General features: G+C 34.6%; 7 protein-coding genes and 1 non-coding gene across 8 annotated transcripts; 4 read left to right on the top strand and 4 right to left on the bottom strand.

Moving 5' to 3' along the window:
* Nucleotides 1–309: 309 nt before the first annotated feature.
* Nucleotides 310–6928, bottom strand: LOC132166300 (Nucleotide-sugar transporter family protein). The gene is made up of 7 exons (XM_059577097.2): nucleotides 6685–6928; nucleotides 5693–5741; nucleotides 5336–5562; nucleotides 2789–2987; nucleotides 2551–2694; nucleotides 1357–1431; nucleotides 310–798 (listed from the first exon to the last, which is right to left on the bottom strand). The coding sequence occupies exons 1-7, from the start codon at nucleotides 6813–6815 to the stop codon at nucleotides 637–639; spliced, it is 987 nt and encodes a 328-aa protein (XP_059433080.2). The 5' UTR covers nucleotides 6816–6928; the 3' UTR covers nucleotides 310–636.
* A 4049-nt stretch (nucleotides 6929–10977) lies between these two features.
* LOC132165682 (asparagine synthetase [glutamine-hydrolyzing] 2) lies at nucleotides 10978–18092 on the top strand. The gene is made up of 14 exons (XM_059576343.2): nucleotides 10978–11190; nucleotides 11964–12102; nucleotides 12287–12382; nucleotides 12473–12614; nucleotides 13588–13683; nucleotides 14343–14437; nucleotides 14774–14935; nucleotides 15320–15400; nucleotides 15496–15717; nucleotides 15844–15978; nucleotides 16534–16614; nucleotides 16919–17005; nucleotides 17191–17298; nucleotides 17604–18092. The coding sequence occupies exons 1-14, from the start codon at nucleotides 11111–11113 to the stop codon at nucleotides 17832–17834; spliced, it is 1755 nt and encodes a 584-aa protein (XP_059432326.2). The 5' UTR covers nucleotides 10978–11110; the 3' UTR covers nucleotides 17835–18092.
* A 346-nt stretch (nucleotides 18093–18438) lies between these two features.
* Nucleotides 18439–19438, bottom strand: LOC132166690 (putative F-box protein At1g67623). Its single transcript, XM_059577555.2, has one exon. It carries the CDS (start codon nucleotides 19199–19201, stop codon nucleotides 18440–18442), a length of 762 nt encoding a protein of 253 aa, XP_059433538.2. The 5' UTR covers nucleotides 19202–19438; the 3' UTR covers nucleotide 18439.
* A 1190-nt stretch (nucleotides 19439–20628) lies between these two features.
* On the top strand, nucleotides 20629–22312 carry LOC132169188 (uncharacterized; the record flags this gene model as incomplete). Its single annotated transcript, XM_088511595.1, has 2 exons — nucleotides 20629–20954; nucleotides 21682–22312. Coding segments are annotated over 2 exons (957 nt in total), but the record flags the coding sequence as incomplete, so codon positions are not given.
* A 1061-nt stretch (nucleotides 22313–23373) lies between these two features.
* Nucleotides 23374–27072, bottom strand: LOC132165605 (TLD-domain containing nucleolar protein). Its single transcript, XM_059576238.2, has 8 exons — nucleotides 26743–27072; nucleotides 25361–25884; nucleotides 25176–25248; nucleotides 24734–24814; nucleotides 24583–24646; nucleotides 23980–24067; nucleotides 23797–23881; nucleotides 23374–23682 (listed from the first exon to the last, which is right to left on the bottom strand). The coding sequence occupies exons 1-8, from the start codon at nucleotides 26854–26856 to the stop codon at nucleotides 23599–23601; spliced, it is 1113 nt and encodes a 370-aa protein (XP_059432221.2). The 5' UTR covers nucleotides 26857–27072; the 3' UTR covers nucleotides 23374–23598.
* A 123-nt stretch (nucleotides 27073–27195) lies between these two features.
* TRNAR-ACG (transfer RNA arginine (anticodon ACG)) lies at nucleotides 27196–27268 on the top strand. The gene has a single exon. It is a non-coding gene; the product is annotated as a tRNA-Arg (tRNA).
* Nucleotides 27269–28757: 1489 nt separating this feature from the next.
* On the bottom strand, nucleotides 28758–34890 carry LOC132165794 (eukaryotic translation initiation factor 3 subunit B). The gene is made up of 11 exons (XM_088511723.1): nucleotides 34676–34890; nucleotides 33941–34178; nucleotides 32853–32999; nucleotides 31920–32048; nucleotides 31523–31651; nucleotides 31357–31440; nucleotides 31148–31272; nucleotides 30831–31023; nucleotides 30190–30722; nucleotides 29933–30041; nucleotides 28758–29547 (listed from the first exon to the last, which is right to left on the bottom strand). Exons 1-11 carry the CDS (start codon nucleotides 34795–34797, stop codon nucleotides 29212–29214), a joined length of 2145 nt encoding a protein of 714 aa, XP_088367849.1. The 5' UTR covers nucleotides 34798–34890; the 3' UTR covers nucleotides 28758–29211.
* A 13083-nt stretch (nucleotides 34891–47973) lies between these two features.
* LOC132165740 (annexin D2-like) lies at nucleotides 47974–50829 on the top strand. The gene is made up of 5 exons (XM_088511663.1): nucleotides 47974–48144; nucleotides 48802–48947; nucleotides 49076–49294; nucleotides 49911–50123; nucleotides 50318–50829. Exons 1-5 carry the CDS (start codon nucleotides 48069–48071, stop codon nucleotides 50612–50614), a joined length of 951 nt encoding a protein of 316 aa, XP_088367789.1. The 5' UTR covers nucleotides 47974–48068; the 3' UTR covers nucleotides 50615–50829.
* The last annotated feature ends 10119 nt before the right edge of the window (nucleotides 50830–60948 follow it).

Below are 60948 nucleotides of genomic sequence, written 5' to 3'. Positions count from 1 at the left end.
TGGTTTACTTATAGCCATTAATTGTGGATGTAATATATATATATATATATATTTGAGTTTTGAATAGCTAAAGGAGCCACTACAGCTGGAGATGCTAAGAGATTACATGTAGCAAAATTAAAGTTGAGCCCCACATACAAAAATCCTAGTTCTGCCCCTGCATATGACCACATTTTGTCTATTTTTTAGACAAAATATACATAAAATGAGTTATTTGAAAATCAGGCTATAGTCATGCAGCTAATTACAAAAATTAGAAACAGAAGCTGCAATTTGTAATCGGGTGAAAACTCATGGACTAATTTTGAATTTCCCCAAAAATTATAACTATGATCATACTCTCAAGTTTTGCATAAACTTACTAACCTTGTAAGCCCATATGTCGATTGTTCTTATTACAGAATGCAATGAAATTCAACTTCAACTGACAAGATTGTGCACTGCTCAAAGAAATAACGACACCCCATTCAAATGCTTATGAATTTGATAAAAGCAGCAGATGATTGGTGGGTACAAGTACACTTCTAAAAGATTCCTGCAACTCTTTCATTTACAATTTGCAATGCTTTGAACCAAATGAAAAATGTTCTCACTTGGGAGGGGGCTGATCTAACAACTTCCCTTAATGGTGACAGTCTACGATTGCTTCTTTTTAACTTGGTACGGGTATTTCTGGTGAATTGAAATGCTACAAACCACGAGTGGAAGAGCCACAAGACAATACAATGAAGGCGGTTTCCCTTCGAAAATGAACTGTAGCAAAGCCGTGACAAGAAGTGCAGAAACAATGACAAACCCCTGCAATCATGTTAGAAATAGCTTATACAATCAGCACCTTCATAATGGTAGTAGTTTTCTAGATAAATAAATTTTTAAAAAAGAATGTAGCAATAGTTTAAGAAACGGAAGGATTGATCCTCCCCCGTTATTCTTCCAAACATGTCTGCCAATTAGATATATCTGTTTGCCAACTATAGTCACCACCATTTATCAATTCTTACAGGAATCATCCAGTCGAAGTCTCAAAAGAATTATCCAAAAGTAGAATTTCCTAGTCCCATATTAGCATGAAGCCACAGGACAAAAGCTCAGTTTTTGCCACTGATACAGCAGAGCAGATCCAAGGTACCTTGGCTTTTCTATTCTTACAGTATGAATCATGTGGATTCAAGATGGCATGTATAAGTAATGAGATTAATTATTTTTCCTTTTTCTTTCTCTTTTCAATTAACCAGTCAATTTGTGACATAGACTTATAGAAACCTAATGGAAGGCATGAGGAAATCAAATCACCACACTTCTTATCATTGCTGGTTGCATGCTTAAATTACTCTACTGTTATGGAGTCAAACTTGCCTTTCTAACACCACCAGCACGGCTTGTAACTAGGCCAACAAGAATTCCTCCAAGCGCATTTAATATAACTGGGACCTGAAATGAAACAAAATTTTCATATTGGTTTGAAGTTGAGCCACATCAATAGTATATTAAGTGCAGTATCACGAGGACAATCATCACATATTTTTCCAGATTTAGTTTACATCAGCATCTATAATGCTTTGAGGACTTTGTATCTCTTTAGGTCTTTGTAAGGGCAGGTGAGAGGGTTCCTTTTCTTTTGGGCCTCTTTCTCTTTTTATTTCTTTTTCTCTTAATATTTTGTGGAACCACCGATGGGGTGGGGGGGAAGGGGGTTATAACAACAATAGATCTCCAAATCCCACACTATTTTCTGGTTGACTGTCACGCTGAACACTATCATCAATTCCAAAAGAATTTTCAAACTCCCAACCTCTTTGGCCTTCGCCTCATGGTGCCCACACCACATCATTGTATAACCAGGTCATTGGTGCCTCTTTCATTAATGAACTTTAAATATAAAACACCTTGAAAATTATGTTTCTTGATAAACTTTTTGGAAATTTCTAACTACCTTGCTGCAGAAAAAAATGTTCATAGATTGCAAGCAATCATGCATAGTAGTGCAGTATTCCCACAATTAATATATAAACAGATCAATTGACATTTTTGAGGTTCTACAATATAAACAAAATCCATAAGTTGAAGTAAGGGAGGAAGCAACTCCAAGGTGTATATGTAGCCCAAAAACTAGAAGCATAAATATTTTAATTATCCAAAAAAAAAACAAACTAGAAAACTATGTTCAACCTGTACTCAGCTAGTCAAAAAGCACAGTGAAGCCTACCTAGAAAATGAATAAAAGGAAAAAAGAGGTATATACCAACTACTACAGACTACTACAAAGGTGAACTGTTGATGGATATACGCAGACTGAGAGAGGACAACAATTGAAAAGCATGTCGATCTAAATTTTTCTGCTTCAAACTGATAGCTATAAGCAAGATGGGAAACAGTTTACGATCATTGATGTGAACTGTAAATTCTTCTCTTTTTGGTCCTACAAACTATCAGATGGTTGTGGTAGTTCTCCACCTGAGTAAGTGCTCTTCAACAGACAATCGATAGAAAGACAAGCATAAATATAGATTCAATTGGCATTGCTTGCTAATAGAGCAATAAGATCATTACCAAAGTTAGAGGAGTCCAACCATAAAAGAATCCATGTTGTCTGATAGCTTCTCCATCTGGAGACTTAGAGGTAACGAGCAGCAAGCACATGCTTCCAACAAAAGACATTTCTAAAGTCATCAAGTATGATGAGTGTTTCTTTACCTATAACAAAAGGAAAATGTAATGGACAGGGAAGAATTGACAACACAATAGAATCACAGACTCTAATTACAGAAAAAATAAATGTTTTACTAACCTGAGAAGCCCATTGACATAAGGCAGAAGCCAGTCCTGAGAGTACAGAAGCAACCAAAATAGGAATAATTCCATAAAATAATTTTTGATCAGCATTACCACTACTAGATCCTTTGCTAGAGCCTTCACCAATGCTTAGAAGGACAGCTGCAACAATCAACAAAAATAGGGCTCCAATTTGTTGAATTGATTGCTTGTGCCTACACATTGTGTTCCCAAAAATCAGGCTTGAAGTTATTATCAGATACCACACAACCACTAGACTGCTGCATAACTAGAATATCTATAGAAACAGATGTATTATCATGGCATTTCTGGGCAAAGTTGCATAACATGTTTTTTCAGGCTTGAAGTTATTATCAGATACCACACAACCACTAGACTGCTGCATAACTAGAATATCTATAGAAACAGATGTATTATCATGGCATTTCTGGTCAAAGTTGCATAACATGTTTTTTGTCCCTTTTGCAATAGGATTAAAAATAATTTTTAAGTTAATTGTTTCACAAAATAACTGATGTTCTCATTAACCAAGATCAACATAATTACAAAATGTAAGTGCCTCTAGAAGATAATTTTCCATCTGTAAGAATTGTGGGAAAAAAGAAAATATACCATAGAACTCCAAATATGGACATTCTGTTCAAAGAATGAGCAATCCATTAACAATGGACAATGACAATACTGAATATTCATATCTCCCCTATATGTTGCTAATGAAAGGCAAAGTTGTCAAAGGAAGGTCAAACAAGTACTTAAAGTCTTAAACGACAGAACTATCCTAAAAGCCACAATAAAACACACATTCTACAGGATACTCGTAAGAGAATGAAATGGTAGCTGAAGAAGTCTTACAGCATCAACAAATGCGACAATAGGCTACCAGTGGACATCATTTGCATCACTAATAAATAGATTATTCCACACCTTTCTTTGAACCTCATATCATGTCATTAAATGGTAAAGTGGGCACTGGGCAATTAACTACTGATCAAGTCATTTGCAAGTCTCAAAACAATCTTTCACTTAATATCCCACAAATTAAATTTTCAAATCCCAGTGACAGTGGCGAAACGTATAGAAAAAATATAAAGAGATTTCTTGTGGGGAGGAGTAGGTGATGAATTCAAATTCCACTTGGTAAATTGGTCCAAGATTTGCATGCCAAAGGAGGTGGGGGGATTGGGGGTAAGGAATTTGATTCAGTTCAATTGAGCTTTGCTAGGTCAATGGCTGTGGAGATTTGCCAATGAGAGAGATGCGTGCTGGAGGAAATTAGCGGAGATTAAATTGAGACGATGAGGGGTGGTTGGTGCTCCAAGGATGTAGGAGGACCTTATGGGGTGGGAATGTGGAAATGTATTCGAAGGGGTTGGATACTTTTAAGTAGTATGTGCGGTTTGAGGTAGGAAATGGGTCTCGAGTATTGTTTTGGCAGGATGTGTGGTGTGGGGAGTTACCTTTGAAGACTCTGTTTCCCGCTTTGTTCAATATTTTGCACGTGCAGAGGAGGCATGGGTGGAGGAGAATATGGAGACTGTAAATGGAGCTATTCATTGGAATGTAATGTTTATTCGCCCTGTTCACGACTGGGAGCTGGGCGAGGTTTCGATATTTTTTGAATTGTTATATTCCCAATAGGTAAAGCATGGTGGGGTGGATAAAATTTGCTGGATTCCCTCGAAGAGAGAATTTTGAGGTGAAGTCATTTTATAAGGTGAAGATTAATTCAAAACCGGTGGATGACCCTTGCAAGATTATTTGGAAGAGTAAAGCTCCTCCGAGAGTGGCTTTTTTCGTATGGACGGCAGTGTTAGGGAAAATATTAACGCTGGACAATTTACGTAAGAAAAACATTATTGTTACGAAATGGTGTTGTATGTGCAAGAAGAGTGATGAATCTATTGATCATTTATTATTGCATTGTGAAGTTGCTTTCGAGGTATGAAACATGGTTTTTCAGATGTTTGGTGTTATGTGGGTGATGCCGGCTAGGACGAAGGATTGCTAGGGAAGTTGGAGAGGGCAAAGGGGTAAGTGTTCAATTTTGTAAATATGGAGAATGGCTCCTTTGTGTGTAATGTGGTGCTTATGGAGAGAAAGGAACGCATAGAGCTTTGAGGACAGTGAAATTGGACTTATAGAGTTGAAGAAAAGGGTGCTCCAAACACTTTTCTCGTGGAGTGTATTGTGGCATGCTTCGCAAGGGTCAATGCTTGCAGATTTTCTTGATTTCTATGCGTCATTTCCAGTTTAAGGCTTGTATTTGTGGGCCCTTTAGTATACTCCCCCTGTGTACATGGGTTGCGCCCCTTACGCTTTTTATGCATTGATATTACTTATCAAAAAAAAAAAAATCTCACAAATTAAATGCAGCATAGCAAGAAAGCATCAGCCAAATGAACCTAAACATTGTCTTAGTCTTGAGCTTCTGTTAATAATAGTCAATAAAAGGTTTTGTTGACATGGGGACAACTGAGAGAGATACCATACCTACCAAAACAACAGCAAGAAGAATTGAAAGAGATGCCATTCTGGGACATACCTCAAGATCAAGTATGTAAAAAAGGCAGTGAAAAGTATTTTTGTTTGGTTTAGAATCGAGAATGTGAGTGAATCAAGATTCTTGTAAGAAATCTGCAGTAGAATATTTTGCAGTGAATAAATAACTGCAGGAAGTCCTGATGCAGTCAATGCACCAACCAAAGTCCAGTCCTTGTATACTTTCTTTAAGCTGCCATCTTTTGCCATGAGATTTAGGGCACATACAACCTGAGAAATATATGAATAGTACATGTCTCTTTATCCGGAAATAATATAGCAACAACAACAACAATAACAATAATTTAAAGGGAATCAGGACAGATATGAAGAAGAAAATCATATCTAGTACAAGGATTACCTTTACTATCTCGCACATCAATACAAATGAAGTCACAATAACTTCTCGTCTGCAGAAAAAACCCATAATGAGAAAATGAAACTTGCACTTCATATGTGCATGCACCAACAACCACTTCTTTATGATTTAAGGAAATAAAATTGGGCAAAAATGATTTAATTTCTTAAAAGCAATAAGCCTAGCCACCAATACAGGGAGGAGAGTAATTATATAGTACATGTTTCCATGAATGTAATAGGTAGTTCTTCACAAGTGATAATAAAAAAAAAAAAAATACTAACTTAATGATATACTACTATGAACTTCGATGCTTTCAACATTCAGAAATTGAGTACAAAAAAGTTAACGTTTGTGAATGATTTTAAAAAAAGTGATTTTCTTGACCAGCAGCAAGAAAACTACAAGAGTAAATTATCTGACAATGCAAACGTCAAAGAAACAAATTAGACTATGTTAATTGTTCCCATGGGTAGAACGTGAGGTCATACATTCGATCCCATACAAGTACCTGAGTTAATAAAAGCAAACAAAACCAAAAACAAAAAACAAATGTTTAGAAAATGAGCACAAATAGCTGATACCGTGTAGCAAAAAACACAAGGGCTCAAACATGTATACAGTATACTGAATAGCAACTCTAGGGTCCTTAATCCTTGTTACATAGCAAGAGTTTGTTTGGTATCTATAAAGCCTACCATTTAACAAAAGCAGCTTCAAAATCCAAATCCAAATCGTGAAGATAGCTCCAATATGGCAACAAAATCACCATTTCCTAAACCCTAAAACCAAGTAATGTACTATATTTCTCAATCCAATCCCAAATTTCAAAAAATCTACGCCTACTGCTGCCTACAATTCAAATAGCACCAACAAAAAGCCACAGTAAAGAATCAAAAAGAAAAAAAAAAAATTAACAAATTTCTAAAACGTTATTCTCTAAATGGAATCATATTGATCAGCATGTTGATTGGTTGAAGAATAAGCGGATGTACCTGGTGAAGCGCTTGGAGATCAAAGGCTGAGCTCCATATTGCAGGGTGAGCAGGACCGAGTAGAGCCACACCCACGCGTCCGGCTTCTCCGAGCTCCGTGTGGATTTTTGTGGTTTGGTCGCCACCGCCATTATTGGCGACACCGAAAGATTGTTCAAGGTTTATTGTCTTTTGCTTTTAGCTCGCGGAAGAAAGGTAAGGAATATGCGAAAAGAAGATGGGACAACGGTATTTCTTTCCATGCTTATGAAAGCACAATTTTGTTCATTTTTTTCTTCTTTATAGACCTACTTTTGCACGCGCGGATTTAAATGATCTAATTTTCGCAGCTCTGTTAAATAAATTGAAGTTTTTTTATTTTTTAATCGAAACTCTTTTTTCTTTTTCTTTTCTTTTTTTTTTTTTTCAAAAATAAAATAAATGTTTTTTTTTTTTCTAGAGACGAAAAAATAACGAAATACGATACTTTTAATATTTATTCAGAACTTTTATGGTATATATCTATAATAAAAATATGAAGCCACGTTTACTTAGGTGCTACACATTTAATATTTATTCAAAAAATACATTTAAGTATGGTATATATTTATAATAAATGGATACATATTATGTTTTATAACGTGATCTTTCTTAAAAAAATAAATAAATAAATAAAATTTCGTAAATGAGCTAATCTTAAAATAAATTGCTCGTTTATGGAAATGCTCAATGCAAAGTATAGGAAATGGATGGAAATGACTACTTTTTTAATCATCTAACCCACAATCTTACAAGCCAACAAAATACATTTTTTTTTAAAAAAGGAAAAATATATTAAATGCCCCCAAAGTTTCACCACTTTTTTTACTTTTGCTTCTAATGTTTAAAAATTGGCAATACATCATCAATAAATATATATAGATATATATAAAAAAACGATTACGGGTGGTTACGCCAAATGGAAGTCTCTCGGCCACCCCATTTGGCCCATTGGGGTGGCCAAACTACCCATTCTGGCTATATTGGGGTGCGTCGGCCACCACCTTGGTCAAATGGCAGTGGTTAGGCCATCCCAAAGGGTTTGGGGTGATTTCGGTCAGCCCCATTTGGCCTCTTGGGGCTCATGGGCCATCTTTTGTGAGAGAAGACAAAAATTATTAACAAAGTGGTTACAATGAAATTTGAGAAACTTAGTTGGGGTATACTCGAGGCTTGTTTGGTTTGCAGAATATATCTTTTATTAAGAAATAGAATAGTTATTACTGAAAATATAAAATAATGTAATTGAATAGTTATTCATATTATTTAATTTTGGAATTGAATCAAAATTACTAAAAACCTTACACATTTTTTTTTTTCCAATTCATATTAACAAATAAAAAAACCTAAAAAATAGTGAGTGGCCTTGACCACCCCTAGAGCAAATCGGGGGTGGCCATAGCCACCCAGAGATGCTGCAAGGGTGGTCGCACCACCCCCAGATGCCTTAGGGGTGGTCCCGTGAGGTGTACGAGGGTGGTGTGACCACCCCCCCCCCCCCTCTTCTATGGGGTGGTTCGGCCACCCACTTAATTTCCATATTTTACTTTTTTATTTTTTAAAAACAATATGAGTGTTTGTGAAAAATGTATTTCATTCCTTAAAGAATAGCTATTCCTTTCATTTGTTAAAGGAATAGCTACTCCTGTAGGTAAGCGATTAGTTATTCTCACATAAATTATTATTCATAGAAATAGATCTTTACTAAACAAAAAGAATTACTATTCAATAAAAATAGAAATTTCATTACATAGGTCTATTCCGCAAACCAAACAAACCCTTATTTCTATTTTTTATACGAATTTTTCTACATTCATCACAGGTAACTTTTAAAACCACTAAATTTATTTTTCAAAAAAAAAAAAAAAAAAACCACTAAATTTAAAAAAGATACATACAAAGATGATTGAAAGATAGTTAGGATTCGAGAAACCCTAAGCCTTGTGAAACCCTAAGCCCCCCTCCAGAGCGCCGCTGCCTTAGGGGAGGAGGGATGCCCGTTGCCTGCATCCCTCCTCCCTTCCTTGCTTCCCGATTTGTGTTTTATGTTTGTTTTTGTCTTTGGTGTTTTCTGTTCTGTTGTGCTTGTGTTATCTCTCGGTAGGTACTGCTTTTTGGGGTTTTCACTCAAACTCTCCCCTTCCCTGTTTGTTTGTGTGTGCCACCGATATTTTCCGCGCTCGTTTCGCTGCTCACCGCTCGCTGTCGGGTCTTTTCACGCGCCCCTCCCGCGCCAAGCTTTTTGTGCCACATTCTGCGGCAGTTTCCGGCTAGCTCGCGATCGGCCTCCTCCGGTTGCCATGACCCACTTTGAGTGTTTTTCGCATTTATTTTCCTGTTTTGTTGTTTTTTTTATTTTGTATTTCCTTTAAGTTCTCCTGTATTTGGTTTTATTTGCTGTAATTTCTTTTCCTTCATTAGTTTTATTGTTCCCTTTATTTCCCTGTATGGTTTCATTTATGCTTGTAATAAGGCTTTTTCCTCCTGCTTTGTTGCGCTCGGTTGTTGCCCGATATTACTGGTCCAAACCTTTGGGTTGTGGATGTGAAATTTATCCTGGCTTTCAAGTCGAGGAGGATGAGTATCGGCTTGTGGGTTTTGCTCTCAAGGCCGAGAAATAAGTATCGGCTTGGGGGTTTTGATCTCAAGGCCGAGGAATAAGCACTACCTATGCATTAGATGATGTTTGTTTGATGCAGATCTGAGTTTTCAACCTGATATTTAGTCATAGGTTAGCAGATGCTGTGTTTTGGTTGATTTGGTCTGTTGTTGATGACTGTATCTTTAGCTTCGGTTATGATTTACTTCAGAGTTTTTTGCTCTGTTTGTAAGAGCTTTAGGCTTGTAACTTTTATCAATAAATGAGTATGATATCTTAAAAAAAAAAAGAAGATAGGTAGAAGGATGATCTATAGCATTTCTCTAATAAATACCACCATTAATGCAATAGTGGTTTTAAAAGGTACCTACGACTTATAGCCTATAGGTTTTAAAAGCGACTTATAGCCTATAGGTGAGAAAACATGGGTGTCAAAAGAAAACTGAGAATAATTCTGGCGAAATAAATGAGGGCTCTAAAAAGGTGCCAACGATCATTAAAACTTCAAGCACGCGCTTAGGATTAGGATGGACCCATAAATATAATGCCCAAAGTAAGAAAATCTGTGGGAGATTCTTCAGAGGGATACCGAGAGATAGAATCTTGAGTGGGCTGTGTCATTTTTTTTTTTTTTTTAAATAAAAATGTTAACAAATAATTTAAACACATAATACTCTTAAAAATATAAAAATAATTTTTTACTTTTATTTAAATAAAAAACAAAAAAGCACACCCAAAATACATAAACAAATAAAAATATTTATGAATAGTAAGTCTCACATTTATTTTTTATTAATTGAGACCTAACTTTATAAAAAATTATAAATAACTCCAAGTAAATGTGATACAATAGGTTTCAATCATTTTGGTGAAATACAAAATGATGTCATAGTTACCATAATGTAAATAATGTTAATTGAGATGAAGATTATCTACAATTTTTATGATATCTTACCATGTATGGTTTTTAAATTTAAATTATTTAATTTTCAAATAATAATCAAGATAATAATAAAAAAAAATTATACATAATGAAATAGTCTAAAAATAGCCATCTTCTTCTCAAGTTAGCTTTACTTGGCAGTATTTAAGGGTAGCTTAATTGGCTGAAGAACATGCTTCGTGAAGTGGAATTAGGATTTTCTTCTGTTCTGAATAATATCAGTTAGTTATATTATAAATATATTTTTGTCCTATCAAAAAGTGAAAATCCAATATAATTAATTGGATACTCTCCACCTCAGGTTCATTTGAACCGGATAAGATCCTGTTCTCATAAAGTGGAGCTTACTAGATCCAATTATTCTTCCCCGTTTCCCACACGAGTAGTATTAGGTACTATTTTTTTATCTTCTTAAAATCTTCTTAAAACTGAGGTGACTTTCAAAATCATCATTGGATCAAAATTCAAGTATGATTCATCTAAAATTTAATGGTGATTTTAAAAGCTACATCAGCTTTAAGAGGATAAAAAGATGGTACCTAATATTACTCTTCTCACATTTCAGGAGGACAAGTCCCAAAAAAAAAAAAAAAAAAAAAATACTAGGATTCGAATCCTAGATTCCGGACCAGAAGAACCGGGCCCGAAACCCTAGGAGTTTATTAAAGATTTGGAATCTTTTGAAAATTGGTCAGAATCAATCAACGGCCGTGATCGACAGGACTAAATACAAAAAAAAAATCCCACCTGCTTCCCTAGCAGCCTCCATTGTCATTTGCTTACCCTTTCTTCTCTCTGGCGTGCTCAGACTCAGTCAGAGACAGAGAGCGAGCAAGCGAGAGAGAGAGCATTCTCCGCCGCCAGCCATGTGTGGAATACTGGCGGTCTTTGGTTGCACTGACAACTCTCAGGCCAAACGCTCCCGTATCATTGAATTGTCTAGGAGGTCATTTCTCTTTTTTGTTTTTGTGCAAATTTTCTTAATTTGTTTTGGATGTGGATGATTTTGGTCGAACTCAAAATGTGCACGATTTAGATGTTTTATTTCCTATGATTCACATTGTTTGGGTTGTAATTAGTTTCGTTGGTTGAGAGTGAGGTTGAATGAATCGAAGCAAACCTGTTGTCCGTGCTATTTCTATCGTTTCAAGGCTATATATGCAATACCCACCATTTCTATCACTGCATGTGATTTGTAGCAATTGATTTTGCTCCTTCTAATGCCAAGTCATTTTTTTTCAAGTGGGTTTTTTGTGCTTAAAGAATTCGTTGACAGTTTGGATAAAACAAAAGGGGATATGTTCATGACGTTGGTTCCATAGTAAGTTCATTGGGGCTTTTTTTTTTTTTTTTTTTTTTTTTCTTTTTTGTTTTAATTCATAAGTTCATTGAGCTTGTGGTAGAATGATGTTACTTTAGTGATGCAAGGATGCTAATTAATTATCCCAAAAAGAAAAAGGAAGTTTTGGATGCTGATTTGTTTTTTCTAATGCCTTCTAAATTTTGCTTCGAAAGCACACCGAGTGAACAGTTCGTTTTACAATTATGGCATAACTTTGAAGTTTGCCTTAACCCAAAATGCAAAATTTCTTTAATTGTGATAATTATTTGTATTTTTTTGATGTGGGATGCAAAGCAATTTTTTTTTTCTTTTTTTCTTTTTTTCATTTTGTTTATGGGAAAGAATGAAATGCCTAATAGAGTGATTTGAAAGTGTAGGTTGCGCCATAGAGGTCCTGATTGGAGTGGCCTGCATTGTCATGAGGATTGCTATCTTGCTCATCAACGATTAGCTATTGTGGACCCTGCTTCTGGAGATCAGCCACTTTACAATGAAGACAAGACGGTTATTGTCACGGTATATCTTCTTTAAGCGTAATGCTCTATAGATTGCAAGTACTATTGGTTTTAACCTAAATGGGATAGAATCATAACTCTGTGATGTAGTTCTACACTTTGATTAGTGTTTCTTAAAGAATTGGTGGAAACCTTTTCTTAATATTGCAAAACCTCATTTCAGAGTTTTGGTGCTTTGTTCTTAGGTTAATGGTGAGATATATAACCACAAACAACTAAGAGAAAAGCTGAAGTCCCATCAGTTCCGAACTGAAAGTGACTGCGAAGTGATTGCTCATCTTGTAAGTAATTGAGAGACTATGGAGATCTTGTGTCCACAGTTCTTGCCTATCTTGAAAGCAATTGAGAACTTAGCCACTTATCTTTTGCAGTATGAAGAGTATGGTGAAGATTTTGTGGACATGTTGGATGGCATGTTCTCCTTTGTCCTTCTCGACACCCGGGATAAAAGTTTTATTGCGGCTCGTGATGCTATTGGTATTACCCCACTTTACGTTGGCTGGGGTCTCGATGGTACGTAATTTCATCCTTGCATAAAGAATGCTCTTTTCTCCTAGGATCTGGGTTGACTCATTGTTAATTGTTGTACCTGTCATTTCTCATATATCAAGGTCCTTTTCTACACATTTCTTTTATTACTTTTAATATTATTTCTATGTGAATTGTTCTTACATGCAAATGAATGAGAAAAACCATTTGATGAGTAGCATTCTAGTGTGTTGTACATGAATCATATCTTTGTGTATAGACCTGGTAGGTGAATGTCCCAAGCATTATATGATTTTGCTTGGCTCCCAATCTTAAAGAACTTTTTTTATTGCTATTTTTTTTTTTTTTTTTTTAAAGTTAGGGTCATGTTTATTGTTGATACTCTAATACTTGCACATTATAAGAAACATTATGGTGTTATACATGGTTTGCGTGCTTATGCTCATATCTTATCTTTTAGTCTATGTTGATCTTATAAGACCTCTAGTATGCATACATCTCTTTAATATGTTTATTTCCATTTCATTTTGTATGCCTTTATGATTTACTTGTTTGAGTGAAGCCTTATTGATTTTATAATGTACTCCGTTGTTAATCTCAACAATTTTCTTCCACTACTTTGACATTCTTTCCTGTTCTTGATTAACTATATTTTGTTTATTTGTTTATATGTTTTAAGTGTAAATTGCAGTAAAGTGGTTAGTCACAATCTTTGTTGATTTTGATCATTGCTAATTCGTGGGTTATGTTGACATGTATGATGTGCTTTATTATGAAAAAAATCTACAATGCTCATATACTTAGGAAGCTGTTATTTCCTTCACTTAAGCAAGATCTTACATTAGCTATAATTTAATTCAACCCAATTTTGGCTCTCAACTCATATGCAAACTTTTATTTAGTACTTTATCTAGAGCTATTTCATTTTGTATTTTGTTTTTCTAAATCTTAGTAAGGAGTGTATACTTGAATTAGTGTATTGCTTGTTTCATTACAGGATCGGTATGGTTTGCCTCAGAAATGAAGGCTTTGAGTGATGATTGTGAAAGATTCACGTCTTTTCTTCCTGGGCATATATATTCTAGCAAACAGGGTATGCATCTATGAAGTTAGTGAATAACATTTTTTTTTTAAATGTTATTTTTATTTATTTTTTATTTTTTTAAGAAATATTAAGTGAAGTATTGGCTATACATTCTCAAATTGATGGACCAGTCTTTGTTCTGGGTTGGCTCGAAATTCTTAAATCTGTTTTGGATTTCTGAAGACAAAATATCTTCAGCTCCAAATTTTTATGTTGATAATGATCATTGTTGACATCTTTTATGGAATGTTTGCAAAGATTACTCTGAAAAATTCATATTTATACTGTTAATTGTAAAATGTGTTTATTCTGTTAATGGTTTTTGTATGAATTTATGATACTTTTTATTCCATAAAAATGTCTGTTCTACCTTGATAGGTAGTGAAATGAAGGAACAAGTAAATGATATGCTTTTCTTTTACATGGGGAACTCAAGACATTCTTCAAAAATTGTCAAAGCTTTTAAAGGATTTGTGGTTACGCTTTGAAATTCTATGATACCATATGCTTTTTGATTTTGGCTGTAAAAATTCAAAAAATTACTTCTAATTTTTATTATTATTTTTTATATTTGTGTGAAAAAGATAAATCTAAACTTTTTATGCATTACTCAAGTTTTTTAGATGTGGTATGAGCTGCTTATAGTATAATCTGTGACATGTTTGCAGGAGGGTTTAGAAGATGGTACAACCCACCGTGGTATTCAGAGAAGATACCCTCAACTCCATATGATCCCATGCTCTTACGTGAGGCCTTTGAGAAGGTATGCCCTGGACTTGTGCTTGTTTAAACTTTATTTCTTTTATTTTTGTTTTTAACTTGTTATTGGCAATTAGTTTATCCCTTTCTTGTATTTGTGGTTGTTAGACGTGCATTGCAGAGATTATGATACTGATGTAGAAGTCTTTCCTTTTGATTGACTAAACATTTCTCTTATACTTCGCCTCTTATGAGGATAATTCGTGTGTTGGGTTGGATTCTTTTGGTTGTTACTGATTTTCTATTTTAGCCAACATCCGTGCACCTTTATTGTCATACCACATGATTACTTAGTGTTTCTAACTTCATTCTTTTGTTTTTGGGTCTCAAATTCATGCAGGCTGTGGTAAAGAGACTTATGACGGATGTACCATTTGGTGTGCTTTTGTCTGGAGGTCTGGACTCCTCACTTGTTGCTGCTGTGGCTGGCCGCCATTTGGCAGAAGCAGGAGCTGCTTTTCAGTGGGGATCACAGTTGCACACCTTTTGCATTGGTTTGAAGGTCGTAATACTTTTCTCGTGTTAGACAGTCTAGCTTGGTCCTTCATCTTTTCTGTTTTTACCAAAAACTGGGGTCTTAGTGCTTTTAGTGGTATCTGTAGATTATATCTGCTATGAGGGCGCTGACTTGGATTTGGAGTGTGACCTCTGTACAGGGTGTTAATTTGTAATGCAGATCAAAGTGAAATGACTTGTTATTGATGCCTTAATTGTTTGTCTTGCATGTGCAAAGTTTGGTGTGTCTGGCACACAAAGTGGCTATTTTTTTGAGTTTTTTGTTACATGTTACTAGGTTATTTTCCTGTAATTGAGTTTTTGTAAGATTTTTGCTTCTGGATTATGTTCTACAAATATAAATGCTACATTTTCATTTTGAAATATTCAGGGTTCTCCGGATCTAAAAGCTGCCAGAGAGGTGGCAGATTATCTTGGAACTCGTCATCATGAGTTCTACTTCACTGTTCAGGTAATCACTCTTTTTGTTTTTGGGAAAAGACTTGGATATGTTAAGTGCATCCCAAGTATTTAAATAGTAAGTGTCTCTTCTCTTTGGCATATCAGGAAGGCATTGATGCACTTGAGGAAGTCATTTACCATATTGAAACATATGATGTGACCACTATCAGAGCTAGCACGCCAATGTTTCTTATGTCTCGAAAAATTAAATCTTTGGGAGTGAAAATGGTTCTTTCTGGGGAAGGTTCAGATGAAATTTTTGGAGGTTACTTGTACTTCCACAAGGCACCTAACAAGGAGGAGTTGCACCGAGAAACATGTCAGAAGGTATCCTGCTGTATCTTTTTCTGCTTTTTGTTGTGGATGATGCATGTGCAGAAGATTGCTGGATTCTATTTGTACTATGATGTTATTGTTTCAAGTTGTTTGATGGCTTCTGTGATTTTGCCACAGATTAAAGCTCTTCATCTTTATGACTGCCTGAGGGCCAATAAATCAACTTCGGCTTGGGGCGTTGAGGCTCGTGTACCCTTTTTAGATAAAGAATTCCTCAATGTTGCTATGAGCATTGATCCTGAGTGGAAAATGGTATAACACTTATTGGCTTTTGCTCTACTCTGCTTCCCAATTTTTAAACTGCGAGCAGTTCAAATACATCATGCAAGGATAGTGGCTACAAACATATAAAACAAAGCTAAAAAGGGAATGCATTAAATAGGAACTTACCTAATAGCAGAGTTTGCCATTGCCAATTATATCTTAAGCCTTGGTGCATATCATTACATGATACAATGTTTGATTTACCTGGGTCACTTTCTGTGCCTTGGTTCCCTTCTATATGGGCCAATGTATTTGCATATGCATCATGAGTTCCCTTAATTAATGTGTCTTGGGGTGTGGTTATCTTTACTCTTAGGTCCAAGAAATATCCTAGTATTTGGTGCTTGTTTCAGTATTGGCACCTGATGCATCAAATAGTGTGAGGTCTCTAGAAAAACTCTAATGTCCATTTATGATGTCAAATGAAACACTGTTCTGAAATTTGTACATCTACCTCCCCACACCCCACCCACCCAACCCCCCCCCCCCCCCCCCCCCCCGGCGGTGAATTTATACCTATTTTCCATATATTTCTATTGACAGGTCAGGCCTGATCTTGGAAGAATTGAGAAGTGGATCTTACGCAATGCATTTGATGATGAAAAGAACCCATATTTGCCAAAGGTTTGGAATTATGTGCCTTTTCTACATTCAAGGCCATTGTGCCAGTCAATCCTAATGTGGACTACCTTTTTACATGTTCTGTTTGTTTTATTTCCGTTTATCGGGCCTATTGGATGGTTCGTGTATTTCACATGACTTTTCTGGTTATTTAATTCATGTTGCTTTTAACCACGCGGTCATGGTTGCAATTACCACAGACCACGGTTTACATAATTGTTGTTTTAAATTTTTTTAAAAAGAGTTATTTAATTAATGTTGCCTTGGAAGACTTGTTGAAGTATTCATTTTTTTTTTTTGGTTATAGAATATATTGTACAGGCAGAAGGAACAGTTCAGTGATGGCGTTGGGTACAGTTGGATTGACGGCTTGAAGGATCATGCAAACAAACAAGTATGTGTCATTTGAACTTGTGGAATGGTGATATAACTTGGATTCTTCATTGTCATGCTGCAGTCTTTCATTTTGGAACCAGAACTGTGCCTAACTTTGTTTGACATTCCAGCTCAAGAAACATAAGAGATACTTATTTGTTGGTCATATGATTGTTTCTCATTTTTCTATTTATTACTGGCCAGGTAACGGATGCAATGTTGATGAATGCGAGCTTTGTTTACCCTGAAAATACTCCTACCACAAAGGAAGCATACTGCTACAGAACTATATTTGAGAAGTTCTATCCTAAGGTTCGTGTTTGCATGTTTTCAATGTGCATAAGAGTTGGTAGATTTTGTTTCTTTGCCCCCGTTTATTAATATCTGTAGTTATCTACTGGCTAGTGGCATAAGATGTTCCTCCATGCTCTATTTTGATGGGCAATGTCGGAGTTGCTGTTCAAAATTTTCAAAATTTCCTCTCTTTTCCTAGAGCTTATTTTCAATCAAATAGAGAATCATTTATCGTCTGAGTGTTGCCTCCTGGCTTTTGTGTGCATTTTTTTTTGTAAATTTAATTACAAATATTTATTTTTGATTTGCGATTTGTCGAACAGAATGCTGCTAGGTCAACAGTTCCCGGCGGTCCAAGTGTAGCATGCAGTACAGCAAAAGCTGTGGAATGGGATGCTGCATGGTCAAAAAATCCTGACCCATCTGGTCGTGCAGCACTTGGTATTCATGAGGCTGCCTATGAGGAAGAAGTGGATGCCAAGGATCCCAATCTGATGAATGGCTCCAAACAAAAACTACAAGCGCTTGCAGACAAAGCTACAACAATTGTTTGACTGAGGACTTTGTGTTATTATTTCACGTGATTGCCGACGAAAATTGTTCTTGATGAGATTGGTACCGGATTTCTTGTGTACTCTCAATTCCTTGTAATATGCACCAAATCCAACCAGCGAAAGCTTTTTTGCATTAGATAATATAGTTAGTAACACACCTCTTTCTGCTATTGTGACAGATCCTGCACCAAAAGGCTTAGTGGTTATGAAGTTCCCCTTTGTTTTACATCAATAAAGCTGTTGCTGAACTGTTTGTTTGTTTTTTTTTTGTGTGTGCGCAGATTACTCTTATCGTTTTCAAGACTAACAACTTCATCTAGTCCCTTTGGTATCTTGATGGAATTTCTTTTTGGATATGAAATCTAATTTTACGATCTCCTAGCATGCGTTTGACCTTGTTCCAAAAGACTTCAATCATAATTCTGGTTCTACACATACGAAAAGCACTCATTTGCTTTTTGTTGACATTTATGTTATGAGTAAGCACCAAATCTATGAATGTTTCGAACACTTTCATAACATATTATAAAATAAATGTACATAATTTAATACATACAATTAGATTCATATATCTAAATAAATCACAAATTCACTACTCTATAACTCTACTTTCCCTGTAACATGTTACAAAACAAATCTACTTCGTGATCGCATTGGCAATACGCACAACACATAAACTTATCATTCTCATCTTCTATATAGTCGCCGGAATGCCATCTTGCCTTTTTCGTCGCCAAAGAATTTGGCGTCCTCCCGTAGTTGTTGCATGTTTCTATATGACAATAAGGCTCTTGATCTCTAACAATGTTATTGTTGATCCACATGCTTCGAACATAGTCTTTTACTCTCCTTCGACATTCTTTTATTCTTGAGCCTCTTAGCTCGCAAGTAATTAAAGAAGAGAGAAGCTGCAAGCCCTGTTGCTTTAATTGACCCCCAGAACAAATTAAAATAAGACCATATATATACGACGCTTCAACATGCCCCTTTCTAGATGCTTTCTCCAAGAACTCAAGCCCCAATCCTTGATCCTTAGAACTGAAGTACCCACATATGCCTTCTCTAAATAATGCATCTGGGTTTTCACTCTTTTTACAACGTCTTAAGAGTGACGAAACCTCATTTTTTGTGTACCAAACGAGTGGAAGCTCCTTCAACGAGACGTGTTGAAAGATGTAATCATCCTCTGCCAAACCGTGAAAATCCTTGCAACTTGACTTAATGTTTAGAAGGTCGGTGAACGAAGCTGATGCAATCTTGGCAAGAACTTCCATCAACAAGTCATTTGGGAGAGATTTTATGCCGACCTTGCGCTGCTCTCTTCTCTTTCCCGTTGGCTTTGAAACACCCGGCGAGGAAAACATCATAGCAAGAAAGAAACGAAGAGGACCGTTTAATGGGAATTAGAACGATTACCCGACCCAAAAGCAAGTTTGAATAAAAACTCCAGATATTTGTGGTTAAGAAAAAGGATCCTATATATAGAGTTGTGACGTCTTCCTATGCTTACACGTCATAATACTAGTCCATGCCGGTTTAGGATAGAGCCAAAGCCAATTCCTTTTCCTCAATGAATTAGGACAGCAGACAAAATAGAATTTCCTCTTGTCCAGGAACTCCTATGATATTTCGGGAACCGACATGTCCGTGGCGGAGGTGGACTGATGACTTTGGGAAAATACAAATTTATTCCTCACAAAATAATCAAAATTCAAATCCCTCTCTTAAGTAATGATTTTTAGCACACCGGCGTGATTAAACAGTAAGCACGCCGGTGTTAAAATATTATTATTATTATTTTTTTATTTTTTTTACTATTTAAATATTATTTTAATAATATTTTATAATATTTTAATACTAACGTATTTATTGTTCAAGCACACCGGTGTACTAAAAATTACTATTCCTATCTACTTTCTATCGGTCTCTCTATTTTTTAAATAATTTACTACTTTTTTTTTAATTAATTGTGATTTATTTTTGTAACTGAAATTCGGTATGTTATTATTAATTATGGGTTCTTTGAAGCACTTAGAGCATTTATATTCGGCTTAACAAATATTTAGTTAAAAAATATATTTTTTTATTTTAACTATCCACTTTTTCAAATCCATCCGGCTTAACATTTTAGTTATTACTTCCACTTTTTCTATTTAAAATATCATTTCTTTATCTACTTTTCCCATTCCTAAAGAAGAGGGAGCAAGATTACTTTTATTATTAAACAAGATTATTGTAGCAGCTCAACAAATTCTTGATTATTTTATTAAGCCAGATGTAGAGCATTTTTCGTTACATTGCTAGTTAAAATAGCCTAAAAACTAATTTGTTAAGGCCAATGTAAATGCTCTTACAAATCTAGCATCAAACAAAAAAGTTGATAAGCTCCACTTCGATCATAATATCATATTAAGAAAAGTTCACATAACTGCCTCAAACTACCACCCAATTGACAATGTTCTCTCTAAACTTTCAATTGTGACAATATCCCCCTCAAACTACCAAAAATTATCAAAGTTCCCCCAATGACGAAACTATCCTTAATAAAATAAAGGGAAATTATATATAAAATCCTTAGGTAAACGCGCTTTTTTAAAAAACTCCTTGGGTATTTTTTTTTGGAAATTTAGACCCTGGGTAACTCGAAATTGCAAGAAAACTCCCTACCGTCAATTTTTGTTAACTTCCGTTAGTCTACTCAAAACTCACCGTTTTATATGATTAAAATATTATTTTTTTTATTAATTTAATTTAAAAATTTCAATCTAAAAAAAAAAAAAAAAAAAAAAATTTGAGTGCTCCTGCCTTGGCTGCTGCTGCTGCAACCGGTCAGCCGATGGGTACGGAAAGTGGACAAGCCCAGCTAGTAGAAGCGGCCTCGCCCATCAGCAGCCGGCCTCCTGCCTCGGCCGCTGTGAATTTGGATGAACTGATGCCTCTACAGGGCGGGACTGCAGATGAGGATGCACTTGCCGCCGCTGCAGGGGAGGGAGGAGCTATTGGCGGCGGGAATCGGTGGCCTCGTCAAGAGACTCTAGCTCTTCTCAGAATTAGGTCCGAGATGGACGCTGTCTTCTGTGACGCTACCCTCAAAGGTCCCCTCTGGGAAGATGTTTCTAGGTAATAATTATAATTCAACCCCTTCCTTCCTTCCTTTCATTTCCAAAAGAATTCTACAATAATTAAACAAAGGAAAAAAGAAAAAAAGAAAAGAAAAAAAAAACTCCTTTTTCTTTATTAGAACGCATTGTCCTCCTCCAAAACCAAAGCTTACATACAAAGCTTTAATTTGGTGAGCAAGCAGGTATTCCACTCAAGATCTCTCTCACGCACGCACTCTCATTCCCCGCACAAAAACGCACATGGCTTCTTATCACTTTGCCCTCACGATTCACGAGCTAGCTGGGCATCCTTGTCTCTTTTCTTCTTTTTATGTAATTTTCAAAACGCCCCAGATCCGCTGCATGTCTTCCAGCCAATCCCCTTATACACAGAAACAGTGAACTTTCCTTTTATCCCCCCCCCCCCCCCCCCCCCCCCCCCCCTCCCTAGAGAGAAAGAAAAATCAATTTATATTACTATATTCAATCCCGAGAAGAATTCTTCTTGCTTTTATATAATTTTAGTCTTAAAAATCGGACCCTATTAGAAAAGAAAAGAAAAAAGAGAAACACAAGTACTTTTCTCTCTCTCTCTCTCTCTCTCTCTTGCTTTCTTTATGTAGCTAGCTAGCACTTTTTTGGTTAATTTCCTGAACTCGTCGAGATATATGATTTTTTACCACCTGAAATTGTGATAAGTGTTGAGTGAATCTATTTATACAAAGCAAAATTCGGGGTGGTGGCAGGAAGCTAGCGGAGTTGGGGTACAAACGGAGTGCCAAGAAATGCAAGGAAAAATTTGAGAACGTCCACAAGTATTACAAGCGAACAAAGGAAGGCCGAGCTGGTCGTCAAGATGGGAAAAGCTACAAATTCTTCAGCGAGCTTGAGGCTCTCCATAGCTCAGCTGCCAGTAGCAGTGCCACCGGCAATAACGCTTCAGCGTCCTTCCTAGTGCCGCCCGCGACAACTACTATCATCAACCCAGTGATTTCTCCTGTTTCCACTGGGATCGGCATCGGCAGCTTTATCATGCCAATCTCCTCTATCAGAATTCCCCAAGCCCCTCCAGGTGTCGGAATGTTTCCTCCTGATCCGAGTGCGGCAGTTATTGCACCAGCTGCCGTGTCTGGATCCGTCACAACTCCTGCAGCAGCAGCGCCCCCGCCAACAGGTATCAGCTTCTCATCGAATAGCTCCTCGTCTTCTCCGGGCTCCGATGATGAGGAGGAGAGCCTAGAAGGGGAGCCATCTAACGTAGGTAGCAGCCGCAAGCGTAAACGGGGGTCATCAAGAGCCGGCAGCGGTTCTGGCACCCGTAGGATGATGGAGTTCTGCCACCCCTCAAATTTTTTTTTTTTTTTTTTTTTAGATTGAATTTTTTAAATTAAATTAATAAAAAAAAAATAATATTTTAATCAGATAAAACGGTGAGTTTTGAGTAGACTAACGGAAGTTAACAAAAATTGACGGTAGGGAGTTTTCTTGTAATTTCGAGTTACCCAGGGACTAAATTTCCAAAAAAAAATACCCAGGGAGTTTTTTAAAAAAGCGCGTTTACCTAAGGATTTTATATATAATTTCCCTAAAATAAAAACAAAAAATAATAAAACTTCTAGAAAAAACCTAAAACTAATTAAAAAAAAAAATCCAAAGGGTAGAAAATTAAAAATTTTAAAAAAAATTCCTTTTTATAAGAAAAAAAATTAAAAAATTTCGTTTTTTATTTTGTTTTATAAATTTTTTAAAATAAAAATTTCCGTTTTAATATATATATATATATATTCTTTTTTTTTAATATTATTATAAAAAAATTAAAAAAAAAAAATCGTTTAAAAATTTATTTTTTAAAAAAATTGTTCTTTTGAAAAATTATTATTATTAATTTTTTTAATTTATAAGGGTATTTTTATCTTATTAATAAATATATAAGGGCATTTTGATCTTTTTGTTAGTCTTGGAGGGGACATTAACAATGTTTTGGTAGTTTAAAGGGGATATTGTCACAATTGAAAGTTTGGAAGGAACATTGTCAATTAAGTGGTAGTTTAAAGAGGTTATATAGACTTTACCCTATCATATTCTATTTTTGCTAAAACTATAAAATTTTCTTCTAAATTAGGTTTGGATGAATTTTTTTTCAATACAATCTATTAAAGTAAAAAATATAAAAAAGCATATGAAAATCATACGCTCCATTAAAAGAGTATTCTTTGTGTGGTATATAACATTACTCCCATTAAAAAATACATGTAAAAATCACATCATTTTTGACACATCACTAATATTAGATTAATAGATTGGTAAAATATAAATTTCTTCAATCCAGTTTGGAAGAAAACTTAACCCCACTCATATTATCTTTTTTTTTTTTTTTAATAAAAAAGTAAAAGTATTATAAAAGAAGAAAAAACTATACAAAAGTACATGGGTATACCTAGAAAAAAGAGTCTGGGCATACCCCAGAGAAAACTGTATACCATCAAAATCTATCTTTTACCCAAAAAAACTGGCAGTTTACAACAACCTATGTACAGGGGTGGAGCCTATTTTCAAGACATATACAAAGACCTTCCACTCTCAGTTGTTTCACTTGGAACGCAATCAGCAGCATCTTCAGGATTAACAAGGTGGCCAATTATTACAATGAGCATGAGGAGCATTTACCATCGGCAAATCCCAGGGGCCTCTGTTCGGCTTAAAGAAAGTATTTCCTCATACTTTGAAGCATATACAAAGCCCCACAACTGCATTAGAAGAACAAGTTATGGATTTTGCTCTTTCATTATAAACGCCATATTGTGTCAAAAATAATAGATGAACCACAACCAAAGAGTGAGAAATGGTAGGTTTCTGCACACCTCAACTTCCTTCACTTCGAAGTCTTTGGAGTGTGCAAGGCAAGGGTTCCCATATGTTTCCGAAACAGAACTTGATCCATTCAATCTTCAAGAGAAAATTAAATCTGTTACCAAATTGATACAGCAAGATTTTCCTTTGTTCTGAATGCAAAGTTAAAAGGAAAAATGGCAAAGAATTCTCACAGATCACCATCCAAATACAGTGCAAAGTGACCACCTCCACCAATTGCCAGAGAGTTGGTGGAGCACAGAGTGAAATAGCGATTTACACCTGCTCAAATATAACAAAGTCATTCGACAGAAACTAGTCTTGCATACCAAACCAAACCAGAAGGTTGAACCAAAACCCAGAACCCTTTTGAAGGGGATCAATGCAATTGCATATAGCAAACCATAATACTAAATGAAATTCTGTGTCTTTATAAATCCGCTAGAAACCAACCTAGGTTTGGGCAGAAAACTAGCATATATATGTTCTTGCAGCCAAGCACTCATAGAATATTTAATATACACATCTTAAAAGTGTGCTTGCAATCATTTCACTTGTCATTCTGAGACTAAATTGGCAGAAAGTATAAATTTTATAAAACAACATATTCTTCATCTTTATGATAACACGCTAACTAAAATTATAAAGTAAGCAAGAAACCCTCAATTTTAGCAGTTCACTTTCTATTTTTGGGAAATAGATTTTAATATAAGAAAAAACCAAGCTCGCTATATTCAAATGTTTTTTATGAATCATAGAATTGTTGCCTAGGAGAGCCAATATGCAAAAGTAAGTACCTGTGGGGCGGAATATAACAGGTTGATCGGATTTATTCGTGAAAACAAACGTATTATTTGTTCCCTGTTCAGTGTCTAGTGTCAACAAGATACATAAATGAAATATTTGCTAAATGAACTTAAAAAAAAAAAAATTGTGTTTCAGCAACACCTGATATTTTTTCTTGCTGGTTGGCCTAAGGGGTGCCTCAACTAAGCCACCAAATACTGCACCTTTACGGTCTCCAACAACCTGAAAGAATATGAAGATCATGTGATAAGTGCAGAAGCTTTATCCTGAATTTCAACGTGTAGAGACACCAAACAAATTTGAGAAAACACACATTATAGATTTAGCTTAATAAATAGAAATAGAAGGGCCATCTTTCTAAACTGAACAACATAGTAAGCTTGCAAAATGATATTTACATCTATCCCAGAGAAGTTGAAACTCTCACAAGAAAACACGATCCAATTTTGTCTACAACATCCACTCCAATAAAAGCACCTTTCCTCAATGCTTTGAACTTCTAAATAAAATTTCAATGATCTTTTACTTGCAGAGCTGCAGATATAAAATATCTAACTTTCAAGTTAATCTCCAGATATTTTACCAGCAAGCTGAGTCCAGGCCAAAGCGTGCTCCTTCTATACAGGGTCGAAAGTGATATGCCATGCCGCCATGTACTGCAGAGTACAACAGATATATCATACAATAAGTACCGTAATTGTTTAGTGTGAGCAAGACTGCACAACTTTAGGAAGATCCAATTTCAATTATGCAAATGAAATTTCACACCTATAGATCAATAACCATTTCCTCCCCTGAACAAGTGCTGGAAGTGAAGCATAAAGAAAAGTCCTAGTTTTCTCTGAAAGAAGCAATGAAGGTTCGGAAATGTCTGCAACTTTGACCAAGTCTTCAGACTCTTTCTCATTTTGAATATCCCTCATCTCAACCTCAGCAGTTAAAGCATCACTCCCATCAACTTTAATTTCTGAGTCACCCTTGCGATCTTGGTTTCGATAGCCACCGACTCTTGCAGCTTTGGAAATAACTCTACCAAGCGATTGTTTCCCCCTAGAAAATAAGCTTTTCTTCCCACCACTTTCCTTCATTGCAGTGTCAGATTGCAGGTCGCCTGATTCAATTTCACCATTATTCTGCTCATCTGACTTTGAATTATCTCCGGAGTCAGAGGATGACAATAGAGAGTAGAGAAATGCTGTAAAAGAAGAAGTATCAGGCCCATCAACAACTTCCCCAGTACCCTCTTCACCAATTGATTCTAGTTGACCTTTTTTTGACTCACTCTCATCTTCCTGTCAAAACAAAAACTACGAGAGTTGTAATCTGGAACACTTAATGAAGAGTCTAAAGTTAACATTATATAAATCAACATTCAAACAAAAACTTAATCCTTATCTGGATAAAGGGTTTTGTAACATTGCATCCTTTGTGAATAATCTAATACTTCACAATTCAATCCCTTGAATGTCTCTTAGACAATCGTGGGTCAGCTAGGTAGGAACTTGAGGGTTACTATCGATTAAGAGACATAAAATACAGACTATAAAAGGATAAATCAACCGCTTTGAGGGATCGGACATCTGATTGATCACTTTGGGGGGATCAACCTCCAACTGTTGCACAAAGCAATCGATGTTTTCATTGATTGATTTGCCATACGACATCTGCATCCTTTTATAGAGAGGATTGCAGCTCATTTTCAGAAGAATCACCTTCTAATGAGAAGAGTGCAATCATGCAATTATTATGATTATGAAAAATATTATGGAGATATTTTGGGATCCTATCACAAGTTTCATGCTTGCTGAGTCCAGGTTAGCCAATCAGGGTCAAAGGAGGCTACTGGGGCTTGGTCTTGCCAAAGAGTTTGCCAATTTATAGGGAAAAGAGCTGCAACCTAGCTCAATTCCTATATAAAGAAGAGAATACTTGGATTTTTTTTTTTAGTTTACAAAGAAAAATCTTCCATTTTCTGTTTATCACAAATAAAAATACTTATAAACCCCCTCCTTTCAATGAATACACATAAAACCTCTTCAGTGCTCTATAAAAATAAAAAACTAAAACTAAAACGGCAAGAAAAGAAAAAAAGAAAAAAAAGAAAAAAGCGAAGCATTTTCAAGACAGAGCAGAGAGAGAGAGAGACTTACAGGTGGATGAGGATGAGGTTTTGGGGGTTTATCAGAGATGGGGTTGAGGATGACAGTGGTGAGATCAGACACAAAGTGGGCTGCTTTTCCCCGCAGCGACTGTTGCCTACCCATTTCTCTAATCCTAAAAGAGGATTGGAATTTCCAGTCACAACCTTTCAGCACATAGATATGATGAGGGATTCTTTATTCCCACTTTCTCTTTCTTTTGTGCTTCAATTTTTGCCACAAGCTCTATGATTCCATTATTTATCTTCTTTCTCTACAAAGACTTTTCCTACCTGGGTTAGGAGGATCTGGCCGGAGAAGGGAGCGTATGCACAAAGTTAATCCTTGGGTCTTGGGGGGAGGTACTTTTCAAAGTAATAGTTGCCACCCAACATCAACTTCGGCAAGATTCCAAGCTGGTGGTTATATCAATTTATTTTTGTTTAGCTAGGATGAGAACAAAAGGACTCCATGGCCCAATGGATAAGGCGCTGGTCTACGAAACCAGAGATTCTGGGTTCGATCCCCAGTGGAGTCGTCTTTTTTAATTCGTTTTCGCTGAGGTCAGTAGTATGACGACGTCGTTTCTTTGGGGTAAGTGACGTTGGCCTTAAAAAGATCATCCAAGCCTCTTCTCTATTGTGGTTGCCTTTATGTGGCCTTTTGGCTGTCTGGCATAAGGGTGAGTCCTAGACTCCTAGGTGGTGGACTGAACCTCAGTCCAACACCCCTACAGTATTATGGTGGATTGTTGCCACCTTGAAAAATTTTACTGGAGGTAGTCAAACTACCCTAATAACTAAAATGTCCCATTTTTTTTTTTTAATTGCTGCCATGATCTGAACCCAACTACCCCTCAAATGGACTATCCAGATAAAATATATTGCACTCTGACTCAGTGCAATACTAAAAATGCACTGGATTTCTATCCAAAATCAAAAAACTTTGCCAGGTATTCGTTTTTGTTTTTTTGAGGTAAAATTCAAAGGAGTGGGCTGGACCGGACCCAAAAACTCAAAAAAAATATTTCAAAATCAACTCCAATATTCTTACTTTTTACATCACACCAATCACTTTTTATTATTATTCAAATAAAAAAATCACAACAAAACAAAAAATTTTTTTTTTTTCACTTTTTTATACAAGACATTCTTACTTTTTTTTCTCACATCAATCAAATCTGCTATAGTTCCGGTCTACTTACTTTTTCAAGCCCTTTGCCAAACACACACTAAGCTTTTCATTAGAATGATGATAACGCATTACAAATTCATCAATGACAAAATCATATGAATAAATACAAAATAATTTTCTATCCATATTTGCTCCAATGATTATTGGATTGTTAGTTTTGTTAGGCGATACCGCGATGTACTACCATATTTGCTTTCCTCTGCACATACCATAATTGGAAACTTTAGAGTGACTATCTTCGCATCATCAATCAATTGTCCATTCTGATTCTAAGATTATCCTTTCTTTTACAACATTTTAATTATCTTCAATGCATCACCCTCCAACATGATATTTTGAGTACCCAAAGTTTAGACTGCTATCATATATATATATATATATATATATATATAAAACGACGCCGTTTGGAAAATGGAGAGGTTTCTCCCTTTCATTTCGCACATTCCCTTTCAATTCCCCTTTTGCCTTGCTCAAACATGAAGATCAAAGGGAGAACCCCTCTTCCCCTTCTTCCCACTCAAGTTTGGTGAAGAAGTGATTATTTCAGTTTCGGTTGTTCCCTTCCCTTTCAAAAGTTCCCTTCCTCGCCCTTGCTTTGAGCCTTACAACCGCAAAAAAGTTGCCCTCGCTCTCTCCTAGTTTTATATTTTTGCTCTATTGCTCCACTTGTATAGGGCAGCGTACAACCTGGCCATGCCAAACGGAAATCATTAATTCGAATCATTTTTCTCATTTTCTTCTCTCGTGCGGACATATCAAAATAATAATAATAATAATAATAATTCATCCGTGCGTTCTTAATAATAATTTTTTTTCATGCATTTCTATTAAAAAATAGATGTAAAAATCCCATGCATTTTAGACACATAAGTTTAATAGACAGGACTAAAAAAAATTCCTTGAAAAAATACTTGTTCCAGCAAGCCGTGCATACAGCACTCGTTAAGGTGTCAAAAACAAGGAAGCAAAAGAACCTTCATATCCAAGATCCCTCATAGCCTCACCCAAAAGACTGATTACAGACTGAACCCCAGAAACCTCACCCATTACATAGTGAAACATCATTGATTTCGGTGGGCAGTGATGGGTTCTCAGAGAAGTGAACTGCAGTCTTTCTTGACCAATACTCCAACTTTTTGTTTTAAGCATGGGCGAGAATTTTTCGTCTGCAAAATATACATAGCTCCACAACCAGCGTTCTCAGCCGTTTTTGTATCCAAAGCTAGCGCTCTCTTGCTGAGGTCTGTTGTGCTTTAAACAGAGCGATCTAAAAGCCCCAAAAGATTATCACTCCTCAAAAGAAAGAACCTCCTCTGTAACATCTAATATCTCCTCAACTTCGACTTCTTTAGCCTCATATTCCTCCTCTTCATCACTCGCTTCTCCATCCCTGAGTTTCTGCCTCTCCAGCTTTTCCTCTTCGTGCAACCGCTTCCACTCATTCAACCACTTCTCCCATTCATCCTTCAACATCCTCCGCTTCTCGCGGTCCTGCTCACTCAATAGCAATGAGACATCCTGGTCCTCCGCCTCATACTTTTTACTGTACTTCTTTAAGTTCTTTGCAATTTCTTCCTCTTTCTCGGGACTCAAGAATGATGGCGGCCTTGGGCGCCACAGAAACTGTCGCACACAATAAGAAAGCGAGAAATCAGCAGATAATCTGATATGTAATAGCAAGAGCAGAGATTAATACGACTCATCCATTTCACATACAATTGAGTGTTCATACAAATATGAAGTCTCCTTCCAAATTTTGCTTTTGTATGAAAGTTTATTAGGATTGCATGTATGGGCATGAAACATACATCCATTTTCTTACAACAGCGCATTAAATTTGTACTTTTTACTTTGTTACCTCTTCACCCATATTAATCTACGAATCACTTGAAATTTAAAAAGAGTCCCCATGAAATTTTTTTACTTTGTTATCTCTCATGCAAAACAATAATAATCTACTGAATCACTTAAAATTATGCAAAAATAGGTGACGTGTTGCCCCATTTACCTGAAAGAAATGATCCTTCAGAATCCTATAAAGTAGCTTGCCATTGAAGGACCATATGTTGAAACCATTTTCCATCTCATGAACTGAAGTCACTGCAGTTGCAACATACCTATATATCCAAAAAGGTCACGTATCACAACCACGATAAAAAGACGAGAAACAAACATAGCAGTTGTGCACTTTGGTTCGATTTAAACAAGGCCCAGCACTTAAATCACCCCTTATTTTGACACTGAAAAAAAAAATCTCAAAATTACCTTCCAGTGGGATCCCATTCAATATCCGTCGCCATAAAATGCTCAGCTATTGCCATGGTTTCAAGCTCATCAACATTGTAAAATTCCAACTGTCCGTTGAAACCCTTTAATCCCGCAAGTATTATGTAGCGGCCAGCTGGTGACCAGAAAAGAGCATTTGCCTGCTTTCCTTTTAGAGTAGTGAGCTTTTTAACCTTGTCCATATTGTTGGCAGAACGCATGGAGTAAAAACTTATATCAGGTCTTGGGTTATCACCATGGATAACTGCAAACCTGTGACCTTTTGGCTCCCAAGCAAAGGCAATGATCTTGTCATTCTTATTCTCAAGCTCAAAAACCTCAATAGGAATATCCCTTTCTCTTATGCGGAAAAGCTCAAAGCCTGTGTAAGTGCTTCTTTTCGTTTTTGTATATCGATCAACCTTAACGGCTAGATAATCCCCATTGCTTTGCCAGTACATTGTGCAATCACTAACACTGAAAAGATTCTTCTGCCTTAACTCATCTCTACTTGGTATTTGCATGAGACTCACCTGAGAAACAGTTTGATTGCAGAACATCAATTTACCTTAATTAATAAATAAATAAATAAAGAACACAACTTGTAAATCAAAAAGCATCTTCATAATCAATAACCTCACCCTAGCAGGATGGTCCCCCAGTTCGGGAACAACGATTGAAAGAATTGGATCGGTTGGTGACCAACTGAAATCCACAACATTTTCAATCTTCAAGGATTTCTTGTCAATTAGTGAAAAGGTCTCTGTTTCATAGACAGAAATAATGTTTTTCCCAATTCTGGCAAAATATTTGTCCTCTTTTCTGCCGGCCCATCTGATAAAAAAAACTCTCTTAATCTCCCATTACACTAATGGGTGATACTGAAATAGTCATGCAGTCAAAAAAAGGGGAAAGACTTATTAGCAGGTTTATGTAGATTGAAAAACAGAAAAATAACCTGAATACAGGCCACGACACCCCTGTAACACCGCCAGTTCCTCCAATAGCAAATTCATCAGCGCTTCCCTTGAAATCTCTCATTACCTTTCCAGTTCTCACATCAAAAATATTTATCAAGACCCTCTGAAACATAAATTTACATTATCAATTGTCCCAGGCCCAATGAATTTACAGTGACTTAATGGACGGCAGCGCAGAAAAACTCACATTCGCATCACGGGGATTACTCGGTTCATGGCTGCTGTAGGTTACTAAATATCTCTCACCAGGAGAAAAATCAATCAATTTTACCTGAAGTTAATATCAAAAAGGCTAAATGACGGGGGAAAAGAGAACACAAAGTGAAATAAAAAGCTAGAAACCAAATTTAAACCTGAGGATGCGCATAACGCATAAGGCGATTAAATGTACTGGCACCTCCCCAAACAGCAGCACCTTGCCTGTGAACTGTCGCCAAGTAAGTTCCCAGTGGAGACCACTGCACAAAACTTTCAGTCCAAAACTGCAAAGGGAAACAGGTAGGACCATTCATCAAAGTGGTAATTACTGAATAACAAAGATAACTACTTTTTCTGGCAAGACTAGAAGTAGCAGTGAGCAGAAGTTCATTAACATTGCAGTAGAAACAAGCCACACTAAGCTTTAGTATCAAACTCTCTCTCTCACCTACACTACGCACACACATTCAGAGAGAGAGATCCTCCCAACAAATACATAATCAATGGACTTAAGTGATAGTAACAGGACAATTAAATATAACTCCTACTCACAGCACGCTTATAAACAGGCTCAGGCTTTAGATGCCTTGCATCATTCCATAAAACCTCAGTATCCGAACCAGCACGAATGACAAACTGATCACGGGCTTTCTCATCAGTCAGCCATTGTTGAAGATTTTCCTGCAATGACATGACAGTGTAAAGTATAGTTTACATTTAAAAAACACAATAAATAGCACGTATAGAGATAGAATCTGTTTGTGGGAAATTAGAGGCAATAAAAAGCGATCTACTTGGTCAACATTGGAGAAACCTAAAAACCCACATAAATCATACAAGGTGCTTACTTCGCAGCGAGATAATAGATCTTAAAATTGGCAAAGCGGCACCTTTTTTTTATGAATTGCAGAGAAGGTACTTTAATGCATTTACAATCTTAGTTATATTAGTCTCAGAATATGAGCTACAAACAAAATGCTACATCTTTAAAAGAAAAGGGTTTTTTAAGACCATTTGCCAATGTGTAATACACTTTTTCTTTCGCTATGGAAGAAAAAAATTACATGACACTAAAAAGTTTACATTATTTACAAATATTTTCTTGCACTGCATCAAATATACTAGTGATTTGATGGCATTTTGAATCCACAACTAGTTTTGGCATGATGCAAGGTAAGGACCAAGAAAGATGGGATCAAATTTAAGGGTAATATGGAAAGTTAAATAGATAAATGTTTTTGTTTTTCAAAAATCTCATCTATTGTACAACAGCCCATAAAAGAGAGGGGAAGAGAGAAAAAAGCAAGATTTGTAATTGAAAATTTTCATCAGAGAAATTTAAAAGATACCAAATGATAAAGAGCAAGAGGGAGCATTGTATCACCTCATAAATGTTCAATGCTAGTATGCAACTCATAATGCGATTTGCCGTGGATTTTAAGATTGATGACAGAATACATGCAACAAACTCATGGAAGAAATTACCCCTGGAGTATATGGCTTAGATTCAGGAGGAGCCCACTCATCTGGAACTTTCATGAACATATCAAACTCATCAAACATGTTCACGGCAAAAATATGAGACCTGTCCAGCTTGTATCCATTTGTCTTCTCCCTAGCGAGTTCGGCTTCCTACAATAGGGACATAAAGGAACCAAATCTAACGAAAATGCATTTTTCTTTTTGATGAATAAATTTATTGAAGAAGAAAGGCTCGTGTACACGAAAAGTATACAAGAGAAGCAACTATCCAAATGGGGTTGAAAATATCAAAAGTTAACAAGATCTATGAGACTAGAGGAAGAGAAATTAGGAACAAAAGCTATAGCCCAATCTAAAAGGAGCTAATGAAAATGCATTAAACCACACCACAGAACAACATTAATACCCACAGCTAGTGTTTGGAAATGTTTGCCCAACGAGTTACAGAAACTAGCAGCAACAAGCAGATGAACTGAAACTTTTAACAATAACCCAATTGCGTATATTTATTATCCAAAGATTATCACTACGTGGCTCATTTTTCAATCAAGCCTTGTCCATCCACTTGAGATTGGATAAGCAAATTTTAGAACTCAGAAAGCATATGCCACAGCATTCAACAAACAAATCTTAAAACCAAATAAGCAAATTCCTAATAGCTTTCAAAAAAGGAAAAAAAAAAAAAAATCAGATCTTCTAAAACCCAATAACTTTTATATATTTATTTCAATAAGTTTAATTCAGACTCCTAAGGAACTCTTGACAGGTAAAAGTTTAACCCAATCTTAACCAAAAGGACTGATCATGCTTGTGAAGCCCACGTTCAAAATCCAACCCCAGGTTCAATGTGCTCAACCCAAGCTCAGCTCCGGTTGGACCAGTTGGTTGATCAAGATAGATTGTAAGTAAAACGATGTTTCTTCAGTATCTCTGTACTCCTAAAGCCATTTATCACTCCTTCAATAGGAGGCAACTAAATATTCCACTGTCTTAAATATGAAAGTAAAAATATATGAAGACCTCTAAGCGAATGAAGAGTAAGTTTTTGCTAAATCGTACCAATGACTGGAGAGAAGGAGAGAGAGAATTACCAGAGGAGTATTAAACTCAATAAAACAATAACCCACTGTTTTCTGGGTCTGAGGATCAATAGGCATCCACAGCCCGTCGTCCTTAATCAGACCAATCTGACTGTAGATTTTACGAATAACACCTTCAAGCTTCTCAAACTTCTCCCGAGGCACAACAGGCAAATTGTCAACAATGATAATATTGCCAAATCCAGTGTCTAACTCAACATCATCTCCTTGATGTAGATCTTCATCGTCACTACAAAATCACAAAAGAAGAATCAGAACCAGAACACAATACAGAGTGAAAAATCCAAACTAAAACTAAACCCCGTGTAAAATCCAAACTAATGGCTAAAAATAAATTGTGGAAAATGTTAACTGAAAATCTGAGCTTTTTACATATTTAGTCATTCTACTTAGCAAATCAAATAAATCCATATGGTAGAACACTTTTTTCCTTAGTATTTTCTTGGACTAACAATTGTAATCAGCTCAATCCTATTTTTCTCCATTCTCAAATAACAAAGTCCATAACTTTGATACAGCCCAAATATGCTTTGTTGAAAAATTAAAATACGACGCTGCAACGATAGATTGATACCATACATGAATGCATGCATATAAACGTAAAGTTAACTTTTTTCTCTAAAACATGTCAATTTTCAATATTCAGTCATAAATTCTTTCCACGTTTTCTCGAGAACCAATCAGAAGGCTAAAGCAAATTATTTTTCTGGGTTTTGAATTCTTTACCTTACTATGCCAAAATCTTGGCCCGGGGGGAGGCGAATGGCGTCAAGGTCTACACTGGCGAGATCGATGCCCAGCCGCTCCGCCGTTTCCTGTATTTCCTTCATCACCATCACGTCCGCCATAGTTCTTTCCTCAGATTTCAGGCTCTCCACAGAGAGAGAGAGACACACACACAAAGAAAGAGGAGTTTCTAGAGCTCTCTTGCGCGACAGAGAGAGATATGCAAATAATAGTTTTTGTTTTTTTGTACGACAAATAATAGTTTTTCAATGGATAATTGAGAATTACACGATTTTTTGCATTTGAAGAGCTAAACTAAGCTTTCTCTACAGTAATAGCAACTTCTTGTTACTCGGTGTATCACAGTGAAGGTGGAGTTAAGGATAGTTATTAGGAACATTTTCGTCTAGTGAATAAGTCGAGTAATAGACAAAGAATAGTTTTCGACTTTTTTTCAATTAATCGGTTAATAGATAATTAGTTAAATCGGTTAATTATCGGTTCTAAGTTTTTATACCTTCCTTCTAAGTCAGTAAAAGATATGTTTTATAAATGATAAGAAAAAACAAATCTATGGAAACATGGACCAAAAAGACAATCACAAATCAACATAATAAAAAATAAGAAAACCGCCAGATAAATTCAAATTTCACTTGAAATTTTGGTTAAGTTGGTTAACCGACAAACAAATTTTTCTACCGCCTACCAAATCGAACTGAATGTTAAAACAATATTTTTATGAGAAATGCTTAGCTTCATTAAAAAATTCATCTTTTGACAATTTTAATCCTAAGAGTCATGATCCATTTTTCAGATATCTATTAATTTATTGTTTAAAATTTATTAATTTTAAAATAAACTATGCTATTAAGAATTAAAATAATAAAAAAAAATTAATTTTTTAATGAAACCAAATATTTTCCTATTTTATTCCACTATTGACTGTCGAAAGTTTGTTGCATGTTGGTGGATGTTGGTAGGCAGTAATAGTTAATCTGTCACCCTTAAGTGAAGTGACATTGTGGTGTCGGGAAAAAAAAAAAAAATTCCTACCTGCACCTCATCTTTTTCTTTTGAGTAAAAAGAGATTTATGTTCTTCTTGTGATATTTTAAAAGTGGTGTGTAATTTTTTAAAATTATTATTGAATTTGTGATATTTTATTATTAAATTTTGATTTAAATAAATTTTTTAAAAATTACATTAATTTTAAGAAGACCTAAAAAAAAAAAATTGAAATTAGAATTTAGCATTACAATCCTCCAAGTACAAATAAAATATTATTAGCATCTTCAGTAGCATTAGGTATTTTATCTAGTGAAAAAGTATAATTCTTTATTTTAGCTATTGTTTTTTCACCATACACTCCAACAGATTCTCTATTTCATTATTTACTTGCTTTAAAATATTATTTCTCATTATTTTTTTTATTATATTATTGCCAACACTTGATGAAAGGGAAAAACAAATACATATATAGAAATCTTTTATAGAAACAAAAATAAACACATATGAGGAATATTCATTTCATATTCAGGTACTAATTCTTAAAAGAGATATGCTAGAATCTAATAAAACTCTCACATTTTTTTTTTGCCCATCGAAATCTTAAGTGACAAAGTGTCATTTGCCATTAACTTGGATTATGTGTGGGGGCTTTATTATATTCTAGCATATTTCTAAATTTAATAACAAAAATAATTTTTTTCATTCAACTGCAATTAATTTATTTCTATCCGTGTGTTTCTATGCAATAATTTTTTTTTGCATTAAATTTTTTCATCCAACTGCAATTGATTTGTTTCCATCCGTGTGTTTCCATGAAATAAATTTTTTCAACATTCAATTTTTTCATCCAACTATGAGAAAAAATTTTGTGAGCGAGAGATAAATTTTGTGTGAAGAAATTTTGTGTTTGAAAGAGAAACGTAACATATGTGAAGAAGTGTTTAGAAGAAATAAAAGATGTTGGGTGAAAAGAGTTGAAATAAAGAAACAATAAACAAAAGAAAAATAAACAATATTTTATTCATCTATTGTGCTACAGTGAATAGTTTTAAATTTCTATTTACTGTAGCAATGTAGCTATTATAGCCAATGGCAAGTTACTCTTTTAGAGCTAAAAAAAGAGCAATAATATCTAAATATAACTAATATCAATCTTTTAGCTAAGTTGCTGGAGATGCTTAATTGTTAAATGCTGCAACAACGGGGATGACTTTGGAGATGGTTTTGTAATATGCACAATTCAAAGAAGGATAACACGTCTCCTCCCATATGTTACAAGGATAGAATCAGAATTTTTTTATTAAAACGGGCTAAAATATGAATGGAGGATTAAATTTAAGTTTGATAAGGTCAAGTTTAATTCAAGTCTAAGAATTTATATATATATATATAAAAAAAAAAAAAAAAAAAACTTAATAAAACAAATTAAAATAAAATATGAAAATAAGGGAGGCTATATGTAGTTTCGTGCCTCTATATAAAAGAGGAACAGAGTTTTCCTTCAAATTGGATTGGAGAAACTTCTTACAATCTAGTTTATAAAAATGACATGTTTTCATTTTTTTAATATGTGAGATGTACATGAATTTTTAATATTATTTATTTCAACTTTGCCCCTGCTATTAAAAAAACGTGTACATCTCACATGTTAAAATGACAAATATCATTTTTATAAACTGAGTTAAAGAAGTTTCTCCAACGAGTCCAATCTAATTTGAAGGAAAACTTTGTCCATAAAAGATCAAGCCCTCTTATCTTTTATTTTACAATGTTTTCACTCTCTTGTTTCTTTTACGTAACAAACGAAAAAACAAAGTAAACACCTTGTTGGGATAATGTTATGCGTTTTTATAGTGTTTTTTTTAGTTTTATATATATATATATATATATATATATATATTATTTTTTTTTAAAAAAAAAACTAGCCTTTATTTTCTTCATTTCATTTTTAGAAAATAATATCCACCTAAGACTAAAAAAACACAAAGAGAACACCATACTTTTTATTACATCAATGACAAGTTTTTTCCTTCTAGTATGGTTGGTGTTTTGCTTGAGTTCTTCCTTGGGTTATTTTGGCTTATGGCCAAAAATGGGTGCCTTTTGAGAAATTTATCGGTTGGCCTCAAATGGGTTGAGATTATTATTATTATTATTATTGTCCATTTTGCTTGAGCTTTTGGCCGAATTTAGAGCATGGATTTTGGCTTGTTGCGGAAGGTTCTCATGCCAGTTCAAAATCCGATGGTAATAAGTGGCATTAAAAAGTGCAAGTATAGGGTTGGAAGTATTAACTTTTTAGTATTTTTAAGTATTTTCAGCTGACGTGGCATGTTTAATTTGTATTTAACTTTTATTTACTTTTTAATTAATAATGATTTAAAGTGAATTAAGCATATTACATGGTAAGAGAAGAATAAAAGTAAATACTCTATAATTTCTCATGCTAAATAGCATATCGATCTCCTCTTTTTATAAGAATGCTAAATAATCATTCATGTTTGTTGATTTTCTTTTACTAGATTTTCGGGTGTCTTGACTACAATGACTAGTGTAATTAATTGGATATTTAAGTTTGGGCTAAACAACTTTTGGAATGTCTCTAATGACTCCAACATAAAAGATTTTTTTCAAAAATGTTTTTTATAAAAATTTTATAAATTTTTTTTTTTTCATGTAGGCAAAAAATATTAGTCATTATAAATGATTTTCATGTCAACAAAATATGAGTTATTTGGGGCGTAGATACAAGAGGCGTAAGTCATTTTACACCACTCGAATTAACGTTAACATGCTCTTTCTTTTCTTTTTTTCTATTTTTTCTTCTCATAAAAATTTCTTATATATTTTTTTTAATTTTTGTAAAATGCTTCCTTCCTATATATAGGGAATGGAATGGGTTATAACATCTCTATTGCCAGTGCTCTTAAAGAACACCTAGAGTGAGATCCATCATCCTTGAGATACAAAGACAAAAAGATCATATTTCTAATATTATAGCTTTATTACATGGAAAATGCTTTCTTTCTTTCTTTTTTTGATTTTTCTCCCATTTTCCTACATTTCAAATTTAAAATCACCCGGTTAGCATATCTCTTGTTACATACAAAACAACAAGCCAACTGCTAATATTCTACTTAATTAGAGTGCATTTAGCATTGTAATTTCATAGATAAAAAATGGTAAAACTACTAGGAAAGAAATTGCACAGATCAGCCAAGTGATAATTTGGAGCCACAAAGGAAATGGAATTGTAATGGCTGTGAAGAAAGCTATCACTGCAAAGAAGATACCAACTCGGTCGAGCACTCGCGCTATCACAGGAAACTTGGAATTAATGAATTCGCTGACGAAGAAGGAAGCAAAGCATAATAAACATTCGAAAGAGAGCACGTGGAACATTGGAGAGTATTTCGAGTGAACTTGGGCATCTGTGAGAGCTATTGCGGGTGCCAATGCTAAGCAAAAGGTGACCATTATCTTAGCCCAATCTCTAATATGGTTATGCACTTCCAAATCAAGTGGTTGAGCGCCTGCTTCTAGGTCGGGAGGTGGCTGCAGCCTTTGGGGCTGAAATCTCTCAACAAGTTGGAGCAAATGAGTGAAAATAGCCATTTTTGGTGTCAGCTAAAATGGGGATGACTCAAACTGCGCTTCCTTGATTTGCAAGTGCCTTGCTATAATATGCTCATGTGCTTTATAAAGGAGTTAGCCTGGTCTTCGACATTACGTGGGAGTTTCCCATAGAGCCTGTTTTTCTATGTCCACCTTTTTTCTCTATCTCACGGTGTTTACATAAGATTGTTGTATTTTGATCATATTCACATTTCAAGTCAGATACGTGTTGATGACTTTCCTTCTACAAAGATATCCCTCTTTAGAAAAGGGGGGTATCTGATGTTGAGGTGTGAAGGGGGTTATCTGGTTTTGAAGAAAAGGGGTTAAGGAAAAGTGATCAACACCACACCACGAAGCTGATGTCACATGTGTAGTGGTAACTTTTTTGGGGTTAACAGACAAGTGATCAACTCCTAAGGGAGAGATATCTGATTTCAAGGAAAGGGCTCAAGGAAAAGGAATCAACAACATGAAGCTGATGTCACAAGTGTAGTACTGGTCGATTTTTTGGGGTTAATTAATGGAAAAAGACTCAAAAAGTGCTCAACTCCTAAGGGCCAAGGGGTATATCTGATTTCAAGGACAGGGGTTAAGAAAAAGTGATCGACTCCAAGAAGCTGATGTCACATGTGTAGTGGTCAATGTTTTGGGGTTATGGAAAAGTGATCAACTACTAAAAGGGGGATATTTGATTTCATGGAAATTGGTTGAGGAAAAGTGATCAACACCAAGAAGCGCTGATGTCACATGTGTACTACTGGTCAATTTTTTGGGGGGTTTTTGGAAAAGTGATCAACTCCTAATTAGGAGGATATCTGATGTCATGGAAATTGGTTGAGGAAAAGTGATCAACACCAAGAAGCTGATGTCACATGTGTAGTACTGGCCAATTTTTTGGGGTTTTTGGAAAAGTGATCAACTCCTAATTGGGGGGATCTGATGTCATGGAAAGGGGTTAAGATAAAGTGATCAACAATATGTAGCTGATGTCACATGTGTAGTGGTCAATTTTTTTCTAATAGAATTATATTAATTTCTCCACATCTCACGATGTTGCATAAGATTGTTGTATTTTGATCATATACACATGTCACATAGATAGCTACCTGATCTGATGTTGATGGAAAGGGATCGAGGAAAAGTGATCAACACCGGTGAATATGATCAAAATAGTTTCAACTGCAATATGAGAGTAAGATGGAGGTAAGCTCAAATCTCATCTACATTTCCACCGAATAAATTTTGATAATTTGGTAGCAGGGGTGGACCCACTTGTAAGGATGGAGCCAAAAATTTTAAAATTCCTCTTAAAATATATAATTTTATGAATTTGTCATTCCAAAATTTTTTGTTTAATTAATTAGTTTCATTTGATTTTTGCATTCCTGTCGTATTTTCTTAACTGTAGTGGTTTTTTTTTTTCTCAGATTCCCCATTCTTTTTTCTTTCCTGCTTGAAAATTTGGGAAAAAAAAATCACCCATCATTCCAAATTACAGTGAGTAAATTAACAATCAGAGAAGGAAATGTAACGCCATCATGAATTTTTTAACGGGATCCTCAAAAGATTCTTGGCACCCAATTATGACTTTTGATACAACTTCTTAAAGTACCTGCTGAACTTTTTCTCACTTATTCATGGCATAGTCACTTTTTTTTTTGAGATAAAAACTTCTTCTATTCATTCATCAAAAGATAAGACAAACTAGAGCCCTAAAGCTCTAAATTGAAAGAGCACAATGCTCTAGAGTAACAATATCATAAATACAAAGTGGAACTTCTTCCTTCCATATCTGCTCGACATCGTGCTTCCCAGCTTCTTTGGCCAACAAATGTGCCCCCATATTGGCCTCTCGTTTTACATGACCAACAAACCAACTCCTCATATTGTTGAGAACAACTCTTGCATCCCCCACTATGTGACCATAAGAACTCCATTGAATACTAGAATCTTTAATGGCATTTACCACAAGAAGTGAATCGCCTTCAAGCTCAATATCCTGTAAACCCAAATCCCTACAAAATTCTGTTGCCATTAAAGCACCCATAGCTTCTGCCACCACCGGTTCTTGCTGCGACTGTATTTTTCGGCTAAGAGCCGCATAAACTCCACCCAAATGATCCCTCACCAAAACTCCAACACCAATGGTCTTCAATCTGGAATTGACTGCCACATCCCAATTGGCCTTAAACCTGCCAAACCTAGGAGATCTCCATTTCACCTGTTGCAATTCCCCACCTTCATGAATAAAATTTCCTTGTGCTTGCTTGTATTGTTGTAAAGACACCACCGCCTCATGAGCAACACAATTAGGATGTGTAAATCCTCCCCCATGCAGCACCTGATTGCGACGAGTCCATAAGCTCTTAGCCACCACCGCAAATAATTCCATCTCCTCAATCTTGCATCTGTTAAGCATTATTTCAAAAAAACTTTGGAAATTGTCACCACCCCCACAGCTTTTCTGAAAACATTTCTCACTCACTCCCCAAACGTCCATGGCTGACGGACATTCCCATAGCACATGCATAGCTGTTTCCGTGCTCCTCAAACAGTACAAACAAGAAGCATCCTTAATAATTCCTCTCCCCAAAAGATTTTCCCTGGTAGGTAAAATATTTTTACAAACTCTCCACAAGAAAACTCTAGTTGAATTGGGGACCCTCATATTCCAAATTGTCTTCCAAACCAGTTTTTCAATGCTGATTGAAGAAACCTCACCTTTCCCCATTGCCTTCCTCTCCATGTCCATGTGATAGGCACTCCTAACGGTAAACATACCCGACGATGTACCTCTCCATATCAGCTGGTCCTCTTGACTATATCGGCTAAGAGGTATATTACAAATGATCTTAGCTTCATAATCAAGGAAAATCTCCCTTACCAATTGAACATTCCAGCTCCTCGTGTCCACATCAATTAATTCTCTAACAGTAGTTGTCCTCTCCAACACTCTACAAGGGGATTGAACTTTGTAAGAGGTGGCCATGGGTATCCACTTATCCCCCCATATGTGCACTTTGTCTCCATTTCCCACTCGCCAAAACAAACCATCTTTTAGTAAATCCCTTGACGCCATAATTCATGGCATAGTCACTTGGACACCGTTTGCCAACAGCTAATTACTATTCATAAAAAAAAAAAAAATCAATTCTCTAACATTCTTATTTTTTAGGAGTGTTAATGTTGTTATAGTTTGCGGTTATTGTCTTGTTACGGTTAGCGATTATTGACAAAAACCGCTAATCGTAACCGCCTTAACGGTTATTAAATTTTACTAACTGCAACCGTAACCGCCGGTTAGCGGTTAGTAAAACATGTAACCGTCTGCTATAACCGCTTTTTTAAAATTGGACTTTTTGGGCTTTTTTTGGATTTTTTTTTGGGTTTCTTAGGCTTTATTAAGATAAACATATAACCAATTTTCAGTTTTGGGTTTTTTTTTTTGGATCACTGTAGCATTTTTACCTCATTTGTTTTTTTTGCATTTTTAGTGTCTTCTTGGACTAAATTGCTATAAAAAGAGCCCATATTGAAAAAATCAAAAATATTTGACCCCGAATTTATATTTACTTGTACTTTTAAAAAAATTCCTTAAATATAAATTATAACCTGTTAAAATTTAATATGATTAACTTGAATAAAGTATTTGAATTGTCATTGAATTATATGATTAAGTATTGATCTTATACATTTATATTATTCATATGCATACATGTATAATTATAATTTATAACATATATAGACTTATAAGTTTATAACATACATTGGAACTAAGTCTCTAGTTACTTAATTGTTATATTAGTATGAATTGGTATACTTATGATTTATGTCATATTATATATGTATAATTTGTTATTATATAATCATATAAATTAGAATGATAACACATTAATACTTTAATTGTGGTTATAAGTAACACATTGTTTAATCCAATGTCAATTACTTAATTTGATTTTATACGAATCACATTATTATTGTACATTAATAGTATGATTAACTTTAATAAGGATTTGAATTGTTATTGAATCATATAATTAAGTATTGATTTTATACATTTATATTATTCAATATGCGCGCGCGCGCGCACACACACACACACACACACATATATATATATATATATATATATATATATATATATATATATATATATATATATAATTTATAACATATATGGACTTATAAATTTATAATATACATTGAAACTAAGTCTCTAAATACTTGATTGTTGTACTTTTTTTTTTTAAATGGACTTAATTGTTGTATTAGTATGAACTTGCATACTTATGACTTATGAGTTATGTCATATTATACATGTATAATTTGTTATTATATAATCAAATGATTTAATCATCAATTGATCATGTGATATAATCATATAAATTATAGTGATAATATATTAATACTCAAATTGTGATTTAATTATCTCAAAAAAAAAAATTGGTGCTTTAATGATCAATTGAATAAGTTATATGTATAAATATTATTATAATTATAATTATAAAAATATATTCTATAAAATGGCGGTTAACGGTTACGGTTATTAAACCCAATAATCGCTAAGCGGTTATAGCGGTTAGTGGGCGGTTTGAAAACCGCCGGCATTGACACCCTATTATTTTATTTTTTTTATATCATATCAATCAATTTTTACTACTATTCAATAAAAAAATCACTACAAAACTAAATTTTTTCATAACATTTTTTTTTCTTCATATCAATCAATTTTTACTACAGTAACAGACCACAAAATAGTAACCTGCCAATGTCGAACGAACCCTTGAGGCAACAAACCCGCCTTGGCACCTTTTAGTCTCTCTCTCAATCTCATGCACAAACACACGTTTAGAAAAAGACTATAGATACTATATATGTCCCTCTGTTCCCGACCACAACCCAGTTCTTGCAGAGGGTCTAATTAACAAATTTGGCCCTTGAACTGCCCCGCCCCAAGATCCAGTTCATCTACCCGATGACCCATGACACCTGCTGGTCAACCCGGTTAGATGGTATATCCGTGAGATATAGAGAGAGAGACACAACTTTGGCTCAACTTTTCTTTTATTTTTTTATTTTTTTTAAAATAAAATAAAATTCTAAAACAATAACATCCTATATGGTCTTTTATTTTATTTTATTTTTTTTATTTTTATTTGGTATTTAAAAAAAAAAAAATGTATTTTTTTTTCATAAAAATTGTTATCATTATTACGAAGAAAAAGACCATTTTTTTTTTTTTTTTTTTAAAAAAAACAAAAACAAAAACAAATACAAACGACCACATAGAATATTATTGCAAATGACACTTTGCCACTTAAGATTTTGATGGGCAAAATGTGAGAGTTTTATTAGATTCTAGCATATCTCTAAATTTAATAACATTAATAAATTTTTTCATTCAACTGCAATTAATTTATTTCCTTCTGTGTGTTTCCATGAAATAAATTTTTTCCGCATTCAATTTTTTCATCCAACTGTGTAAAGAAATTTTGTGAGCGAGAGATAAATTTTGTGTGAAGAAATTTTGTGTTTGAAAGAGACATGTAGCAAATGTGAAGAAGTGTTTAGAAGAAATAAAAGATGTTGGGTGAAAAGAGGTGAAATAAAGAAATAATAAACAAAAGAAAAATAAACAATATTTGATTCATCTATTGTGCTACAGTGAATATTTCTAAATTTTTATTCACTGTAGCATTGTAGCTATTCTAGCCAATGGCAAGTTATTCTGTTGGAGCTAAAAAAATAACAATAATAACTAAATATAACTAATATTAGTCTTTTAGCTAAGTTGCTGAAGATGCTTAATTGTTAAATGCTGCAACAACGGGGATGACTTTGGAGATGATTTTGTAATATGCAAAATTCAAAGAAGGATAACACGTCTCCTCCCATATGTTACAAGGATAGAATCAGTATTTTTTTTTTATTAAAACGGGGCTAAAATATGAATGGAGGACTAAATTTAAGTTTGATAAGGTCAAGTTTAATTCAAGTCTATATATATATATATATATATATATATATATATATATATATATAACTTAATAAAAAAAATTAAAATAAAATATGAAAATAAAGGAGGCTATATGTAGTTTCGTGCCTCTATATAAAAGAGGAACATGGTTTTCCTTCAAACTGGATTGGAAAAACTTCCTACAATCTAGTTTATAAAAATGACATGTTTCCATTTTTTTAATAACATGTGAGATGTACATGAGTTTTTAATATTATTTATTCCAACTTTGTCTCTGCTATTAAAAAAACATGTACATCTTACATGTTAAAATGACACATATCATTTTTATAGACTGAGTTAAGGAAGTTCCTCCAACGAGTCCAACCCAATTTGGAAGAAAACTTTGTCCATAAAAGACCAAGCCCTCTTATCTTTTATTTTACAATGTTTTCACTCTCTTGTTTCTTTTACGTAACAAACGAAAAAACAGAGCAAACACCTTTGTTGGGATAATGTTATATGTTTTTATAGTGTTTTTTTTTTTTTAGTTTTATATATATATTATTTAAAAAAAAGAAAACCTATCCTTTATTTTCTTCATTCAGTTTTTAGAAAATAATACCTACCTAAGACTAAAAAAAAACAAAGAGAACACCTAGCTTTTTATTACATCAATGACAAGTTTTTACCTTATAGTATGGTTGGTGTTTTGCTTGAGGTCTTCCTTGGGTTATTTTGGCTTATGGCCAAAAATGGGTGCCTTTTGAGAAATTTCTCGGTTGGCCTCAAATGGGTTGAGATTATTATACATTATTATTATTTTTATTGTCCATTTTGCTTGAGCTTTGGCCGAATTTAGAGGATGGATTTTGGCTTGTTGCGGAAGGTTCTCATGCCAGTTCAAAATCCGACGGTAATAAGTGGCGTTAAAAAGTGCAAATATAGGGTTGGAAGTGTAACTTTTTAGTATTTTTAAGTATTTTCAGCTGACGTGGCATGTTTAATTTATATTTAACTTTTATTTACTTTTTAATTAATAATGATTTAAAGTGAATTGAGCATATTACATGTTAAGAGACGAATAAAAGTAAATACTCTATCATTTCTCCTGCTAAATAGCATATCTCCTCTTTTTAGAAGAATGCTAAATGATCATTCATGTTTGTTGATTTTCTTTTACTAGATTTTCGGGTGTCTTGACTACAATGACTAGTGTAATTAATTGGATATTTAAGTTTTGGCTAAACAACTTTTGGAATGTCTCTAATGACTCCAACATAAAAGATTTTTTTTTTTTCAAAAATGTTTTATATATATATATTCGATTTTTCATGCAGGCAAAAAGTATTATTCCTTATAAATGATTTTCATGTCAACTAAATACGAGTTATTTAGGTCGTATATACAATAGGCACAAGTCGTTTTACACCCCTCGAATTAACATTAACATGCTCTTTCTTTTCTTCTCTTTTCTTTTCATAAAAATTTCCTATAATTTTTTAATTTTTTTAATTTTTTTATTTCTAGGATAATGCTTCGTTTCTTCATCTGGTTCCTCCTCCATCATTCTACTTTTTAAATCACCATTTAATCCGGGCTTATGGTCACATACGCGCCTAGGATAATGTTAGGTCACATATGGATCTAACACTATCCTATTGTACCTTTATTTTCTTATGGCATATCCGCCTAGAAGATCGACTCGTCTTACCTGATTCCCAATTGCAAGGTAGAGATGGCTAGGGATCACACTATTGAATTCAAGGCATCGCTATCGAACAAGTAAGAGATTGCGCCTACTTATTGACCGATGTTAGCTAGACCAATTATGATAGTTGCAGTTGATACCGATATAATTTATGATAGACTAGAGATACTACACATGAGCCTTACAGATCCAATAATTTTGAAAAGTGAAAGCTTTCTTTGTTAAAAAAAAAAAAAAAAAAAAAAAATCCATTTATTTAGTTATTAAATTGATCTTCCACTTTTTATTATATTCTAATGTGAATAAAATTATTAACTAAGGTTATATAAAAAATTAATTATTTTCAGTGTAATTATAAAAAAAAAAAAGTTTTATAATTACACCATAATTAGAGTTGCAGGCCTTGGTCTAATCCTACAAATCCTTATTCACGATAGTTTCAATATTGATATATTATTATTTTCAAATCATGAAAATAATATTTAGTTATGAAATTCTAATACCTCTTCGCTGGGTCAAATAATTAATGTGATCTTACTAACACAGTCAAGGTGCGTTGCTACAAACTTAAAATAAACCTTATTTTATTTTATTTTTTTTATTGAGTAAAATTAATTAAAATAGCCTTAAGGCTAAGGCTAAAGACTCAACCTTGCTTCCTTGGATCATTTGCCTCTAGAATCTTGGATCAGAGCTTCAGCCGAATCAGCATGAAAGATAAGATTTTTAATGCATGACCGACCCATGAGTTGTGATGCAGCTTAGATCATGAGCTGTTTTCCTGTGCTACTAATTACTACGTGGCTTTTGGTATGAAGTGTGAAATATAAGACAATTAAATTATGCAGAGAAGAACATGTCACACTTGATTCATTGACAAATAAAGTAGCGGAGATTTCGATGTATTTTCTTTTTCCATTTTAGGTTTTTTCGCAAAATGTTCAAAAAAAAAAAAAAAAATCTAATCTTGATTATTTAATTTAAGAATAGTAGAGAATTTTGAATTTTGTCAAGTATTTGTTTGCCTATAAAACGCCAAACTCAGACAAACAGAGTGAAAACACAGAGAGAGAGAGAGAGAGAGAGAGAGAGAGAGAAGCAATGGCGACCCTCAAAGTACCAGAATCGGTTCCTTCACCGGGCGAGGACGCCGAGCAACTTCGAAAGGCTTTCCAAGGTTGATCAGTTGAATCTGACCCCATGTCTAATCTGTTTGTTTGCTGCTAATTCTGATTACTAATGTGATTTGTTGCCATTCAAGTTTCTTTTTGATTTGTCAGATCGTTTTCACCATTTCGTTTGATCTGCTTTGAATTTATTACTCTGTGCTGAGTTTCTGTTTCTGGGTTCTAATTATAATTGCATTTTAAGTTTTCTAAATCCAGTCTTCTCATCAGCTAATGTGCTTATGATCGTGATTGCTTTTGTTCATTTTGACATTTTTTTCTTCTTTTCAATGGTGCATTGTTTGTTTTAGAAAGTACGAAGTAAATCAAACAGAAGAAAATCTAAGGAACGATCTTTAAGCATGTCATTTCTTTTCCTCATTCTTTTTGAGAAAACCAAAACAAACCCCGTGGGATTTTATGCTATTATGCCACAGAGTTTGGATTTGGTTCGTTGTACAAGATGCATGCCCATTCACTGGTGAACTTGGGATTATTTTCTAGTTCACCATAGATCCTTGAGCAAAAGCTCTGATCTTTCTGATTCCAGTAGCCGAGATGACATTAAGAATTCTGCATTTGTTTGATTATTCAATTATTGATTGTAAAGCGTTTCTCCATGTCTTTTGGGTGTATTCATAATGAGCTGTGGTGATAACATGTCGCAGGATGGGGAACCAATGAGGCGCTGATCATATCCATATTGGCTCACAGGAATGCGGCTCAGAGGAAGATAATTAGGCAGATCTATGCGGAAACTTATGGGGAAGATCTTCTTAAAGCACTAGACAAAGAGCTTTCTAATGACTTTGAGGTCAGATTTTGATGTGGTTTTCATTTGTTCAAATGATAATGTTTTAAACAATCATTTTATATAGCTGAAGAAGTTATGAAATGATTGTTTTTTTTCTCTATTTTCTGCATTTTCTTTGTGTCAAACAGCGGATTGTACTGTTGTGGACTCTGGATCCTACTGAGCGTGATGCATTTTTGGCTAATGAAGCAACAAAGAGGTTGACTTCAAACAACTGGGTTCTCATGGAAATAGCCTGTACTAGGTCTTCTCTTGGCCTCTTTACGGTGAGGCAGGCATATCATACTCGTTTTAAGAAATCCCTCGAAGAAGATGTTGCATATCACACTTCTGGAGATTTTCGCAAGGTACAGCCTTAAACCCCAAAATCATCACTAAATTGATTAAAGTTGGAGGATATATGAACCCCATGAAAAAAAATAAAAGTTTCGGATGTATGAGTCAGATATGTATAGTTCTATCTTTATTCTAGTAACATAATACTTTTTTCTCAATGACATTATAGTGTCTTCGTTCATCAGTTTTTCTTGGTAAAAGTTATGGAAAAAGAAAACTCTCACTAGACTAAAGAACCTGTTGAGTATTCACGTGTGAGTATAAAAAGATTGTGGGAGAGTCCCACATTAGAAAGATATCACAAGTGTGAGTAGTTAATATAGTATAATTGAGCCTAAAACCGTAGGATACGAAATATCCTGTGAGTGTTGATAAATTGGCAGAAATTAGGTACTTCAATTACATTAGCATCTTGATAGAAACTAATGGTTGATATGACCCCTGGAGAAGATATGGCTACCAATTATCACCCTAAGGACCAAAAAAGTGGGATTATAATACTTATGTTCCCTTTTATTTTGCATTTTAGGTGGCATTTCTTCATTCCTACCTAGAAATTTCTTGTCTTTCTTTGCTATGATTGTAATTTATGCATTGGCTGATAGTTTAACTCTGCTTCCATCACAGCTTTTGGTGCCCCTTGTGAGCTCATTCCGATACGAGGGAGATGAGGTGAATATGATTTTGGCAAAATCAGAGGCTAAGATTCTTCATGAGAAGATCTCAGAGAAAGCTTATAATGATGAGGAGCTCATTAGGATTCTGACTACAAGGAGTAAAGCACAGCTTAATGCGACACTCAATCGCTACAACAATGAGTTCGGAAATTCTATCAACAAGGTATTTTAACATCTCTTATGAGATATATGTGCTGCCATTAGGATTGTGATGAATGGTTTTCTAATTTTTATAGTGTGTCAAAATTAATAGTAAAAACTTATTAAAGTGCAACGGTTAAATCTTGGATTAGAGGCCTGAAGATGGTGAATGATTATCTGCTGCAATTCAAAGTGATGATGGGTGCCTGTTTGTAGGATTTGAAGAGTGATCCTGATGACGAGTACCTGAAATTAGTGAGAGCAACAATCAAGTGCTTGACCTGCCCTGAGAAATATTTTGAGAAGCTTCTGCGGCTGGCAATCAACAATCTGGGGACAGATGAATGGGCTCTTACAAGAGTGGTCGCCACTCGAGCGGAGGTTGACATGCGAAGAATCAAAGAAGAATACCATCGGAGGAACAGCGTTCCTCTGGATCAAGCAATTGCCAAAGACACTTCTGGAGAATATGAGAAAATGCTTCTCGCATTGATTGGACATGGGGATGCATGAGAAATATCTGCTTGTTTGAATTGTTGTTCCATATGATCGAATGTCGTTTATGTTACCTACCTGCGATAAGTTGTTTTTGCTTTACATGTGTGTCTTGTCTTGTTAATTTATGGATGTAGTTTATGTTGTCTTTAATTTGGATGTACGTCGTGTTATGGTTCTGATGCTAATTTTATTAGTTTCCGGATGAACAAATTATATGATGGTGTTTGAGGGTCTTACATTTGTCTTCTCTTTATTCGTTTTATTATATGGTGATATGTATTGTGCCATTGATTAGATAATTTTTCCTTCCTTCTAACAGTAAGGTGGCTCACTATATCGGCTTGAGAGCAACCTCTAAGGGTTGCGGCACAAATTCACCATTTTTGTGCTCTCGAATAACAACCAGCCAAGTCAACTTGTAACACCAAAACCCATTAGAACGAAAACACTAGATTTCTTATATTCTCTAGAAACCCATATGTTTAACGCTTCCCTTTTGTTGTATTTGCTAAGGAAAAAACAAAAAAAAACCATCTACTGAAGGCCATTTTGCTTTCAAGAAAATCGACACCACTGCCTCCATTAATTCCCCTTCTTCCACTGCCCCATTCCCTTTATTTTGATACTAGTCAACGACTAATATTCTAGTTAGAAGATGATGGAAACTAAAACCGCGAGGAAGGAGATGGCGTAGACCAGCCAAGTGATAATTTGGAGGCAGAGAGGAAATGGAATTGTAGTGGCTGTGAAGAAAGCTGTCACTGCAAAGAAGACACCAACTCGGTCGAGCACTCGGGCTATCACAGGAAACTTGAAATTCATGAATTAGCTGATGAAGAAGGAAGCAAAGCATAATAAGAATTCGAAAGAGAGCACGTAGAAGGTTGGAGAGAATTTGGAGTGAACTTGGGCATATGTGAGAGCTATTGCAGGTTGGGATGCTAAGCAAAAGGCGACCATTATCTTAGCCCAATCTCTAATGTGGTTGTGCACTTCCAAATCAAGTGGTTGAGGGGCTGCTTCACAATAACTGTCGACGTTAAAATATATTCTAACAGCTCAAACTGCTAGCAATTTAAAACAAACTAATTGCTGTAAATTCTCATCGAGGCTGAATTACTTGCCTTAACAAGTGTTCGAACCTACTCAAATAGATGAACCTCATATTTGGACAAATGAGTTCCATAAAAAAGATAGAGATTCTTAATAGGTGGGCTTTTTTAAGAAATCGGGTGTTTGCTGCTTAAATTACTATGAATTTTAACAACAAATTACTAGCAATCTAAATCCCCATAAAAAACCTCTTTCAATTAAACAAATTACTTTTGAGTCTCTAATTATGGGGATTTAGATTGCTTCTCATATAAAATTTGTCGCATTTTATTGTCTAAATTTTCGAGATTCCAATCCATCCAAATCAGACTTCTTCAGCTACCTTTGTTGACGACCTATGGTCTAAGGTAGGGCCGGCAATTTTGACACGACCCGCGAATCCGACACGAACACGACACGAAAAAACAGGTATTGGGTTTGGGCTAATCGGGTTCGGGTCGTAATCGGGTCTACCCGATTAAGACCCGAAAATTTCGTGTCTGGCGGGTCGACCCGCCAGACCCGGTTTTTTTTTTTTTTTTCCTTTTTTTTTCTGGACCCGGCGACCTGGCGACCCGGTTTCTCGCCTCACGCACGCACGAATCTCGCGGTCTCGCCTCACTGCCTCAGACTCCTCACGTCAGTGGTCAGTTTACTTACTTTACTCCTTTTGTAATTCACATGTTATCTTCTTACAAAGATGTTTTGAGTGGTAAGTAGCCATCGCATCTTGTGGTATATATAATTCTTTGTAATAAGAGATGGAAATTAATAACTGGAATTTCTTTTAGCTAAATAAATCTTATAAATATGAGTGTAATCTATCATCAAGAAGAACGATGTTGTATAGTTAATATTTTTTTAAGTCTTATTTATTATTTTTAGATAAAAATTTATGATTTTATTATATTAGCTATTACCACTTTTATTTATCTACAATTTATCATTATATTGATTATCATGTTTTAAAATAAAAGAAATATTATTGTAATCAAATATTGAAAAAAATATTATAATAGGATCTTCAATTTGATGCCATTGTTTGTTTCGGATAGCAAATTTGTGATCTTTAGAAAAACTTTACTGTACTTTAGTAACTTTACCTTATCGTTGCTAAAATGAAAATCACTTAAATTATAACTATTCTATTATATTACACATTTTGATAAATGTATTTGCACAATTAAATAAGGGTCTTGGTCTTCTATGGCTCTCATGGAATTCAAAAATATTGAGTCTTGGCCCAGGGTTGGATGCTAAAAAAAATGTCTGAGAATTTGTATCTTTGTTCAAATTAATTTTTTAACACTTTTGTTACACGTGGGACTAAATTATAAGTGGACTATTTTAATAAATGAACTTATTTGTTTTAACTTTTAACTTTTAAGTTTAGGTGAAATTATGAGTTTAGTAATTTATTTTGGAGTACAATTTGTCAATTACGGTCACTTTCCAAAATTTTTTTTTTTTCTTATTCTTTATTAAAGCCTTTAATCTCTTAGAACTCAATTTTTTGCATTGACTATATTGATGTATAATGTATTAGTATTATTATTACAATTTTGAATTTTAATTTTTTTTTTTAAAAAAAAAATTATAGTTTAGGGTAATCGGGTCGTGTCGGGTCGTGTCTACCCGTTTATACCCGGTTATTTTAAACGGGTAAAACGGGTCGTGTCGGGTTACCCAGTTATTTTCGTGTCGTAATCGTGTCAAACCCGATTATCCGTTTAGCTAAACGGGTCGTGTCTGGGTATAGGCTAATCGTGTAACGGGTACCCGCGGGTCATAATCGGGTCGTGCATGAGTACCCATTTTGCCACCCCTACAGTCTAAGGACAAATAAAAATGTGGAATGTGGAGGGTGTAGAAAAAGAAACGGGCAATATCGTCTAGTCTACTGCACTGCCACAACAACGTGACCCATCAACTACGTTGATCAACTTCCCCCACATTTTTAGAACGGTTGTCCCCACAAAGAAAAAACTATTGAAGTAAGCGACATTATTGAAGATTGGGCCAACGCTGACCAAATCAAGTGGTTGCATGCCATGGCGAAATTGAAGGAATCAGAGATGCCTAGGGCCGAAATTGATTTGTTGCAATAAAATTAAAAAGAAAATATAAAGGAAATGTATGTCAAAAGTACAGTTGGGTCATGGGTGGTCCCTCTTATGTGGAACCACATAGGCTATAACAAAACAAATAGTTTTGTTTGTAGTATAAAAGCAACACACCATGCGTGTGTTTTGTGTGAGAACAAAAAGAAGAAAAAAAAAAAATAAATAAGGAGAAGGAAGAAGAGAGCTGTGGCGCACGGAGGGAGGAAAAGAAAAAGGATTTCGCTTAATCACATCCGTTAGAGATTGAAAGGTCGTTTGTGGTCCGATCTTAGTATGTTGTTCCTGACGACGAGTGTTACGTATTGACTGTGTCGATTGTTGGACTTCCTCTCTAGTTGCTTGGTAATTGCTAATACCTATTTGGTGAGAACTTTCTTTATTCTTGTTGGAATCCATCTAGGGTGATGAATTTATGTTTAATCCAATAATGCATTTATTCTTGATGTGGTGATAACCTCTAGATATTTGTCTAGGGAAGACAATTGTAAACTCATTATTATTGATAGTGGAAGATTTGATTGTTCTATGATTTTTCCCTTTGCATTGACGTAAAAATCTTGGTATCTTGCTTGTGGGTTACTTGATTATTATTTTGCATTGTGAGCTTATTTTTGGGTGCTAGTGTGACTATTTAATTTGTACAAAAACAAGTAGATTAATTCCGCTGTATTTCTGAAATTAGTATTCACCCCTAACAAGAAGTTACCTTGTCTTTAATATTAGTAGACATTGAATTGCAATGGTAAAATTTGGACATTACTTTTTTGTATATAATGACTACCTAAGGGTGTGCTTGGAGCAACTACAGGAGAACATATTCCTGCTTAAGGCTTTACAAGAAATTTTTCTTATGATTTTCAAATTTTTATGGGAAAAATACAAAATCAATTCATGTGGTTACATTGACTTACAATCAGCTCCTTGCAGCTTGTGGTATCAAAATGTCTTAAGAGGTTTTTGTAGTATACAAAAATAAGTCTTTTCACCCAACTTTCATCTAACTTTTTGATAGAAACCATTAGACAGAAACCGTCAAATGTTACGTCAGCATCAATCAAATTATGACACGTGGCACCCATAAGACGTATTTGTGATTTGATGGTTTCCATAAAAAAAAATTAGAAAAAAGTTGAGTACATGAACCTATTGTTATTTTTGCATATTACAGGGACCTCTATGAACATTTTAATAGACAATGAGCTTATATGCAAATCAGTGTAACCACACTCATTTTATATTTTTCTCAATTTTTAGAGTGCGTCAAAGGTAATAGTAAAAACTTATTAAAGTGCAACGGTTAAGTCTTGGATTAATTAGAGGCTTGAAGATGCTGAAAGATTATCTGCTGCTTTTTAAAGCGATAATGGGTGGCTGTTTGCAGGATTTGAAGAGTGATCCTGATGACGAGTACCTGAAATTAGTGAGAGCAACAATCAAGCGCTTGACCTGCCCTGAGAAATATTTTGAGAAGCTTCTGCGGCTGGCAATCAACAAGTTGGGGACAGATGAATGGGCTCTTACAAGAGTGGTCGCCACAGGAGCGGAGGTTGACATGCAAAGAATCAAAGAAGAATACCATCGGAGGAACAGCGTTCCTCTGGATCATGCAATTGCCAAAGACACTTCTGGAGACTATGAGAAAATGCTTCTCGCATTGATTGGACATGGCGATGCATGAGAAATGCTGCTGGTTTGAGTTGTTGTTCCATATATATGGATGTCGTTTATGTTACCTGCGACAAGTTGTTTTTGCTTTGGACGTAGTTTATGTTGTCTTTAATTTGGGATGTACGTCGTATTATGGTTCTGATACTCTAAATTTATTAGTTTCCGGATGGTGTTTGAGGGTTTTACATTTGTTTTCTCTATATGCGTTTTATTATGGTGAAATGCGTGCCGTTGATTAGATAATGTATACTCGGAGAAAGAAAAAAATAAAGTAAAACAAACTCTCAACGTTTCTTCCTTCTAACAATAAGGTGTCTTTAATAAATGACACAAGATAATGTCTTAGTGATAGACTTATTAAGTCGTGGATTTAAAACAATTTGTTTTACATATCTAACTAGCGATAGTACTTAGAGAGACGACTAGAGGTGGTGATAGGGTTTCGAAGTCAATGGGCAATGCCAGGGGTCTATTTTGCAAAAAAAAAGGGAACCTTAGCCTTCTTGATCCACCGCAAATTAGAAACCTAAACAACAACTCATATTCACAAATTGAAAGTCACAGGCATGAGGATTGGACTCACAGCTCCTAAACCCAGTGCCTCGTTCTCAACCACAATCCAGTTCTTGCACAGAGTCTAACCAGCAGATTTGCCCTTCAATTGCCCCGCCCCAGTCCATATACGATCCAACCCGATGACCCATGAGACCCGTGGGTCAACCCGGCTAGAAGGTAAGGAACTAAAAGAGCACTAGCAGCAGCTTCCATTTCCTTAAGTTTAGAAAATAAAACTACTTTTTGTTTCCCTATATAAATATACTTCACATTAGCTTTTCTTACATTTTCCTATATCATTAAAATATTATTTCTTTACAAAATACAAGTTTTGTACCTGCCCTCCAATTTTTTACAAAATTCCAACACAATTCCGAATTCCAATAAAAGGCAAAAAGATAAAAGATGAGAGAAAAAAGAGAAATATTTATATTAAAATAATGTATAGGAAAGCTCTTTTGGTTTCCTATACATTGGGTAGTATTGTAGCATTCCCAATGTTTAGGGTAACTGCTGTAGGTGACTTTTTGTGATTTTTTTTTTTTTTTTTTAATTTTTCATATATATAGGAAAGAGAATGAGTTATAGTTTGTCTGTTGCCAATGCTCATAAAGAACACCTAGAGTGAGATCCGTCATCCTTGAGATATAGAGACAAAAGGATCATATGTCTAATATTATAGCTTTATTACGTGGAAAATGCTTTCTTTTCTTTTTTGATTTTTCTCCCATTTTCCTACATTTCAAATTTAAAATCACCCTGTTAGCATATCTCTTATTACATACAAAACAACAAGCCAACCGCTAATATTCTACTTAATTAGGGTGCATTTAGCATTGTAATTTCATAGATATAAAGTGGTAAAACTGCGAGGAAGGAAATGGCACAGACTAGCCAAGTGATAATTTGGAGCCACAGAGGAAATGGAATTGTAATAACTGTGAAGAAAGCTATCACTGCAAAGAAGATACCAACTCGGTCGAGCACTCGCACTATCACATGAAACTTGGAATTCATGAATTCGCTGACGAAGAAAGAAGCAAAGCATAACAAGCATTCGAAAGAGAGCACGTGGAACATTGGAGAGTATTTTGAGTGAACTTGGGCATATGTGAGAGCTATTGCAGGTGCCAATGCTAGGCAAAAGGTGACCATTATCTTAGCCCAATCTCTAATATGGTTATGCACTTCCAAATCAAGTGGTTGAGCGCCTGCCTCTAGGTCGGGAGGTGACTGCAGCCTTTGGGGCTGAAATCTCTCAACAAGTTGGAGCAAATGTGTGAAAATATTCATTTTTGGTGTAAGCTAAAAGGGGATGACTCAAACTGCGCTTCCTTATTTTGCGAGTGCCTTGCTATAGTATGCTCATGTACTTTATAAAGGAGTTAGCCTCGGCCCTCGGTCTTCGTGGGAGTTTCCCATAGAGCCTGTTTTTCTTTGTCAACCTTTTCCTTTTCAAAATATAAGATTGTTGTCTTTTGATCATGTCACATCAGATACCTTTCCTTTCACATTCACGTGTATGTTGTTTGTTGAAATTGTTGTTTGTTGAAATAGCTTTGATATCGTGTTAAATCACTAGTTATCTCAAAAGTTTAAGCTGATAGGAAGAGGTAAATTTAATCATTTAATCAATACTTTAACACTCTTCCTTACGTGTAGGCTCAAACTTCTTTTTAATAGGTGAGGCTCAACACGTGAAATATTTAATTTAGATGGGGGGTGATTTGACGGAGTCAAAGTTTACTTTAACACTCCCCCCCACGTGTGAGTTCAAACTCCTTTTTTTTTTTTTTTAATAGGTGAGGTCCAACATGTGAAATATTTAATTGAAATGGGGGATGAAATGACGAAGCCAAGGTTCGATCCCTGGACCTTTGGCTCTGATACCATGTTAAATCACCCGTTATTCTAAAAGCTTAAGCTTTTGGGATAATTAGTAATTTAACATTGTTGAAGGAAATGGATCAACACTGGGTATGTGATGTGGCATGTGACTGATGTTTAGAGGTCTCAAGGGGATTTTCTTTTTTTGGTCTAATCAATGTGGGAAAGGGATCAACACTCGGTATCTGATGTGGCATGTGACTAATGTTTAGAGGTCTCAAGGGGATTATCTTTTTTTGGTCTAATCAATGCGGGAAAGGGGGAAAAAGGGCAAAACTGAAGGGGGTCATCTGATTTTGAAGAAAAGGGGTTAAGGAAAAGTGATCAACCCCAAAGTTAGATATCAGATGTCAAGGCAAGGGGTTAAGAAAAAGTGATCAACACCATGTAGCTGATGCCAGGTCTAGTGGTCAATTTTTTATTATAGAATTGTTTTTACTCCATATCTCACGGTGTTGCATAAGATTGTTGTATTTTGATCATGTCACATCGGATACTCGGTGTTGATCACTTTTCCTCGATCCCTTTTCTTTCATATTCACATGTCTGTTGTTGAAGAAAAGGGATCAACACTGGGTATCTGATGTGACATGTGACTGAATATGATCAAAATAATTTCAAGCACTAGCAAGTTTCTCTCCATTTCAAGGATTTCATTCTCATTCTGTTATGGTACGTTCTGATACTCTTAATTTCATTAGTATCCAGATGAACAAAGTGGGTTTTCTGTTTTACATGATAGTGTTTGAGGGGTTTACATTTGTTTTCTCTGTATGCGTTTTATTATGGTGATATGTGTGCCGTTGATTAGATAATTTAGACTTCTAGGAGAAAGAGAAAAAAATGAAGTAAAACAAACTCTCACTGTTTCTTCCTTCTTATTAACAACTAGCATGTAACCCGCGCTATGCACGGGATTCTTCATTATAATTTAATTTCAAAACTTAAACGCATCTCATCTTACTTTTTATTATAAGTTAAAATGTGTGTGTGAAAATACATACTAAAGGTTATACACCAGTAAATTACTGTACTGAACATGTATTTTTTTTTTTTTTTGAAATATACCAAACATCTACTTAATGAAAAGTATAAAATAAAAAATAAAAATAGCAAGAAGGAAACTTGAATTCTGATGATCAAAATATTAATAGAAAGTTAGTAGGAAACTCTGATATTGTTGATGTGATATTTATTATATTGTAATACAAATAAAATCCATAAAGTTCTAATCATTTTAGAAAAAATACAGAGTAAAATAAACAAAATCTTCTCACTTATTTTTAATACAAAATAAAACACACATTTCACTCAATATTTAATGCAATCAAATAAATTTCTTTCAACACTTCCAAAAAATGTTAGAAAATTTGAGTAAATCACAAAACGAAGAAAAAACAAAATCTAATAAAATATTCAAATGAATTAAAACATAAAATCTTATTGGTGTGATACCTATTATATTTCAATACAATGAAACTTTCTAGAGAAACAAACATAAAAATAATTAATTTACACTCGTGAAGAATTTATACATAGATACACAAAGATAAATCAAAAAATGATATGATAAGCGTTCTACAAAAATGAAGAAGAAGCATTTTGGAAGGAAAATTCTTTTTGGTTACCTCTACAAAAGTGAAGAAGAAGTATCTATGTATCTATTTATACATAGATACCCTAGCATATAACTCGTGTTATGCGCAGGGTTCTTTATTATCTTTGATTTTAAAACTTAAACGCATCTTCATTTTTTTTTTTATTAATTACAGGCTAAAATAATCATGTTAAAAAATCAATTATCACTCTTTCAATAAAAAGACATGCTAAAGGTTATATTTAAATACAAATAAAATTCACATAATTCTCAATATTTGAGAGAGAAAAAATTTATGAATACAAAATAAAACAAAATCTTTCAATAAAGATTTTATGCAATCAAATAAATCATCTATCTTATTTCAATACAAATAAAACCTATATAATTATGAATATTAAAAATAAAAGGCAAAATAATATTGCTTTCAAAAGTAGAGAGAGAAAAAAAAAAAAAAAAACCTTAAAAATATGCTTGAAAATCCGAGTAAATTACACACACAAAAAAAAAAAAAAATCTATAACCATTCAAATGAATTAAAACATAAGACTTTTAATTTTAGTTTAATTTATATAAATTAGAATATGTTAAAACATTGTTGGTCTGAAAAAAAAAAAAAAAAAAAAAAAAAAAAAAAAAAAAAAAAAAAAAAAAGGTTAAGAAGAATAATTACCTCCAATTTGAATTTTTAGGCCAATAGATTATGTTTTTGTTAATGTTGGAGAGTGGAGAAAGAGAAAGATAGAGATGGAGAGAAAAAAGAGGAGAGATATTAATGTTGGAGAGTGGAGGGAGAGAGATGTCGTTTTCTTTGAAATTAAGAGAGAGAGAGAGACGTGGACAGAGAGGAAAAAAAATGAGAGAGAGAGAGATATGAACCGGTGAGAGAGATGTGGAATGAGAGTGAATGACTTGTAGAGAGAAAAGAGAGAGAGAGAGAGAGAGAGGAAAAAAAGAGAGATAGAGAGAGAAAAAATATGAACCGTTCAATTTTTAAAATAATGAGTTAAAAAATCGGTTTACTCTTTAAAAAAATTGGTCTTTCAATCAAGATTTAATGCAATCAAATAAATCATTTATCTTATTTCAATACAAATAATATTTCTTCATTAAGACAATTAAATATATTACAAATAAAATTCCTACATTTTAATTGTCTCACAATATTGATATATAAAGAGAGAGAGAGAGAATTTCGGAACCTTTTGTTTTCTTCATTAAAATAATTAAATGCATTACAAATAAAACCCCTGGGTTTTAAGTGCTCAAAACTTGTTCATTCTTTAAAACGCCATGTGTCGCAATTATAGGCATTCTCTAAAAGATGGGTTCACGACACGTGTCGTAATTCTAAGTACTCTCTACGTTAAAACTCGGCTTTTATATATATTTGAATAAAAATAATATATAAATTTGAAAAAAATATA

This window comes from Corylus avellana, chromosome 11 (assembly GCF_965113065.1).
Source record: "Corylus avellana chromosome 11, dhCorAvel1.hap1.2, whole genome shotgun sequence".
Taxonomy (NCBI): domain Eukaryota; kingdom Viridiplantae; phylum Streptophyta; class Magnoliopsida; order Fagales; family Betulaceae; genus Corylus; species Corylus avellana.
This window is presented reverse-complemented; position numbering and strand designations above follow the sequence as displayed.

Bases quoted from the DNA above. Each gene is read 5' to 3' on its own strand.
- LOC132166300 (XM_059577097.2), bottom strand. From the start codon at position 6,815: ATGGCGGTGGCGACCAAACCACAAAAATCCACACGGAGCTCGGAGAAG. The intron at 5,742-6,684 runs GTACATCCGCTT...TTTTTTCTGCAG, and splicing joins ATCTCCAAGCGCTTCACCAG to ACGAGAAGTTATTGTGACTT. The intron at 2,988-5,335 runs GTATGTCCCAGA...CACAATGTGTAG, and splicing joins TTTACATACTTGATCTTGAG to GCACAAGCAATCAATTCAAC.
- LOC132165682 (XM_059576343.2), top strand. From the start codon at position 11,111: ATGTGTGGAATACTGGCGGTCTTTGGTTGCACTGACAACTCTCAGGCC. The intron at 12,103-12,286 runs GTATATCTTCTT...CTTTGTTCTTAG, and splicing joins ACAAGACGGTTATTGTCACG to GTTAATGGTGAGATATATAA. The intron at 13,684-14,342 runs GTATGCATCTAT...ACATGTTTGCAG, and splicing joins TATATATTCTAGCAAACAGG to GAGGGTTTAGAAGATGGTAC.
- LOC132166690 (XM_059577555.2), bottom strand. From the start codon at position 19,201: ATGATGTTTTCCTCGCCGGGTGTTTCAAAGCCAACGGGAAAGAGAAGA.
- LOC132165605 (XM_059576238.2), bottom strand. From the start codon at position 26,856: ATGGGTAGGCAACAGTCGCTGCGGGGAAAAGCAGCCCACTTTGTGTCT. The intron at 24,068-24,582 runs GTACTTACTTTT...ATATTTGAGCAG, and splicing joins TGTTATATTCCGCCCCACAG to GTGTAAATCGCTATTTCACT. The intron at 23,683-23,796 runs GTGTGCAGAAAC...CTTCTAATGCAG, and splicing joins TCGAAGTGAAGGAAGTTGAG to TTGTGGGGCTTTGTATATGC.
- LOC132165794 (XM_088511723.1), bottom strand. From the start codon at position 34,797: ATGGCGGACGTGATGGTGATGAAGGAAATACAGGAAACGGCGGAGCGG. The intron at 33,000-33,940 runs GTAATTCTCTCT...TCCCTATTGTAG, and splicing joins TTGAGTTTAATACTCCTCTG to GAAGCCGAACTCGCTAGGGA. The intron at 31,441-31,522 runs GTTTAAATTTGG...TATTAACTTCAG, and splicing joins TGCGTTATGCGCATCCTCAG to GTAAAATTGATTGATTTTTC.
- LOC132165740 (XM_088511663.1), top strand. From the start codon at position 48,069: ATGGCGACCCTCAAAGTACCAGAATCGGTTCCTTCACCGGGCGAGGAC. The intron at 48,145-48,801 runs GTTGATCAGTTG...AACATGTCGCAG, and splicing joins ACTTCGAAAGGCTTTCCAAG to GATGGGGAACCAATGAGGCG. The intron at 50,124-50,317 runs GTATTTTAACAT...GCCTGTTTGTAG, and splicing joins TCGGAAATTCTATCAACAAG to GATTTGAAGAGTGATCCTGA.